Source organism: Lactuca serriola, chromosome 1 (assembly GCF_051521515.1).
Source record: "Lactuca serriola cultivar US96UC23 chromosome 1, Lser_US96UC23_V15, whole genome shotgun sequence".
Lineage (NCBI taxonomy): Eukaryota > Viridiplantae > Streptophyta > Magnoliopsida > Asterales > Asteraceae > Lactuca > Lactuca serriola.
In genome coordinates, this window is record NC_136408.1 from 22,061,391 (window position 1) to 22,133,479 (window position 72,089).

Below are 72,089 nucleotides of genomic sequence, written 5' to 3' on the forward strand. Positions count from 1 at the left end.
ATCATTGTTACAATTTACAAAACAAAGTCATTGAACATGTTTTTATGGTATATATTTTACATAGTAATAATACCATATCTTATTCCATTTGCTAACTTAACTCTGATAACCTTGAAAAAGGGTGTTAACTTTTGATATTGTTGGGTTATGTTAAGGAGTAATAAAGTATTAATCTTGCAATGTCTAATTTTATGATAAGACTAAGTTGGTTCAAAGCATGTGGTGTTTGGAACATTCCTAATTGTTTGATATGGTTAAGGTTATGGGTTTGGATCACCTTTTTTTTCATTTATATATTTTAAAAGTTGCATTGTTAGTTTTATTTTCTTATTTTCTTCTCTCTGTTTCAGTCTCGTCTTGTCTTTATTGAGGACAAGAAAGGTTTATGTTTGGGGAGATTTGTTTGATTCTTTTTATGCACATTTTAAACATGTTTAGTACACTCATTTTCATTTAATTTCAATAATAAACCATGTAAGGTCACACTTATGATATGATGAGTCAAACACATGACACGCTGATCTATCAACGTCAACGTCTACAAGTCAACAACGACACCGTCTCAAGTTCAACACCATCAGCCTATAGTATAGTTTTCCGATTGTAATCTTTTTGTATATTAGGAAATTATTATAGATAAATATAGAATAGATATCAGATCCATAATCTTGGTGATAAGGATCTGATCATTAGTATATATTAGACGCAATCCCTTCAATCAAGGGATATACATGTATACATTATTATATATACAACATTAGGGCAAACCCTAATGGTGTGCAACACAGCTTTGTGTCAATCGTATTTGTGACAAACCCGTCTTCTCGGTGAAGACAAAACCTCTTGTCTTGGTGAAAGGAACAATTTTAAGAACTTCTATGTTATTTACTTTCTGTTGATTCTTTTACTTAGATTAGTTTTGTTTTTCTTATTCATACTTGAAGTGTATCCGATCAAATACAAACCTTCAAACCATGCATTTTACTTGCTTTCGGGACAATTCTTGGTGGTTTTAATTTCCACATTTTTGGTGTCAATCAGTTGGTTCCGGAGGTTGGAGGTTATTCAGAATGGCGAAAAAGGGCCAAAAGCAAAGTTGCGGAATTTATGGAGCTGAAATGAAGAAATCAAGATTTCATCACAGAACGTTTGAAACGGTTCGTGTCAATTTAGGCATAAATTTTCATACTGTTCGTGTCCACTCTGACACAGGGCATGTGATTTCAGTGTAATCTGACATGGGGTGGCTTCAAATGAAGAATTGTTCCATTTTCAGCAACGTACTTTGAAGACTATTTAGAAAAAGGCATTATACTTTCAATCCATATAGGGTTGTGTCAAATTAGGCGTAATCGCATTTTAGCAGTTTCCACTGATACCTTATTTTGGGAATTTTATGGTTGTTTCACATAATCTCTCACCCTGGACGACTTGGAGGCGATTTTTACTAGCAGTTCTTGTTGTACAACTGAATGTTATCTATATGACAAATAGCAAGTGGTATGATGAAATGTGCAATATTGTCTATTTTTGTTAAAAAAAAATATGTGTGGATCCTATCAATTTTAAGCCCACATACAAAATTAGGAAACACGATTGTGTTTTGCTATTAGTTATAGTCATATAGTCCTTTTAAGGAATGGAGATTGATGTGTTTTATTCCTCTTTAAGATGATTTGTATATCAAGGTGTATAATTGAGTTGTGAAGTCATTTTATAATTCACCACAACAAATCATAAAAATTCAAAGGTTCCAACAAAACAATATGTTAAAAATTAAGATCTTATTAATTTAGACCTCTTAAAAATTAAAATCCTCCTAAATAGCCCCAATATGTTTCTTTAAAAAATTCTTTTATTTTTATAATCAAATAAACGAGATACATGTTTGATCAAAGAATTATATCTATACTAAAAACCAAAGTGGGTGGCCTGGCTTTGGTTTTCAACCCTTTTAAATTTTTTAGTTTTCAAATTTTTTTCTCTTTAATATATTTTACTTTACTTTTTATATTTTACTTTTCAAAATAATATTTTCATCTTTATACTTGATAAAATATCGATTTTACTTTTACCTTTAAAACTTTTATAACATTTTTTATCCATTTTATTTTCTAAACTTTTGTATTTAGTTTCGTAATATATATAATTTGACTTTTATATACACCGACACTTTCTATTCATTTACTTTGTAAAATTTCACTTTTCACCCTTCTACTTATTAAAATATAACATTTACCCTCTTAACTTTGAAATTTCTAAAATGTTACTTTCATCTTTTTTATTTTTAAACTTTTGTGTTTACTCCCATAATATATATAATTTGATTTTTCTACAGTTACCGACCCTCAATTTTATAATGTCACTTTCACCCCTTTGGATTTGGACTTTATCAAATTCGTTAACTTAAAAAAAAAAACTAATTTGTTACGCTTTTATTAATGCGCGGCTATAAATTCGTGGTTATTAACATTTAAATGGAAATTTAAAATTTTCCTTCAAAAATTAGAAAAATTACTTTGTTTTTTTATGTACGTGTCGATATAAATTCGAATTCGTCTAAGTTTCGACGTTTTTTTACGTTTTACTGCTTAATTTCATCTATTCTAAATAGAAAAGTCGTGGCCCATATTTTTGCTTTTCCACCCTTCCATTTTATTATTTTCCATTTGATTCACCCATCAACTATTTATCTACCTACATTTTTCACCCGTCTTTTTAAAAATGATTTTCTCATTCTTTACTTTTTAAAACATCGTTTCTACCTTTTTAACTTTAAAGTTATTAAAAAATCACTTTCACCCTATTAATTTCCTCCATTTATTTTTTTTAAATGTCGTTTTTTACCTTTTAACTTTGAAGTTTCTACAATGTCACTTTCATCAACTCATTATTTAAACTTTTGTGTTTAACTACATTCTAGAATTGTTGGTACCCCGAAAGTGCAACTGAAATTATGAATGTATGAATGTACATAACTTTTTCTACACAATGTGGTGCCTTTAGTATCAGAAGACTTGTATACTCAAACAAAATGAAAATAAAAACAACATTTTCGTCTACTTTCAACATTTTTGAATGTATGAATGTATATAACTTTTACTAGATAATATGGTGTCTGCAGTATTCAAAGACGCATATACTCAAATGAAATAAAAATAGAAACAATATTTTCGTCGACTTTTAACATAAAATAACAAACTTTTACCTCTTAAATTCATTATTGCTGTCGCAACGCGCGGCGAATAAAATACTAGTTTATTAACATTTTTGTTCATAATAAGTTTTTCAAGTAGTTTTTTTTCTAGTTCGGTTAAAAATATAGAGGCCTTATGCCTAATTATACGCCTGATTACAACTGATTTTATAACTAGACTCGATTATTGTTTGCAACCGGTTATATCAGGTTTGATTATAACATTTAGGTTTAGCCCATGGACCCGGTATAAGTTTCTAAGGCTCGATTGAGCTCGCACTATGAATATTTCTTCTAGGAGTAATGTGTTAAATGTTAAGCAAATATAGTGGCATGTTAGGGTGGACAAAATGCCTTTGGGGTGGAATTCGGGTTAGTGGTGATGTTGGCAGTTACACGGTCCCGGCCAAGTGGGTACCGACAAAATCAAAGCCGATGCAACTTACTTAGTTGTACTTTGTGTTTGCATACTTATACCAAATAGTGTAGGATATGAGTGTTCCATTTATTGTGTTTAGGATTGGGGTGGATTCAGCTTAAATGAGAGAAAAAGAAAGAAGTTGATGTGGTGTTTATGTGACATCAAGGTTCGGAGTGGTGACAAAGTTGATGCGGTACTCATGTGACATCAAGGTTGGGAGGGGTGGGAGGGATAGAATGGATCTCTCTCACAACTTTAATGTCACATAAATTCCACATCAGTTATTCTCTCTCCTTTTACCTCCAACCCTCCCAACTTTACCTAAGAAATTGTCATCCCTTCCATCCTTCACTTTTTGATATTTACAAAGATGCACAAAGTACAAGTTCAAAATGCAAGAAAAAATGTGTGAGAAGAAACAAAGGGCGACGGAACGTCACTATGGAAGACTCACATCAGCTTAGTTTTGGACGTTACCGAGGAAGTTGGGACGGTGGAGTTGTCGGTGATACTGAACCTAACCCAAACTCCATCCTAAGTCATTCCGTCCACCCTTATGCAGAAGATTCCATAGTTGGCATAGAAATACAAAAAAAATATAGTCCACAAATGACAAAATATTTCCAAAGTGCAGTTAAAAATGAGCATTTGACTATTTTCACAAGTATACCGCCCCAAAACCAAATGTGCTGGCACAGTTTGATTTCAAGGTTCATTGGTCTTCTTCATTTTTCTTTTATTCACAAAATGTTGTATTACTTGTGGATTCGATAATCAACGACCCAAAATTTATTCCACAAAATATCATATTGATCAAACACTTCTATTATAAAAACACGCAATACAACACTATATTACAAACCAAACCGCGATCATATAGAAAATTTGATCAAATCAAACAAATTGATCAAGGTATTCCTCAACGGTAGTGTATTTCACATCCGGGTATAGCTCAGAAGCCTCAACACCAAATGACGGCTCTATCTCAAAGTTGTCAAGATCTCCCTTTACAAAGATCGAGTGGTTGATCGCTAAGAAGATATTAATCGGAAATCCAGACTCTGAAAAAATCACATAGACAAAATATGAAAAACAGAAAATTATTTAAAAAAAAAAAAACGAACATTTATGGTTCGATAGCATACCTTGAATAAGCTTGAGAACTTGTTCCTCGGGAACATAATCTTTTTCCAAGGATTTGCCGATCTTCTTCTCCCATAGGGAAACAAGATCATTGAAAGAGAGTGTGTTTTTGGAGGGTTTAATGTAAAGAATTTTGTTTAATGTTCTGGGGTCATCCACAGCTTTGATTGTGTAGGTACCAATGTCATGTTCTTCGTTGTAAATAACTACAAATACATATCAAAAAAACATATTTTTAACATCTCAATAATAAATAACATATATTTTATTTTTATGTTATTTATTAGACTATAACATTTATAATATGTAAATAAATATTGTTTAATTTATGACAATATTTTATGTTATCAAAATTTTGAATTTATAATAATAAGCTCTAAATATTATATTTAGTACTGGGGAATTCATTAAACTAACCAATCTAAATGAGCTATTTAAATCAAATTTTTTTTTTTTAATTTTAGAAAAAAAGACTACTTTCTCTCAAATATTTCATTCATCTTCAAATTCCTCAGTTTTTTTCCTATTTTTGCATATTTTTTTCAAAAAAAAAATATGTTTATTTATATCCTAAATGTTCATTTCGTAATTTTTAATATCAATGTTTTCAATCAAATATCTAATTTTATGTCTTAATATCATATATACTTCTTATTTATTATATTTGTTTAATCTTTTTGTTATATTTAATAAAAAAACAAAAAAGAAATCTTGAAATTCTAGAATTATTCATCAGATTTGATTTCTGATTTATTCTTGAAACTGCGGAGTTGTTTTTCGGACTCTAAAGTTTTAGTCAGAAATTCGGAATATGAGTATAGAATTCAGTGTTAGTATGAAATGTATATTTTGTCACAGAAAGTATTTTTCTGCGGTTTGAAACGTCTCCATTACGGATTAAGTTGTTATTTTGCAAAATAATAATAATAATAATAATAAATAAATAAAAAAAGAATCTTTACATGCACATTATGTGTTAGTTTAGCTAATTTTACCTTTAATATTTTTAAAGCTTTTTCATGAAATTTTTATAATTATATATTGTGTGTAGACAGTTAACTTTTAATATCAAAGTATTCAAGAATATATGTGACAATAGTGTGTCACGATTATTGTGGTTTTAGAATGTGGTTTGAATAGATTATTTATTCAACTTCATTTTTGTGTTTTAAAAGTATGATTAAAGATAATCTTTTACCTTTGGGACTTCCATCGCCAAGGATGGTTACTTTATCTCTCGGAGGAGCGGTGGCTCCGGCCTGAACCATCGTCGGCAGGAAGTAGCCGGCGAAGCAGCCGGAAGCGACGTACGTGAACGGAATCCCTGCGGCCTCAATCGCTCTACGGATCTGCACTTTCCCTGCAAATGTGGAACTCGCCGGCTCAACTGCATTTTGACGATCCACATCTACCCCAAACTCCGATGGGAAAAACCTCTAAACCAAAACACGATTCAGTATCAATTTGTAAAATTTTCCCATGCGATTGTAATCAACTTGTAGGAAATTAGTACAAGGTTATGGATTAAAAGGTTTTTTAGGGTTAATATTGATGTCCAAACACACCTTAACATTTCCAGCTTCTTTAATGGCGGCAATGATTTTGGTTTGATCTGGTATTTGCATATTACCGACGGTTGATATCACCACATCTACCTGTTTAATCGCGTTCACCAAGCTTTCATGATCGTTCAGATCACCCTGTTCATCATCAAACGTCAATTAATTTTTAAATTAATAAAAAAAAAAAAAAAAAAAACATGTTTATAATGACGAAAATCATGAAACATACGTAAACAAGAGTGACGCCGGAGTTCTTGAAGCTCTGAACAAGCTTACCCTTCACAGGGTCCGCCACCGTGGATTCTCGAACCAGAACGGAGGTTGGGTGGCCGGCCTTTGCACTAGCGTCGACCACGAATTTTCCGATGTACCCAGTTCCACCGATGACCAGAATCTTGCTGATTTCTGTTGCCATTTGTTTTTTTCTTTTATTACTATTTTTTTTTCTGGTGAAAATTGTTTCTCCGGTGAAGAGGAGTTGGTAGTGGTGGACTCGATTAGTGAAGCACTACCAAAATTTATACGTGCTCTGGGTGAAGAGTGAATTCACCAAAATACCCCCAATATGGGTGGCCTTTCCATTTCAATTGTAAAAGTAGTGGCGCCCATACCAAGTTACCAACCCTTCTTTATCGTGTTTTTTTTTTCTCCAAATGGTAACGGTTTTTTTCAATTTTTTTTTTTTTAAATAAATCATGTATAAAAAATGGTTATAAAAATTAAATTTCTATAGCCACATACTCACAAGCTACGATTTTTAATAAAATGTTTTAAGAAGTTGTATTCATCAAAAGTCTTTGATCTTGCCAATATGAGATCAAACTCCCAAAGTGACAAATTGTAAGCAATTTGATCAAACATGTTTTCGGATAAACTTTAGTATTCATATTTATGTTTATTTTGTACATATTTAGATTAATTTGTATTTTATGATAAGACATCGTTTGACATACATGGTTTTTTCACGTCTACCCAAAAGGACAGGGTAGTGAACTTGATAATTTCTACAATTTTGTCCATTTTAAGGATATTAGGCATAATAATTACTTATATACTATTAAATTGCTTATATTCGTATGAAAATAATATTAACTCAACCTTGAATACGAGAAAATTAGATTGTTTTAAGTTGTATTATAAAGTTAAAAAGTATATATGCAATTTTATCAAATAAAAAAAAAAAAAAAAAATTTGCCTTGGGGTCGCACTCGATCGTTGAAGAAAGTTGTCCCCACGGATAACTTAAAGCATAGTCCATCGAGATGGTTCATGATTATGAAACCGACGTTTGGTCCTACAAGAATAATCATAAAGGTAGGTACAAGCACAAGCTTTGAATTAAAACACTCTTATCTTATAGAGATGTTAAAAAGACAGTTTCTGCAAAAGTGTTTGGATTAGAAATAAATTATAGGGCTAACTTATAATATGGATGGACAACTATTGTGCGAACGTGTGGATAAAATGTTATTTTATGAGAATTACTAAAATAATGAGTTGTTTAGTAATGTGAATACGTTCAACCTCACAAAATTATTGTGATTTCCATGTATTCTCATTAATTCTTATTCATTTTTTGTTTTCATTCATCGTTTTTCACTTATTTTTATTCTTACAAAATACGACTCAATAAACATCCTGACAATATTCTGACAGAAAGATAATAATAATAATAATAATAATAATAATAATAATAATAATAATAAATCAATAATAACATTATAGACGATTTAATTTTGTGAAAATGCGTGATCATGACAATAGTTATGTAACATTAAATGTATTAAAATTATCAAACAACATATTTTCTTTCTCATTCTCAAAGAGTAGCACTATCCACACGTCCGCACAATAGATGTCAATTCACATTTGAACCAAGTTCATAAGTTATAATCTATAAGCAAGGTGATCTTTACTAAAATTAGCTTATTTAGTTTATCCACACTACAACAAACTAATTTTTAATGTTTCTTATCTAAAACACTTAAACTTAACTTATAAGGATGGGGATAAACAATAAACTATAAAAACACTTTTTTTTGTCTATCCAAGCACCCTCTAAGAAAACTATCAATATATTAACTTATTTTAATGTTAAATTGTTTATAGATATAATATAAAATTAAACTATATATATATATATATATATATATATATATATATATATATATATATATATATATATATATATATATATATATGTGGAAGGTTACATGGAAAAAAAATCCTAAAACACATAAAAATGCATTAGAAAAATACTTAGAAATCACAAATTTTTTTTTTGAATTTATATACCAAAAAATTGTAGGTTTTTTTTTAAATTCGCAAAAAAATATCGATTTTTTTTCAAAAAAATATTCAGCGAGTTTAATTTAAAAGTAGGGATTTTTGTATATATATAAAGATAAAAAAAAAAAAAAAGATTTGTGATCTCTAACTATTTTTTATGCATATTTTTTATTTTTAAGGTCTTTTTTTTATTTTCCACATAACCCTATATATATATATATATATATATATATATATATATATATATATATATATATATATATGTCAGACGACCTAATTTTATGAGACCATGATACGCAATCTTAGCCACTCATTTTGTAGATAAAAAACATTTTTAAAATGCAAAATAATTGAAATTTTTATAAATATTATTTTTGTTATTTATAATTTCCAAAAAAAAAAAAGCTACCGTTTTTTTTTACATATTACAGTAAAATATTAGAATATTCAAATAAAATATTAGAATATTCTAACAAAATATGAGAATATTTTACATATCTGACAAATTTAGTAGAATATTAGAATATTGTAACATTCTAAAAATTACATTAGAATATTTTACAGTGTAATATTCTATTAGAATATTTCACGTATTTTTCGAAAAAAGAAAACGGTAATTTTTATTTAATTTTTTTTTATGTAAATAAAATGACAAAGTAATAATTAAACAAAGAATTTTGGGATTTTTCTTTTTATTTTGCATTTTAAAATTATTTTTAGATTGCGTCTCACGGTCTCACAAAATTAGCATGGTCTCTAATGAACATTAACCTATATATATATATATATATATATATATATATATATATATATATATATATATATATATATATATATATATATTAGACCATGTTAATTTTTTGAGACATAAGACGCGATCCTAGCCACTCATCTTAGAAATCAAAAAAGAAAAAAGAAAAAAAAAATCTAAAATGCAAAAAAATAAAAATAAAAATACATAATTTCTTTTTTTAAATATTATTTTCGTCATTCAATTTATCCATGTGTGTGTATATATATATATATATATATATATATATATATATATATATATATATAATATAAAATAAAAAAATTTCTTTTTTAAATATACGTGAAATATTTGTTTTTAATTTATTTTAATTATTTTCTTATTATTTTGAATAAAAAAATCCAAAAAATAATTTCACTCATTCCACATCTTCTAATTTATTTTAAATATTTGGAGGACAACATACATTTGACAATACAACCACCATCACCCGGTCAACACCGCCGCTTATAATGTTTACAAGGATTTATTGTGCATTGTGTGGGATATGGAGGATTTCAGCGGATTGTGATGAAATTTGTTGCAGTTGGCTAGCAGCGGCGTTGGGTGGAGGTTGGTAGAGTTTTCATCGGACCTCTGATGAAGGTGATTTGCGATGGTCCCGACGATTTTAACTGATGAGAGGCGATGCTTTTGCCTATTTTAGTGACTTTGTAGTGGAACTAATCAAATTAAAAATCATTAATATTATACATTAAAAATAAATTAGTAATCCAATAAAATAATATTTATTATATAAAGAAAATAATAAATTAAAAGGAATAATCCAAAAAAAATTAATCCAAAAAAATTTAAAAAAATTAATTAAATGAAATTAATAATCCAATAAAATAATAGTTTTTTAATATATAAATATTATTTAATATATAATATTTATATACTAATAAATATTATATATTAAATAATAGTCCACTAAAATAATACGTGTTAATATATAAATATCAAATATTAAAAATAATTTTTATTGATATATAATAATCCAATAAAAATGAATTAATCCGGTAAAAATGAATTAAAAGAAACTGATAATATAAAAAATAATATTTATTAATATATAATAATTCAAATAATTTAAAAAATTGATGCAGAAATGGTATTTGTATTTGGTAATGACAAAACTATAGAAATGGTCCTTGAGGTTGAGGGTAAAATTGTTATTTACAAACACTAACACCCTAGCTAAAAAAGTTAATGAGAGAGAGACCAAAACAACAACAGAACTTGTTAAAAAATACAAAATTTGCAAGTTTTCAAAGGTGTGGACCTTAGCCAAATAAAATAAGAAACCACAATGACCATTTTTTATGAATCACAGGTTTCTCGATGTATAGTAAAGTGCAAGGTTGACGGCTTTTGACGAGATTAAACATTGAACCTGAAAGACAACACAACCTCTCAGACGTTCACCAAGCATTGAATCCTGAGAGCACGCTTTGATGGTTAAATTAGATATCGAGCAATGATCGTTTTATGTAAATGTGTGTTGTAATGTTATTCCATATGTGCCTTTGTCGCCAAGTTCAACCTTTTATACCAGATTCATCGGAAACTATCGTTTTACCGAAACCCGACAGGATCAGTTAGTCTGCCATTAATGTTGTCATTTTCCGAAGGTACAAGAAGTTGTACTTAAGTGGAGTCACTAGTCATTTCTGATAGAACTCGTCCATTGTTGCGGTCTTTCATAGCCGATTATAATCTGTATCTTAGGAATATCGAGGTTAATAGTCTTAATCTTACTGGTCTGCATTTATGATCAATTCTCGTTATGGTTCGGTCGCTCGTCTCCCAGCTTAGGTATAACATTTGCTTAAATATGGATTTGACGGTTCAGCAAGCATTTACATGGTTTGGTTCAACGATGTAAGTAGAGATGAGATGATCGATCTGATCTATACGTCATTAAGTCTCCCTAGTTCGAATTGTTATTTATAATTATTCGAATTAATGTCGTTGTTGTCGATCTTTCTAGAAATGGATAAGTCTGAATATAACGTAAATGTTGACATGACCGTTCTGCAAGCCTATTTCTCATTATTACCCTAATGCCTCGTAACCATAAATTCATAAATCTCACTGTGCTTTTTCTTCAAACTTCTTTGTTGATTTTACAATGGTGAAAGATAGTCATCGTATCAACAACACCTTGTCCAGACTTTCCCAAAAAAAATTGGATGGCATAACTAAGTTGTATAGGATCGATCATCAGTTTAAACCGCAACTTCCATCTCCATCCCAAACGATTACTAATCCTCATTTGGGTTTCATATGGGTCTACCAACAGTTTTTCAAGGTCGTTCTAAGGCTACCCGCCTTTGCGTTCTTGAGGGTAATCACTGATCATTACAAATTTCATTTCACTCAGATTACTCCAAATGGTTTTCGCAAAATTATATGTTTTGTGATGTTGTGTGAGGCCTTAAATATCGTCCTTACTCTTCCTTTGTTCCACTACTTCTATATGACCATGGTGAGTAAGGATTGGATATCTTTCTCCCTTAGGCATGGATTGATTAATATTTGCGATGGATTTCTATAACGCCTGCAGATTCGGGATAGTCAATTTGAATATTATAAGCATTATATTTGACTTTTTGATACAAGATTATTTAGGATGAATAATCTTAACCAAAGTTATAGTATATGTGACAAGGATTACGTGCATATAAAGAACGCTTAAATTTGACTTCGTGGGAGGAAGTTATGATTTTTCTAATATTTCAGCATAGCAGTATACGACTCAGAAACCGAAATTAAGATGGATGGATTGTTAGAAAAAATAAGACAAAATTACATAAATGGTCCTTGTGGTCGACACAATTGACCAACTTTGGTCCTTATGAAAAATTTTATGCGTGGATGACCCCTGTTGTTTCAAAATCTTGCAAACACAGTCATTTTAGCCAACGGTGTTAACTTTTTCAGTTAAGTCCATTGTGAAATGACTAATTTGTCCTTAATGTCATAAGGACCATTTTATGTAATTTGTTCTAGCCATAGGTACCATTTATGTAACTTGGTTTATTATTTAATATTTATTATTCATTATTTATGATTTAATTTATTTATATTTTTATGATTTAGATTTTTTTTGACGTGTTGTTCAAATATATTCTTGATGTTTTTTTTTCCGTTTGCATTTTTTGATATTTTGTTTGTATAATTTTTTTTTTGACATTTTATTCGAATACATTTATTAATATTTCTTTTGACTTTTTGCTTGAATAATTTCTTCTATATTTTGACGTTTTGATTAAATATATTTTTTAATGATTTATTACATTTTGCTTGTTTGTATTTGTTAAAGATTTTGTAACATCGTAAATTTTCAAACATAATTTTTTGTTTTTAAGTCACCAAAAACCATTATCACATTTTCTTAAAAAACACAATTTATCATTTATCAGAACACAACTCAATGAAGTAACTGATAATATCCCAAAATCCTAATTCATGATCTCGAACAGGTGTGTACAATCGAGCCTTCGTCTTCCCGAAATCTACAAAAGTACCTGAAACACATATTACAAAACACGGTAAGCACGAAGCTTAGTGAGTTCCGCAAAATACCACACACACAAATAGTTAGCCTCTCATGGCTATGTCTCGATAAGGACCCTCTGGTCATGTGTCTCAGTGAAGACCCTCCAGTCCCACAACTCGGGTTGGACCATCCGGTCCTGGAATCTCGGTGAGGACCCTCCGGTCTCACAACTCGGTTTGGACCCTCCAATCCTAACTCAATAGAAGCACAAAACAACATACTGCATAAATCACAAAGATATAATGCATAATATCACAATACTCAATATATGCACACAAGACCCTCCGGTCACCCAAATTACCACTCAAGGTAAGTATAGTGAGAAGACTCAACTCGTAGAGTAAAGCAATGCATCCCACACTCGAGCGGCTGGTCAAATCTCCGCCCCTCCATGGCCTCCAAAATCCAAAGTTGACCAAAACCCTAAAGTCAACGGAAGTCAACAGTTAAAACTAATCCAACTCTATAAGTCAATAGTCCATGTTGACTCAACTCGCCGAGTACAGCTCATGAACTCGTCGAGTTCCTCAAAACTCAGTAAATCGCAAAAACCTGGCTCTACTCGCCAACTTGCTAGCCACATGTCCGAACCATCGGGTAAAACTCTCTCAACTCGTCGAGTCTGCCACATGTCCGAACCATCGGGTAAACCCTAACCGACTCGTCGAGTCGTCTCATCGACTCATCGAGTCCTTTTATACTCTTTTCTCATTCAGGCGATTTTGGACATGAATAAGGTCTCATACTCTGGATATAGCATTCTAAGGCTGAATCATCATGTAGAGCTGCAACCTTTACGTTCATGCATGGCATATAGGGCTCAAGATGCCAAAACAAGCTCCATAAAGGCCTTTGTGCTTGAAGACTTGCCCAAAGCTTGATAAAGCTCGAATCTTTGGGCTCAACAACTCCAAACCAAAAGATGGATGGGATAAAGCCCTAAAACTCTGTAGAAAGAGATCTAACATAAGGAATGATCAAGGAGATAGCTTTTTACCTCCAATTGAAAGCTAGCACCGAAAGAACACTGGATCCAAAGCTTCTTCTTGTTCCAAACCTTCTTGTTCTTCAACCCTCTTCTAAAAATGCACTTGAACACAAGATCCTTAGCCTTTCTCTCTCTCTCTCTCTCTCTCTCTCTCTCTCACAACGACTACAAATCATCTAAGGTTTCTCTCAGTGTGTCTAAATGGTAAGGGAGGCGGAGATGAGGGCTAAAGAGCTTTTAAATAAGGTGCAAGCCCTAAAATTAGGGTTTTCTGAATACAGACTCAACTCGTCAAGTCCAGCCCTTCGACTCGACAAGTAGACTTCATAACTCGCGTGGCCAGCTCAGCCCCTACACGACGAGTCGGGACCAACCAACTCATCCAGTAGGTCCTCCAAAGTGCATTATAAATCTTAAATTTCTCCTCCAGGATTCGAGTTGTTACCATTCTCCCCCACTTGAATTAGATTTCGCCCTCGAAATCGCTCTTTGACAACACATAGATCAAACCCAATAACCCGAGAAGCACCACCAAAAATCTCATATCATACAACAATCTCCCTTCTAAGACACCCGAACCTAATCAGGAACTCCTAATCCTGAAACAGGACGGACCCCTCTACTTCCAGAACCTGGAAACTTTAATGGTCTGTCTCCCTGCTAGACCGCCCATGCAAGATATCATCATGTTACTCGCTCATCGAATAAAAGACCCCGATAACATACTGCCAACTCTGATTTTTTTGTTGCGACTGATGGAAACATGTCGTTGACCAATAATTGGCTACAGATCACTCAAGTCAGATAAACCAATCGATCCAGATCATAGCTCAAAAGGAACGGAAATGTCACATCTCACTAGGGACCCACCACCTATACTGCTATCAGAACCCATCTGAAAAAGTGAACCTCTATACTATGTCTTCAGACACAAGAAAATGATCATCCCGTTCGGAACTATCCTCTGACATCTATACTCATAAGCCCCAGCTTCCTCTCAAGTACCCCTCCAACAATGAGCATAAGGTCAGCTCCCGACCCAACAGTGGAACCTCCAAAGGCTACCCATTGCACACCCAATAATTCAACTTTACAAACTTCCTTCTCAAAATAGCTATCTGTGCTCATCATATGACACACCAGTCACGAAGTTCGCTTTACCTCGAGCGAATACTTCAACCCCATCCGAAGTCGCTTCACCTCCATACTTTGTCGTCTACCACTCACTAGTTCCATGCGTCTCGTGGTCCTTCCCAAACCAACGAACTGACCTATTCAGGTCTAAGACATCAGATGGAACCCATTACCTTTCAAAATGAGACCCATCCGAAGATCCTGAATCTCATCCTGCCTACTCATTAGACAAATAGAGCCAAACTCAAGCCCGGGAGTCTGATTCAACAGAAGAATTGGAACCACTCATCTCTAATTTGATACCCAACTCACGTCGCATGATCCATAAATCTATGCGTACACCACTTCTCCAATCGGGATGTAACGATTCCCGACTATCACGGAGACCCCAGTCTCGCCCCTGGTCTGGCCTCCAGTTTCTCAAAGACTCAATTGGTAAGGCTACCCAAGCCTAAGAACTCCTCTGCATCATGCTCTGAGTGGTGAATACTACGGCTCCCCGTAGTCTTAAGACACTACCTCACTGACTCGTGAATGCTACCCCCCCCCCCCCGGCGCAGGCTTACAACACTCTTTCACTGACTCGTGAATGTTATGGCTCCCCGCAGGCTTACGAAACTCTCTCACTGACTCGTGAATGCTACAGATCCCCGCAGGCTTACGACACTCTCTCACTGACTTATGAATGCTACGGCTCCCCACAGGCTTACGACACTCTCTCACTGATCTCGTGAAAGCTACGGCTCCCTGCAGTTTCATAATACTCTCTCACTCGCCATGGGCTCACCCCACGGTTTTTCCCTGACAGTCCCAAGTGTTTACTCCCATTAAGATCCACTCGCTCTCTTATCACCCCACAATATTATCCTCGATTCAACACCCAACTGAGTTCACTAACTCATGTTCTATTGCCCAATCATAGATAGGTACACACACCCACCCAAATTAAGCATCACTACTACTGAAGATAGACGTCGCAACAAAACACTTTCTCTCGCTACAATTCACATTCTTGGACAATCCCGCTCGATGACATGTAGTTGAAGGGCTCCAACTGGAACAATAGTCACTCGGTACTCCACTGGCCATCTTACAAACTCAAGTCTCAAAATAATCCAAAATTTTAGGGCATCATACTCGGATACCTCAGTACACAATCACAGAACCTCACGATGTCTTGCCTTGACCACTGATCTTCCTCTCGCACAACTCATAACCTCAAAATACTCCAACTCACAGTTTGAAACACGAAGGAATCGTCAATAACTAAGAACACGTTGTCGACAATCTGAAACCCCATCCTCTACTGCTCAAAACTCATGCGAGAATACTCATACTAACTCTGAAGTTGGTTGCCAAATCAATTGTGGAGTGTATATAACAACCCATACGTCGAACTAGAATTTCTCAACAGTTGAAATTGGACCTCAACAAGTCAAATGCCTCGAATAGTGATGTTGTTAGGCTTGCCTTTCGGCAAAAGCTATTTGGGTCAGGAACCGGATTCGACAGGTTCGTCCCTAAATTTTCAGAGATAGAGGATGCTCACATTACTTCAATAGGTTCGAATCATGCTGACAAGGAGGGAATCGATCTGACTGCTACCAATGTTATTTACTTGGATGCCCTCATTTCTTCATCCACTTTCATAACTTTTGTGATTGACACTCAACATGTTCCTACCGATGGACATAATTTTCCTGAGAGATCCTCCAAAGGAACGAGTATTATCTTATATTATCTCTTTCCTTTTCTATTTATTTTTATGAGGTTCATATCCTTATAGTTTTTGTTATCATTTATTGCTTTATTTGATTCTTCTTCCCACTGCCTACAAGGGAATATGGTGTGTGCTTGATGTTGGAATCTTCGTTGCTGCAGAACTTTGTACACAACTCTTCAAAGCTACCAATACTCATTGTCGGTAAGTTAGTCAACCAGTATCGTACCAACCCATCTAATGCTCCCGCAAAGTAGAGGCTCCATAACTTGGGGTTCATGGGGATCATTTTGATAGCCCATTGGAAGTTAGAAACATGAGCATCGGGATCTCCAATGCCTTCATATGGCTTAACTATGGGTCCCTTAAGCTCCATTGGAATAGGTGTTTTCTTGATATCATCTGTTAATGGGTTTCCAAAATTTAAGCTTTCGAAGGCTCAGATGTATTCTTTAACTTCTACTGCCTTTTGCATTACCTTCAGTCTTGGTCCATCCTTTCTTTCCTTTTTCCCCGATTTCACCTTTTCCATGAGCTTGCCAATCCTTTATTGTTTTGCTTTCAGAATTGCTAATGTTGTATATTCTAAATGACACATACTCCCGATCTTTTTCGACGTGCTTCTTTTGTTTTGCTTTCTCTTCCTGAAGTTTTTTCATGGCTTTGTATCTTTTGAAAGCTTTGTATTCTTCCATCTCTTTCATTCCCGTCATGAACTCTTCTTTGCTTCCTTTGACTTGCACTTCTGTCCAGAAGGTCCTTCTATATCTTTATTACTTACTAGTGTTGTTATTTGTGGCGTTCATGTAGGAGGTTCTAGGGTTTGCATCCTTGGAATCGAACTGGTATCGACGATTAGATTGCTACCGGTGACCATTTGTTGCGTGGTCTCATGGATGGCGTCACGTGATGAATCGTAGGTTTCTCGATGTATGATATAGTGCAAGGTTGACGTCTTTGACGATATTAAAACTCTGAACCTGAAGACAACACAACCAGCCAGACGTTCACTCAGGGTTGAATTTCGGGAGAACGCTCCGATGGTTAAATTAGATATCGGTCGATGATCATTTTTATGTAATTATGTATCTTGATGTTATTGTGTACCTGCCTTTGTCACCAAGTTCGCCCTTTTATACCGGAATCATCGGGAACTGTCATTTTAATGAAACCGGACAGGCTCATCCAGCCATTAATGTTGCCATTGCCGAAGGTACAAGAGGTTGTACTTAGGTGGAGTCATTGGTCATTTCTAATAGAACCCGTCCATTGTTGCAGTCTTCCATGGTCGATTACAACATGTACGTTGGGAATATCGAGATTAACGGTCTTAATCTTGTAGGTCCGCATTTATGATCAATTCTCGTTATGGTTTGGTCCCTCTTCTTTCCGTTTAGGTATAACATTTGCTTAAAACTGGTTCGACGGCTCCGCAAACATTTACATAGTTTTGTTCGACCATGTAAACAGAGGTACATTTACATGGTTTGGTTCCACCATGTAAATAGAGGTAAGATGATCGATCTTATCTATACCTCATTAGCAATTTTGTCTAGAATTTAATATTAGTCGCGAACTACTTAGTATAAAAATTTATAACACTTGTTTCATTTTAGAAGTATATTACATTGAAAAATAATAATGTGAATCTGTATAATATTTACGGATACTGGGAAAACTGAAAACTACTCATTTTTCTTATTTAATAGCAGTTTTTTAATTCATTATTTATTTTGTAGGGAATCTTTAGAAAAAAAAAAAAAAAAAAATTTGGGGGCTTAACGATAAAATCATGGTTTTTTATTTTTAAATAAAAAATAACAAAAACCGATACTTGTTTACATACTAGAACAAACAAGCAGGAAATCGTTTACACATATAGGATTTTTGCTGTTAATTTCCAGATAAAATTCCAAATTTTTAACTGATTGCCGGTTTATGTAAACAACTATCGGTTTCTTGTTCAGCCTCGTGAATCATGATCACTAGTATATCCCCAAACGTGTAAACGATTGAGAAAATCAACCTCAAAGCTGCATATTGTTGCCCCCCAATTAGGAATAGTTATGTATCAGAACATTCAGAGGAAGAAGAGTGCACTAGAGTATTATGTTAACAAGACAAAACTATGGACAGATGTGAACACTTCAATGACTGAAATGTAATTTTGATTTCAATATCCAAACACACTTCACTCAAACGAATCGATCAAGGTATTCATCGACACAAGTGTACTTCACATCCGGGTAGAGCTCAGAAGCCTCAACACCAAACCTTTCTTCTATCTCAAAATTGGTAATATCTCCCTTCACAAAAATCGAATGGCTGACACCCAATGCAACATTCATCGGAAATGCAGACTCTGAAACAATCACAAAAACAAACCCAGAGTATATAAATATAAGAAAAACCAATAATTGAAAACCGATGGGTTTTTTTCTTATTGTCAGTTGCATATGTGTACCTTGAATAAGCTTGAGAAGTTGTTCCTCTGGAACATAAGTTCTTTCTAGAGATTTCCCAATCTTCTTCTCCCATAAGGAAACAAGTTCGTTTAACGAGCAAGTGTTTTTAGGGGGTTTGATGTAAAGAATCTTGTTTAATGTTCTTGGATCATCCACAGCTTTGATTGTGTAGGTACCAATGTCATGTTCTTCATTAAAAACAGCTACAGATACAAATCAAGATGAAAAACTGCTGTGTCTTTGCTTGATCAATCGTAAAGAAAGATGCAAGAATTCATTGATACCTTTGGGGGTTCCATCACCGGGGATCGTTACTTTATCTCTGGGAGGAACAGCGGCGGCTCCGGGTTGAGCCAAAGTAGGCAGGAAGTAACCGGAAAAGCAGTTGCAGGCGATGTAAGTGAACGGAATCCCATCGGCCTCGATTGCTCTACGGATTTGCACTTTCTCGGAAAACATCGAAGCTGCTGGCTCAATCGCCTCTTGATGATCCACGTCAATTCCGAACTCCGATGGCAAAAACCTCTAAACCAAATCACAAGAATTTGTTGGTTATGAATTCATTTCAACCACTTGAATACAGAATCAATTAGGTCAAAATCGCTGTGAAACGAACCTTAATGTTTCCAGCTTCTTTAATGGCGGCAATGATTTTGGTCTGATCTGGGATTTGCATCTTACCGACGGTTGAAATCACCACATCCGCCTGTTTAATCGCCTTCACTAAACTTTCATGATCATATAAATCTCCCTGTTTAAACGTTTTTAATTAATTCCTACAATCAATCGCCTTCATTTTTTTTTACTTAACCATATGTTTATAATGTTAAGAAACGATATGAAACATACATAAGCCAAAGTGACGCCGGAGTTCTTAAAGTTATCAATAAGCTTACCCTTCACAGGGTCCGCCACCGTGGATTCTCGAACCAGAACGGAGGTTGGGTGGCCGGCCTTTACGCTGGCTTCGACTACAAATTTACCTATGTACCCGGTTCCTCCGATGATCAGATTCTTGCTTTTCTCCGATGCCATTTGTTCTTCCGTAAAATCGAAACACAAATTCTTTTTTCCGGTGAGAAGAGACTTTGACCAGGAAGTGGACAAGTGGTTAGTGGTGTGCCGTATGAACCAAAAAGCAAAATCACAAAATTGTATAATGATTTTACTTGTTGTAGACCCATGTCTTTTGAATGGATCACTTCGACTTATTTATGATTGTTGCTAAAATACAAAATTGATGGAGTAGATATTCCGGGCTTTTATGTAACTTTTAATATTTTTGTGTCTTGCATTCTTTTGTTTTTAATTAATGAAATCGTTTTATTTTAATATAAAGATAATTTGTTTTTTTTTAAATAAATAAATAATAAGGTGGCACTTATAGCCTTATACAGTTATACTCATCCTGCATGTATCGGGATCCTATCTACAAATACGGTCCCACATATAAACATTGTATTGCGTGTTAGTGATCATGATTCCAGCCCTACTGCTATTTTTTTCCTGATTAATATCGACTATTGCAATTAAAAGAAATAAAATTTTTATTTAATTTATTTAGCTTCGTATAATATTCATTTAATATCCAAAAATTTTACACAATTATTCATTCTCTTTCTAAAAATCTTTCTGTATAAGTTCGAGAATTGAAAGATGTAATCGTTTTGGTCACCATCTTCATCGGACCGTTGATCAAGGGAGCACAATGCAAATTATTCACAACTTTAGAAACAGCAACCCTCATGAAGCTGAAAGTTCGCATCCCATAACAAGAATAATTGCTTTAAATAAATATCATTTTTTAAGAAAAGACGACAATACACGTACTAGAAAACTTAGACTTCATGGATGAAGTTTCATCCTTATTCTGTATATTTGTTTCAAATTAATTTTTAAATCAAAGAACAACCATCTTATCATCTCTGATCTGTGTTACTCTTCTCCCCGCAGACGTGCCGACAACCATGTCGCCTAGGCTTCTGGGGATCGTTTGATTCAGAATCACTTGACTCCATGAAAAGACCTCTAAGGCATCTCTTTCGGATTGTGGAACTCTGCGATTGGGGAATGTTGACTTTGACCTTGTTCATCTTCTTCCTCTTTCGTTTTTTTACATTATCCGGGTCACAAATGGAAGCGAGATGAACACCAGGGTTCCTTTCAGTAATAGAGCAATTGAACAGCATTGAGTTATTAATCCCCTGAATATTGCAATTAATGTACGAATCGTTTTCCATTTCGTTCTCCTTGGAGCTTTCTTCACCATCAGTACTCGTTGTGTCTGCAATTTCATCGGGATTGACCTTATACATTCTGCGGATGTGGATTCCCCTTTCCCGTTTGGGTGCAACATAACCTATACACATGGACGTCCCTTTGTTATCACCGGCAAGTGTAATAACAGGTGGTAGTTCTTCTTTTGTCGCAGTTACAACAGGAAAAGATGGTAAAGATGAGATCTTTTTTGCAGGTGGAGATGAAGGCGGAGACGAGGTGGAGGGTGATGGTGGCTTGGCGGAGATATGGGGTTGAGTGGAGATATGAGATGGCGACAGTGGTGGTGAAGAAGCACGTGATTGAATGGCTGTTGGTGATGGTGAAGACGGATGTGATTCGGTTTTTCTGGATTCTGAAGATGAATGTGGTGGCAGAGGCGGTGGAGTTTGTGGCGGTTTTGGTGCTGTTGCTGATGGTTCAGCTAGTGGTTCTGGTGGTGCTGTTGATGGTTCCATAGGTGGTTTTGGTGACACTGATGATGGTTGAACCGTTGATTCTGGTGGTGTTGTTGATGGTTCCACAGGTGGTTTTGGTGACACCGATGATGGTACAACCGGTGGTTCTGGTGGTGGAGAAGGGAGTGTGCCGTGAGGTTGAATCGGTGGTGGTGGTTGTGGTGGTGGAGCAGGGGATGTGCCCTGAGGTTGAATTGGTGGTGGTGATTGTTGTGGCGGTTGTCGAATAGGTCGTGTTCTTTTGGGGGTTTGGGTGGTGGTAGTGGTGGTGCTGGTGGCGGTGGTGGAGCGTGGTGGTATCGAGGGCCTCAGGCGAGGGACCCGAAGACGAAAGGAGGATCTCTGATCTGTCATGATGATGGAATGAAATCAAACGGATATGAAAGATTTTGGATAAATAAGTAATTGGTTAATTTGAATTTGATACCTTTGAAAGGCTTTGTTATCTTATGTTTTGGGCAACTTTATGTTTCACATTTACAAGTATTCCATTTCCATTTCGCCATCTTTTTTAGAGATTCTTCTTTCCAATAACTAAGTCTTACAAGTTATCGGTCATACGTATACCTTTACTACCATCAAAATTGCATTTATGTTTTTGGGAGGATTATTATTAATAGAAGTTTGATATCGAACATCTGGCCTATTAGCTCAGCTGGTTAGAGCGTCGTGCTAATAACGCGAAGGTCGCAGGTTCGAGACCTGCATGGGCCATATATCTTTTATAATTTTTGTGAAGCTTAACATAGCAAATAAATCGGCATAGAGTTTGAGTTTGAGTTTTGAGTATTTAGTTATTGGTTTTGTCACTTTGTGTGTTATCACTTATCAAACGATATATATAATCAAACATTATATTTAATACAAATGTTGGATTTATCCATTTCCTACAGAGAAGATAATATCGATTCTACCACCTTTATTTTTCCTTTATTCTTAGCTTTCCCCAAAGATTTCTTGAAGCCCATTTCTTCGTACCCCATTTCCATCAATATATTCATTTTACCACTTAAGAACCGATCTTTTGCGACAGATCTCTGTATCTTTCCTGATGTTGTTTTCCAGACTTCCCCACTCTTAACAAGAGCAATCAATCCTACATCAATCCCCACATCCTTCTTCACCAAACATCTTATTCCTTCACATACTCTTTTCAAGAAAACCTCATCTTTCCAATCACTTCGTTGCATCTCCGCCACAATTGCCACAGTGTTTCTTGGAATCATAAAGGCTGAGATGCACCCACCTCTTAGAAACCGACGACAAGAGTCGTAGGCTAAAGTTTCCAAATAATGTGGATGAATTTCGATCCCGTTTTTAACCCTTATGATGTCCGAACATCGGCCGGTTACAAAAAGAAATCTTTTGGTACCGATAACAACTCCTCGATCTCCTGTTCGAATGAAGAACTTGTGGCTAAACGGTCTCTTGACTCTGCTTTGAAAAACTTGTTGAGTTAAAGAAGGGTGGCCTAAGTAGCCCGAGGCATTGCTTGGAGACGAAACCCATATCTCACCTTCGATCCCATCTTCGACTAGCTCATGTGAGTCCTCATGAACAATTAGAATCTCAATTGATTCTTCGTCTGCTTTTGTTTCACTTGTGCCAAGCCTCGCACTAGGTAAGAGTTTCTTGTACACAGGGAATGCGTGTTTGCATCCTTGTCTCCATGATGTGGATACGAATGTGCAGTTCTCCGCCAATCCATAGGACGGACAAATGGAAGAAGGGTTCAAGCCAAATGGCTTAAACCCTTCCAAGAAATCTTCTATGGCCTCATAGTAAATTGGCTCATTGATAATTATCAAGTTTTTCATTGTGGCTAAGTTGATAGGAAGGGTTCCTTCATCCACTCCGCCCCGTTTGAGAACAAGAGGCAGGGTGAACGAAGGAACCGGAGTACAAGTGGCCTTGAACTCAGATATCATCTCGAGCCATAGCCTAGGCCGCTTGATGAATGCATCGGGTGAGGTCAAGACACAAGTTGCACCCGAAACGATAGTTAATAAGAGAAACATTAGCCCACAATCGTGGTATTGCGGTAACCATGAGGTTATGACGCTATTTGGGTGAAGATCGTATGACTTTCTAGCTGTTCTGACATTATGAGCGGCAGATCCCGCAGTTACTAGAACTGGTTTAGGGATCCCGATTGCACCAGAGGTGTATTGAATTAAGTACACCTCCTCTGGTTTGCAACCGGTGTAGGAAGAATGTAAGTTCTTTTTTGAGCTTACATTTTTCTCCACCCGAAGGTTATCCGTAGATATCCATGTGAGATTATTCAAAAGATGAGCAATGGGGTTTTCTGGTTTAGAGTTTTTGATGTATTTTCGGACGGATTTTACGTATGGCCCATTCGCAATAGCAAATTTAGGCCTTGTTTGGGAAAGAACACGAATAAGGTGGTGATGATCATTGTTTGAAAATGTTGGTTTAGGAGGGACAATGGGAACAGCCAAAAGGCCAGCTCGTTGACATCCAAACAAGATTTCAACGAGTTGAAGCCCTGGTGAGCATAAGATGATGATAGTGTCCCCTCTTTGAAGGGAAATAAGAAGTTGCGTTGAAATCAATTGGACCGAATGGTTTAGCTCCTCATAGGTGAGGCTCGAGCCTTCCAACAAACCAGATGAACCATCCTCAACCCAAACAAAGGCCGGTTTGGACTGAAAAGAAGGCAGGTTAGCCCACACCGGAAGGTACCGATCAACCACTGGCTGGTCAGGGAAACAAGGGTCATAATTTTCGAAACTCATGGTTATATTGCATGAAAGAAGCGATAGTTTAATTTGTAGGATTTATAGAACCCTCTTGAAGAGAGGTTCAATAAGCATTTTATGAAAGTACATGGGGGTAAAGAGAAAAAAACCAATCTTTAGAGAATATTACACAAGAATATGTGAAATTTAACATAGTTTTATGCTAAGAATATTCCATTTTTTTATGTAAAAAAAAAACATTGTCGGAATCAACGGGTCAACGTAGCCGAAGGCGGAGAACACAAGAAGCTTGTTGTTAGGGTAAAAGTACAACAAAAAGGCCATCAAATCTAATATATTTTAATTTTTCACATTTTTTAGCATTAAAATCTAAACGTAGGTTTTATGTCTCAATTCCATTTTGACCTGCTTTATTTATCTACAAGTTTAAGTTTTAGCTGCAATATACTCTCTAATTAAATATGATTAAAAAAACATACACACACAAGGTGGCGAATCCAATATAGAAAAATGGAGTGCATGCTCCCATTTGGTATGGATCTTTACCGAAAATCATAAAAACCGGACCGGTTCAAAACCGTTTTGTATACGTAATTGAAATTTTAAAAGAAAAAAATTAATCATATTAACCTTAATTTCTAAAGTTTAAGCAAAAATTTGAAATTTTATCAAAATAGTCACCAATTAAGCATATGTTATTTGCAAAATTAGCACAATGGTGAGAATCTTTAAAGTCAATTTTCATAACAAAAGAAAGGTACTGAATTTTTCAACTTGTGAAAATGAAGAAAAGAACCCATTATTTTTCAAGTATTTGCTAAAATGAGCTCAATTTGAAAACCTTTTTCGTTTTTACCACCTTAAATAAGCTAGACTTTTTTCGTGGTTAGACTTTTTGTAGATATTGCGTCAATATCGTAGATGATATCTGCGAAATTAAAAACTATTAGAGTATTGTGCAACAAAGACAGAATAGACGATGAAATCCATCCATCGCTAAATATAGACAAGGAATGATAGAATTTAGAGACGATATTTCTACTATAAAAGTACTTATTAGGATCAAGTTGTTGCTTTAGAAACATAAGGAGGAACAATAAACTGTAATTTCCAACACAACATAAGTCATAGTATAAATTATAAATATTACTAAATACTGCTAAAAGTTAACTTTCCTTATGTGAGGAAAAGATACCGTAGCTAAACGCCCCTTTTGTCATACGCAATGTACAACTCACAAATCAAGATTTTATAAATTGCATGTGACCCCTCGACTGTATCTCTTAACTTTTTACAATGCCAACCAATAGCCTTTGCAATCACTTGAAGGTCATCCATCACCAGAATTGAATCAATAATGTACACGTGTCCCCTAGGTCTCAATAATATTCTATTCATCTCAATCATAATGCTTAGACATATTGCATTAATTTTTTTTAATTAAAAAACACAATTACTTCATGTGGAAAAACAAACAGAAATCATCTTTGAAAACTTATTATACCTTTTTCGCTCAATTGAAAAAAAAAAAAAAAAAAACAACAACAACTCACAACATGCAGGAGATCAATTTCCTAGGATACGTATCAAATGTTTCACATCAAAATTATAAATTATAAATACACTAGTTTATAGCTCGTGGAAACCATGATTATAAAATTAATTAAATTTTTATAGTAAAAATTTAAAATTATTAATCAATTATTTTAACTAAATTATTAATTAAGAGATATTTTTATTAGTTATGTGAAATTATAATCGTTGATTTAAATAAATATGTAAAATTAATTTTTAATATATATTAGATATTTTTTATTTGTGAATTAATGAAAAGAATAATATAAAATTTAAATTTAAAATAGAGAATAAATATATTGACAAATAACATCACATTAATGAGGAGGTCTAATACATTTAAAATGGAGAACTAATAGATTGACAAGTGACAACATATTAATTAAGATCTACTCTAATAAATAAGGATCTTTTTGGCACATGTCATATTCTTATTCATTTTGTCACATGTAATTTTATGGTAAATTTCACATAATATTAAATGTACTAATAAATGCGTATCAATTTCATTAATAAACTTTCCTTTAAATTTCAAAATTATCAAATTAAAGTTTTATTAGTTTCTTTTATTTACTTATCTAAATCATTTGTTTAAATTTAAAAAAGAAATAAAACACCTTAATTTTTATAATTCAATATTTTTTTCATTTTTCTTATAAATTCAAAGTTCTTAATGTTTAGAATTTTATATTTAATTTTTTTTTTAAATAAACTCATGTAATACATGGGTCTCACACCTAGTGTCTAATATGATAACACATGACAAAAGAACTACTATTTTATTAGTATAGGGATAGGGATATAAAATAGACAAAACTACAAAAATGGTCCCTGTGGTTTTCGAAAATAGCAAGTTTAGTCCCTAATTTCAAAAAACCTCACAGATGGTCCCTATGGTTTCAAAACTTTTAATGTTTAGTCCTTCCGTCTAACTCCGTCAGCTTTCTACCGTTAAGTGAGGGGCATTTTTGTCATTTCAACCCAGGGACCATTTATGAGGTTTTCACTATTTAAAAAAAAGAAAAAATATATAATTATTTAATTAAAGGGCCCCACCCACCCTCTCTCTCTCTCTCAAACACACACACGATCATCTTCTTCATAAAAAAAACCACATACATTTCACACCAACAAACACAGTTTGAACAAAATTGGAATCTCGATAAATGTTGTACAAGGAAGCCATAGAATTAGATCGAGATGCTTAATCTCCAATTGGGCATCAGGTAAAAAAACATAATCTGATCACCATTCTATCAAAACCTTATTCAATCTGTTTCATATATCATCATCTTCATCAAAAACTTTGATGGGTTCACAAGGATTTATCAGGTTAAGACTATCTTCCTTCTTTAACACCACAATAGTATTAAATCATTTAGGGGATTCCATTTTCCATTTACAATCTCAACAGATGAATTGAAATTGCAACCACGAAACATATTTAACAAACTGTTAATGGATGAACAAATGGACTATGTTTTCAGGTTGAATTACTATCTGTTATGCCCAGAGCTTCAAGAACACAAAACGATAGGAAGGAAACTGATTGAATTTTGAGAACATACATACCCACTAATCATTTCGGTTTTGCGATTCAATAACACTTCTAGTCTTGAAATTTCGTTGAAAGATAGGAGTTGGATGTTTGTTCCTCCTGATTCAAACTCCTCTGCCCCATCAGCTTCTTCCTCAGTTTACTTGGAGATATTATCCCAACCTAAATGGATTGAAAACCCACGAAAAAAAATAAGAACCCCCACAAATGTGGATTGAACGGGAAGACGAACTGATTCCACAAAAAACAGAAGATTTGTAAAGGGGAATCTGAGTGATGAACAGAAATCAGAAAACGGATTGGAATATAAAAATGATCAGAGGGAGCTGCTACTGATTTCATTGACTACATTTGTAGCATAGTAAATTAGCGAAAAGAACAGGAAAGTTTACCTGAAGCTTGTGAATCCTATCGTACTTTACAATCCCTTGGTTTGCGTTGTCTAAAATGAGATCCAGATGATCAACATTAGTGATAGGCTCCATTTCCAAAAACGCAGGTCTTGATACGTCCCAAAAGACTTCGACTTTACAATCCTTTTTCACGATTTTCTTAGATTGTTCATTTTTTCTTCAATCGTAGTCATACCCACAAGTTTTTATCGGATTTGAACAACACCCGTTGCTCCAATTTGGTTGATGTGGCTGTTGCTGGTCTCTGTGTGGGATTTCTCTGCAGAGAAGATGAAAGAATATTTGGGGATAAAAAAAATAATTATTATTATTGAGGGAGAGAGAGAGTGTGTGAGGCCCTTTAATTAAATAATTATATATTTTTTTATTTTTTTTAAATAGAGAAAACCTCATAAATGGTCCTTGGGTATTGAAATAACGAAAATGTTTCTCACTTAACGGTAGAAAACTGACGGAGTTAGACGGAAGGACTAAACATTAAAAGTTTTGAAACCACAAGGACCATCTATGAGGTTTTTCGAACTTAGAAACTAAACTTGATATTTTCGAAAACCACCTAGACCATTTTTGAAGTTTTGTCTATAAAATATAACTCGTTTTTTGTGTGTAAAGAAGTGTAAAAATGAATGCATATTTCAACATTATAGCGTAATCAATTCCTTAATTTTATACTATAATTTACTACTTAACTCTTTTATTTTTTTAAAGGTCAATTTTACTTCTTTATTTTCTAAATTTTTTTTGTAAAATGCATTTTCCATCCCTCAATTTTTTAAAATATTATTTTGACCCCCTAAACTTTGAACTTTATAAAATGTTATTCTTACCACCTCCATTTTCTAAACATTCTTCTTATCTCAAGTTGTGGATATATAATCTGATTTTCTTTAATAACTTTTGTTCATTAAGTGTCATTTTTTATGTATGCAGAGGTGGTTCTTATAGGTGTCATACGGTGGCACTAGAAACACTTGACTTCTGTATACATACAACAAAATATTTTGAATTTTTTTTTCTATTATTATGTCATTACTTAAAAAAATGCAACTACATAAAAGAAAATGTGTCACTACAAGCGATTTTTTTCCGTGCCACACCTAGTACATAGGAAATCTTGCATCCACCCATGTATGAACTTGTCGGTATAAATTCGAGTTTATATATGTTTCGCTATAAATTTTGTGTATATTTAGGTGTTTTTTTTAATCTAAGTTGAAGTGGTGACACACTTCTTTTTGTTAGGGCCGCTCCATGTCGATTTGAGGCCCAGAGCAAAAATAAAAAATGGTGTCCTTTAAAAATTAATAACCGCAATATATATATATATATATATATATATATATATATATATATATATATATATATATATATATATATATACATATATATATATATATATATATATATATATATATATATATATATTGAAAAAAATTGGAATGTGTTTAAAGGACGTTAGTTAAAAGATAATAACAAAACAAAATTAAACAATCGAACGACTGAACAACTGAACCATTTTGAAAAACCATCGGGTTGGTGTTGAAAATAAACAATAAAAAATCTAATGTTGGTGAAATATGTAAAGTAAAAAAATAAACTTAAAGATGTCCCATCTAAACAATATATTACTATGATTTTTATTAACAAATCTACAATAATTAATTAATATACATTAAAAGAAGGCGCAAGTTAGAAAATTTCATATATAAACAGAAACATTACAAATGGTAATTGACAATAAAAACATCAAAATTTTAAATGAAATGAATCTTTGGATTGTTTGTCAAAAAAAATTCAAAAAAAGTCAATAGACTTTTTATAATTTGAAATATTTGTGAATAACAATGAAAAAGTGGTGAATGATTCAAATATAAACCAGGTTAGTAATAGTCGTTTACTTATAATAATAAGTATAAAAAGAGGCTCATTGAAAGCAAACGCTAATAGCCAGAATCGAACATGCGTTTACACAGAGAGGTGGCTACATAAAATATCTTTAACCAACTCAGCTACTACATCTTTTATACCTTTTTAACAAAACGTGTGTGTGTGTGTGTGTGTGTGTATATATATATATATATATATATATATATATATATATATATATATATAAACATAATTAATTTTGGGGCCCTAACTTGTAGTGTGGCCCGGGGCTGTTGCCCACCCTATCGGGTCGGGCTTGCTTTTTGTGGAACTTTAATCCTTATGTCTTGATTGTTCTCATTTTTAATCTTTGCTTTTATATCATTGTATTTTGGTCTATGTAATGGTCCTTGTATTCTTATGGATTATTCAAAAACAATCCAACTTAAAAAGTAATCTCTAAACTCCTCTCAGCTTTTGATAAACCACCCAATGTTTATTTCTTTTAAAATTTTAGTGTTTTGAAAGTTGTGATATGTTATACTGGTTTAATCAATTTTCATGTCTATTACGCATGAAAAACATATAACAACACGCGTCAAAGCACATACTTAAATACTAGTTATTATTATGAAGTACGAACATAACATACTGCTATAAAATAATCCAAAATAATTGTTAAGGGACAACTAGCCAAAAAGTACATCAAAGTTATATAAGATGCACGAACAATACACAACAATTGGTGCTTTAAAATGGTGTATTGTACAACTATATAATGCATGAATTGTTGTGTACGACAAAAACTGTTGTGTACAACAAAAACTGTTGTGTACGAATCACTTCCCACAAGAAAATGATGGTATAAAAGTACCAAACACACAAGGATGGTATACCTTTTGGCTTCTTTGTTTTATTAACCATATATGTACTTTTTGGTTTTGTTTGTATCACCTTTGGTTAGCTTCTTCTTTTGAAATAGTTTCTTGGGATTTTCAAGAAAAATCATGAACCATATAACAGAGTTTTTTTTGGGTATCTTGTGTATTTTCCATCATTGTAGCCTTACATAAATAGCCCAAATATATCCACTCAAATTATCCATTAGTGACCATGTAAGGTACCATATACACTACTCTAACGCCATCCCTACGTACATTAACATGGTAACATTCTTTGATTAGAAAAAGGAAATAAGACACAAAATACATTGATTATATACATTATTTTCATACCAAAAAAAGCAAAAATACATCATATACGGTATAAATTTAGCTAATCGCATCTCGGAGGCATTGAAGATGTGCATGATGATAATCAATACGTTCAATATCGACACAAGCTACTTCAATTTCAATATTGTTGCGATTTTCGTTGACCACACTATATAAATAGTCGGCTTGATCATCACAATATAATATATATTTTCAATAAATTAAACAAACAATTATAAGAATAAAAGTTGACAACCATTTCCGGTTATGATAATCAACAGATCTCATTTAATTAAGGGATTTATACACTAAAGTCCCAATATTTTCATCGATTTGACAAGAAAGTCCTAAACTTTATTTTTTTTACAGTAAATTCCAAATTACCGACAGTTTTTGACACTTTTACCATTTTTTTTCTGGTTAGCCGGTAATTATGATTTTTTTGTCAAAAAAGTAAATTTTAAGACTTTCTTGTCAAATCATCAATTAGGATTTTACTGTCAAAAAAATAAAGTTTAGAACTTTTTTGTCAAATTATTGAAAATATTGGGACTTTAGTGTATATATCCCTTTTTTTGGTTAGAAATTTAAGCATAAGAGTTATTGAAATATTCTCTAGTCAGCTAGATCCTATTGAAATCTTTAATGTTTGCTTCTTGTTAAATTGTTTTTTTAATTTCAACAAACTGACATTGAAAAAAATGGAGATAATCAAGAAAGAAAAAACCATGGTTGTGTTGGCTTTTTGCAGTCCCAAAATGGAGAAATAAGAAACCGAAAAAAATGAAATTGCCCTTTTTTCCCTTCTCCACATTCACACCTTTTTTTTACTAGTCATGTGTTGTTTGTGTTTGTATAATCTGTCCCCACTTTTTAGTTCAAGATTTGGCAGCGAAGCAAGAAGAAAAGTTTTACAAGTCTTTTCACCCTTTCTCGCTCTCTCTTTTGTATATGTTTCTCTTGATCGTAATTGTGTCAGGGTAAAGATGATGATGGTAAGAAAAACAGTGGTGCTGCAACAAAGTCACAATTAAAAGTTTTTGGGTTATGAAAATACACTAATGTCCCTATATTTTCAACGATTTGACATGAATGTCCTAAACGTTATTTTTTTTTACAATAAAGTCCTAACTGACGATTTGACAAGAAAGTCCTAAACTTTATTTTATTGATAAAAAAAGTCTTAATTAACGGCTAACCGGAAAAAAGCGTAAAAGTGTCAAAAAGTGCCGGTAATTTGGACTTTACTGTCAAAAAAATAAAGTTTAGGACTTTCTTGTCAAATTTATGAAAATATTGGGACTTTAGTGTATATATCCCTTTAATTAAGAGCACACAAAGGGTAAGCATGATTATACCATCTTGTATTTGAAACAAGACTCAATACCATTGTTTCCGTTATCACCATTAACGATGGCATCTGTATCCATTACAATTCAAAACAAATTTTCATTATCGTAAATTAATAAAAAGTAGGTGTATTTACTAAGAATGAAAATCAGATATACCAAGGTTGTTAGGTTAGTTCTTGCAGAAGATATCCCAGATGCTTGGACCTCTGCCATTCGGATGCAGCACCTTCAATATATATATATATATATATATATATATATATATATATATATATATATATATATATATATATATATATATATATATATGTAACATCCCAAAATTCAAGGCCAAAAATTTCATTTTTAAATACATTATTATATAAAAACATCAGTATAAAAAAACATTCATATTAATATCTCATGTCAAAACCAAAGTGTCAATAATCAAAACATATTATCATAAAACCATATCAAAGTGTAATCCCAAAGATCTCATGTGCGGAAAACATAGTGTGATGCGCTACGATCAAGCCGGCTCATTTCCCTTGAAAACGAGTACCTGAAACCAAAACTTTAAACCGTAAGCACAAAGCTTAGTGAGTTCCCCCATCATACCACATACCATATGATCATATAACATCATATAATGTCAGGCATATCTGGGTGCCCGACCTACCCCTTCGGTCCTCTCGACCGGATACTGCCTAGCATATCTGGGTGCTAGCCTCCCCTTCGGTCCACTCGACCAGATACTGTCTAGCATACTTGGGTGCTGGGCTCCCCTTCGGTCCTCTCGACCGGATACTGCCTAGCATATCTGGGTGTTGGCCTCCCCTTCAGTATCTTTCAACTGCTAACCGGGGACTATTTCACCCCCTAACACTACCACATAAAAGCATAGCATAAACACATAAGTCATATACTGCCTAGCATATATGGGTGCTGGCCTACCCCTTCGATCCTGTCGACCGGTAAGTGGGGACTATTTCACCCCCTACTACTACCACATAATATCATATCACATATATCATAATCTGTCTAGGATAGTTGGGTACTAATCTACCCATTCGGCCCTATCGACCGGTAACCGGGAACTATTTCACCCCCTACTACCACTATCACATAACATCATATCATGCTAGCACATAAACATAACAGGTAGCAGCAAACATAGACAATTATCACAAAGACGATCATCTAACAACAACTCCTACTGGTGGGCCGGCATTGTGGCCATAGACCCACCGCTACGCTATTGGAAGGTAAGTCACCTGAAGTAGAAATCACCGAATAACCACTAAACTGATTGAGATGGACCGTCCAGCTCCCTAAACACCTACAACCCACATCAATATTTTATACTTAGCTTATGCTTCAAAAATATTCCCTAATATTACTTAGTATCATACTTATTTGCATTATTAATAAATAACGCCTTGATCGATTTACCCTTCCAAATCCCATCAAATATTCTCGTGTGCATTTAGTTCATATGACCATTAGCTAATAAATAGTTAAATAATTTATCGATCCAATTTAGATATAATTTGAGCCCACATACTTTTGCTAGAGCTTAATTCAAGTCTCGTCTATAAACGTGTTTCATTTAATCATTTATTCAATCCATATATTTCAAATTATCATTCCATTAAATTACAAATAAATTTCACAGCCATAGATTATAATCCCATTTAGATTAATTATGTTCTTTAATAAGCCCAATTCGCATAGTCAATTACATGCCACCAGCCCATGATACGCATCAACCCATTAGCCCATGATACTCATCATCCTATTAAAGCCCAACATGAGTTCAATTAGCGTACCTAGCTTCCAGGCAGTGCACCAGAGAAATCCTTCAACGGTGGTTGGATTCTTCGCTCACCAGGAAACGCAACTCCACAATCAAATTACGAGTTCTAAAAACCCATGCTCTGACAGATGTCGATTTCCAAGCCTTCATTATGGCCATTGGAGACTAGTACCTCGTCTTCTTCCCTACTGTTGTTGTTGGATGTCCCAAAACAGTCGTCGGAAAAGTAGTAGGCCAAGAAAATGGAATCAAAACTCATCAATTAGTCTCTCTCTAATTGAAGTCACCGGTGAGGGCTAAGAGGTCAAAGGATAAATTGAGCCTTACCTGCCCTTACTGCTATGGAGAACATACGGGATTCATCGAGTCCCACGAAATTGTCGGAGGATGACGTATCCACCGGAAGGCGCATCCCCACCAGGTTCATGGTGTCGCGTAGAACTGTTGCTGACATAATGATCTCGTTCTCGCTAAACCATCCCCACAGCTTTCTCTCAACTAACGATCCAGTGAGAGTTATGAAATCAACACCTCGCATGGAGCCCTTCGTTGCTATTTCTCACTCTCTCTATGGTTGTTTCTGGCGAGAGCTGAGGCCGGCGGTGAAACATGGCAATGGCAGCTTCACCCTTCCTCATACGATTTCTTTGTGCGACTCACTTCCTAACCCTAGCTCTCATTACAATAGTATATATAGGAAGTTGTGGTTAAATATCCAATTGCCTTCAAGGAGACGTGCTTCTCGCACGATAGAAAAAGAGAAGGATGTACCAGATCCTGTCGGGTAGGAGGGGAGGAAGAAAACGCAGAACCACAATCTGGCAGTTATGGTCCCTAAGGTTTAGCCTTATGATAAAATCTACCCTGGATGGAAATAACTCCTTAAAACTAATTTCTTCATAATTACAATTTAAACCCTCTACTTATATGCTTAACTTGTACTTACTAATTATTGTTTTACTTTATTTACTATCATTGTTAAATATCAAAATCTATTAAGTTTGTATTTATTATTTATTTCACTTAGCTTTCTAATACCATATAATTCGCTAAACCCCATTTTTATAAAAAGGTAATGATAATAAATAATTACATATGACGGAAAAATAGGGCATTACTATATATATATATATATATATATATATATATATATATATATATATATATATATATATATATATATATATATATATATATATATATATATATGGAATGGTTCAAATGAGAACCATAAAAATTTAAGAACCTTAGGGTAGTTCTTGCAAAAAGTATCCCAGATGCTTGGACCTTTGCCACCTTCGGATGCAGCACCTTTAATATATATATATATATATATATATATATATATATATATATATATATATATATATATATATATATATATATATATATATGTGTGTGTGTGTGTGTGTGGAGTGGTTCAAATGAGAACCATAAAAAATTAGGAACCCTAAGAACCTACATTTCATAAGTAAATACGTTAAAACTATAACTTTTAGCTTTTTGGTAAGAAAACGGCAAAATTGTTTTTTTTAGTCTAACATTTTCATTCACGCATTCAGTTATATTCTAACACAAATTTTATATAAAATACAACTTTCTACAGTCAGTTTCCTGTTTAATATATAAAATTCACAACTTAATACAATTCATCTTATACTAATTCTCAAATTCAAAGAACTCAAACCAACTCTACCACCACCACATGCCGCCGCCAACCACCTCCACCAATAGCGCAACCAGTCTTTCTTCCAAATCAAATATGTATATATAGTCACACGATGACATGTTAGATATTACATTCATAATTTAATAAACCTATTAATTCACTCATTTTGAATTTAATACAAAATAGCTATAAAAACTAATGCATTCTTACATACTTATACACACAAAATAAATATATTCATAAGAACATTAATACAAAAATACATACATACATCATTCATATTTTTACACACAAATTTTATAAAGAAAAATTAGAGCAAAATTCAGCCAATTCAAAACTTTATATTGTCAATTACTGTTTACTACATAAAATTCAGAACTTAGTATAATAAATTTACAATTTAGTATATAGAAATATCATATTCTTAACTTAAAACTTATATTTATACATTTTAATCTAGATGTCAGTGCTTCTTTCAACGTTTAATTTACACAATATTTACACTTTAATTTTTATATAATTAATTTAAATTAGAGAAAATCATATATGTGTATAATGATTCCTTATTCTCATATTTCAGAAGCAAAAAAAATTTCATAAAAAATCATAGTTTATTTTAGTCAAATCACAGTTTAATTTATATTTTAATACACAAAATTCACAGCTTAATACAATAAATAAACAAACGATATATACTCACAATAATATTGTCAACTTAAAGCGTACATTTATACGTTCATATCTGGAGGCATATTTGTGTATTAAATTGTGAAATTATTATATTAAGTTGTGAATAAAATTACAACTTAATACATAATATTCACCGTTTAATATAATGCATTAACAACTCATTTACAAGTATAATATCATATTTTAGTGTATAAAAAGCTCATTTACAGTTTAATACATAAATAAATTATTTCATATTTCAGAAGCAAACATCAAAAGGAAAAAAAAAACATATACATAAATAATAAATGATGATAACTTATCTGAAATCATCGAAGAATCAGTGAAGAAAATGAAGATGAGTGAGAAATAAAACATATCCTTACTCTACCACCACCACCACCAACATCCACTACCATCAACCATCTCGACCATCGATGCCAACACCGCCAACATCCTTCCTTCTAAAATCATATATGCATAAAAAAAATCAGAATTCACAGTTTAATTCAACATTTCAGACACTAATTCACAGTTTAATTTAATATTTCAGACACTAATTCACAACTTAGTGCATAAAAAAATACGCATTCACAATTTAATAACTTATATATTCACAAATTAATACATAAAAAACACATATTCACAGTTTAATACATTATATTTACAACTCATTTACAAATATAAAATTCAGATCTGGATAAAAAAAATTAGAATTCACAGTTTAATACAATATTTTACACACTAATTCAAAGTTTAATTTAATATTTTAGACACTAATTCAAAGTTTAATTCAATGTTTTTTAATTCAACATTTTAGACACTAATTCACAAACTAATACATAAAAAAACAAAATTCATAATATAATATACATTTCAGACACTAGTTCACAACTTAATACAAAATTTTAAACACTTATTTATAATATAAAAACTTACAGATCTCGTTAAGGCATTTCATCAAACACCTTGTGTGCACATTGTTTTAAGATCTAAGGTGGCAGTGGAACAACAACTGGCCACCATGAAATGCTCTATAAACATCAGATTTATGTTTGAAAATAAACCAGACACAACAAATCTTGCCAAATCCGAGAAATCGGTATGTATTTGGCTTTAGATCTGAGATGATGATGATGGTTAGTGACTCTCCCAACGACGATCTGAGGCAAAGAAGCTCGTCGGAAAACAAAAGGCTTATCGAAATCGCATCTAAATGTCAAATCTAAGTAAATCGGACCAGACCTATGTAGATCTGGAATGATTGCAGGTGGTGGCGATTGTCGTTGGTGGTACTAGAAGGTTGTGGTTATGGTGCGATGAAGGCGTCGGTGCTCATTAACGACGGATCTGGATGATCCCAATGAAAATCCGACCAGATCTAGATCTGATCTAAATGAATCATACGATCTGGTATATCTGGTAGTTCACGACATATCACAGGTTCAAATACATCTGGAGGCTTGAAATCTAGTGACCAGGTAGCAGTGGTAGTAGGTCAGACAATAGTGCTAGCTAGCGGTGGTTTTCTCCGGAGGAAGTCCGTCGCTGGTGATGGTGAAAATGGTGGATATCACCAGAAAAAATAAAAAAATAAAAAGATAATCTAGTTCTTAAAAATCTGATGAATGTTTGTTAAGGTTGTGCATTTTTAGAAGTATAACTAATAATTTTGTAATAAATTATAGAAGAAATCATAAAAAAATAACAAAAAATGATTTCAAGAAATTAATTATTTGGATATTATGAAGAAAAAGAACTAGGAAGAAAAACTCATTGTACGAATCTCTTTCTAAAAGTGATGATACGCCTATTTACACTAATGGTCCCTATATTATAGCCATATTGACATAGTATACCCTAGACTTGGTTCAAATGTCATATTTTACTATAATTAATTATTAGGTGTGTAATGTTAGATAAATATTTTCACATAATACCATTAATGAAAAGGGTTTTTAGGGTTCTTAACTTTTAATGGTTCTCTTTGAACTTTTACATATATATCAAAACGATAAAATTATTAAAATAGTTTATAAAGTATCCTCGTTTAATTTGTGGTTGATAAGCACACATATATAATTATAATTAGAAAATACAGTAGAAATTATCACTTATATAGTTATAAAAACATGAAAACAATAAAATTATTATATGTTAGTGATTTTAGTGTTATCGTTATATTTTAGTATAATTATTATTAATATTAAGATATGTTGAGTTCTATTTATTCATCGAGACTGGAAGTGTAAGTACATATTCAGGGTGATAAATGTGAACTCGGGAATACGATGGTCCAGAGGCAGGCCCCTTACGGGATCCAAGGAGTAGAGCCCCTGGTGGTGGTAGGGATAGGTTTGCTAGATCTCAACATAATTTAGCTGGTAACTTGATAAAGGGGTTAGCTAGAGGCTTGGTAAGGAATTCGGTTATATAGGGATGAGTTTAAGTACCACTTGATATCTCTATGGGTGAGATACCGAATTCCCTTCTAATATAATGTTAGAAGTTGAATTCAAAGTGGAAAATTTTCTTATGAAGACTAAAATACATTTATGTTATTACATCCCAATGTATGTGCTTATAACCTAGTGATTTAAAGTAGGTTAATTAAGTTTTTAATAGTCTTTTGAAAAAGTACATTAACAGGTGAATGATATAGAAGAACTACCTATGTGAATGTGAAGTGTTGTCGACCTAGGCTTTTATGCACATATGAATGTATAGGACACGTGGTTGTAATTGTGTCAAGTGTGAAACATAAGATTTTGTGTAAGACTTATATGTATAATATCTTCAGTTACTCAAATGAGTTAAGGGGTTTAATCTGTAGGACACGCTGATTCTTGAGTATTTGAAATGTATATTATACTAATGTGAAATTCCAATCTTCAATACATTTTCATTTTCATTTATGCATGAGTTTGGTTTTGTGTTTATTTCAGTCTTGATATTAATGTTATCTTGATTGTTTTTACAAGTGATGACGTTTTATGTTTCTGGTCTAGCTGGGATGCCTTTTTCGTATTGTTATTCTATGTCTTTATATCCAATGCTCATGTTAGTGTCTTTCTTGCAATTTTATGTTTCTAATAAAGTATGTGTCGTTCAAAAACAAAACATACATTGAAGTGATATTTATAAAAAAGCATATCATTCTAACAATATATGCTTTTTAATAAAATCTTCAAATAGATTTTTTTTAAAAACTACTATTTAAAATGTTCTTATAAAAGGCATTAATGAAATATTTAATTGAAATACTTTAAAAAACTAGATGTCCTTATAATCTACTTGGAACCTATATTCACTTTGTACTCATTCAATCACTCTATATAGTTTTTTGTATGTGTATGGTGGTTTAACTTATAGACTTTGTACACATTACACAATGGTTGACCTGCTATAGCAGGCTAAAAGGCTGTAAGTGCATATGTGGCATAATATGTCCACGTGGACATGTAGGTGCTTATGTAGCATGAGTTGTCATTTTCAGATTTTGTAAAACCTTATTTATTATGTATTAGTGTCTATATAATTAATTTCTTCATAATTACTGTTTTGGCTTCCGCATTGGCACAACATTATCTCATCAGGAGGAGGAGAGGATATTTAATCAAATGTGGTAGTTAAAATGGGTTCTTGATTGATTGAAGTGGTAAAATCAAGTGTTGGGTGATGATATATATAGAATGCTTTCAAGTGAAATTATCAAGCATGGCTTCGTATTGGTTGATGGTGGAAAGTGGTATTAGACGGTGGTGAAAGGTGGTATTGGACAGCGGTGGTAGATGTCGAGACTCCAAATATTATGTTTTATTTTTCTTATCATAATGTGATGCCATCATGTGACTTATTATAAATTAAAGGTTCATAAATTTGAGCCTTTTATAGAAAAATTGAAATAGTAGGATGACAAAACATTACTGATAAGTAGAAGTGGCAGCACCCAAGCAAAATCAGATTTTAAATCAAAACTGTCTACAACATTAGGGAAATAGGAAATTATGTATCCCTTGTTTGTTGGAATTCCTTCCATGTCTTTGGATGTGGATTTGGATAAGAAGATATTCAATTTTTAAGTTGTCAAGAGAAAAACTCAAAAACAATGGGTCTAATCTATAGAGAAGATAAAGTATCTTCCTGGCGTTTGAATAAATAATGTTACGAAAGTATATTATTATTACTAGTTTATAACCCGTGGAAACCACGATTGCAAAACTAATTAAACTTTCATAGTAAAAACTCAAAATTATTAATCAATTATTTTAAATAAATTATTAATTAAGAGGTATTTTTTTATTTATATAAAATTATAACCGTTAATTTAAATAAATGTATGAAATTATATCACCTTATAATCTGTATTAATTTTATTTTAACTTTTATTCTAATTTAATCTCTCTATTATAATAAAAGAATATGTTTATTCTCTTTTTTTCATATGTCACCCTATTAGACCCTTAATCAATGTCATGTCATTTGTCAACCTATTGATTCTCCATTTCAATTTTAAATTTTAACTTTCTCACTCTAATTACATTAAAATAATAACATTAGAATATAAATTAAAACAAAATTAATTCAGATTATAAGGTGATATAGTTTCACGTATTTATTTAAATCAACTATTATAATTTTATATAACTAAAAAAATATCTCTTAATTAATAATTTATTTAAAATAGTTGATTAATAATTTTGAGTTTTTACCATGAAAGCTTAATTAATTCTATGGTTCCAACAGGTTATTAACTAATTGAAATGGAAAATAAGTAGGTTGACAAGTGACATGACATTAAATAAGATGTCTAATTGGGTGACATGTGACAAAAATAGAATAAACATGTTCTTTTATTAAAATAAGAAGATTTGATGTATGATTTTTGTTAAAAATGTAAGCAATTCTCTTAATGAAAAAAAAATGAATTGCCAAACATGCTATAAATGAAATATAATCCTAAACGGAATTTAGTTAAATCTCAATTTTTGTGTTATGTATCTAACTATTTTATAACTCGTGAACTATGGTTACAAAATTAATTAAACTTTCATAGTAAAAACTCAAAATTATTAATCAACTTTTTTAAATAAATTTCTAATTCAGAGATATTTTTAGTTATATAAAATTATAATAGTTGATTTAAATAAATACGTGAAATTATATCATTTTATAAACTCTATTAATTCTATTTTAAATTTTATTCTAATGTTATTAATTTAATGTAATTAAAGTGGAAATTTTAAAATTTAAAATGAAGAATCAGTAGTTTGACAAATGGCAAAACAATAATTAGGAGGCCTAATAAGGTTATGACAAAATGAGAATAAACATATTCTTTTATTAAAATATGGATTCAGAAAACCTCTTATAACTTTTAATTTTATTTTTATCAATAATTTTAAGGGTAAATAGCTGGAAACCTTATAAAATCGTTATTATAACAAAATTTCTGCCTAAAAGATAATCTAACTGCTAGTGGTATATAAGGGTTTGTTTGATTGGAAGGAAAATAATGATAAAAAATCGAACTAATCATTAAATAGAATCGATAATAGAATAGAATAAAACATTTTCATGTTGTCATTATGTTTGATTACTTGTTGGCATGAAATGGATTCTTAATTCATGTTATTTGAATGAGGAAAAAAATCATTTTTGAAATAAAATCAGTTGCTAATAACAAAAATACCCTTATTATACATTACAAATATAGTTTATAAATTTTTTAAAATAAATATCCGTTAAGCATTCATATATTTCAAGATCCTTCCAAATCAATTATTTACTCCTTACCCTATGTTATTTTCCGAACAATTTCAATCGGGGATGATTCTTCTACGTCAATTTTTTTTTATACATCTACAAAAATTTATATGTTTTGATCAGCTTTTGATTAAAGTAGTCATATATATATATATATATATATATATATATATATATATATATATATATAAAAGCTTAGGTATAGAAGCTTTTAAACAACGTAACTTTAAACACAACAAATTCAATTTCCTTTTCTCTTAGTTTTGTTTTAATAGAATACCATTGAATTAAGTTCAATTATATAATGAAAAAGATCAATTATATATATTTTTATTGCAAATAATTATTAAAGTTTATAGAGAAAATAAAAAACCAATATTTTTTAACGAATATAACTCAAGTGTTTTGTCTTTCAATAGAAAACTAAATCTAATGATTTTGTGAAAAAACTTGATTGAGTTATGACATGTTCTTCTTTTATCTTTTATTCTATTAGTTTCATTTAGAATTTAGTATGGTTGATTAAATAGTCACAACTTTTAATGCTTTAAGTTCTTGGACACCATGAAGAAAAATAACATAAATTTGATCGATTTAGTAAGTCACATAATTAAGGAAGAATTAAAAAAGAGATATCATGATTAATTTGGATATAAATTGATCAAAACTACATTATTTTGAGGGTTCTATATATAAGCTTAGGTACATGACAGTCATATATTCCCTAAGTCTATATATATATATATATATATATATATATATATATATATATATATATATATATAGAGAGAGAGAGAGAGAGAGAGAGAGCTAGGTTCATTTGTTTAAACTAATTATTGTGTTATTATATGCATAAATGTGGACAAATCAAAATTAAATAAAAAATTAAATAATTAAATAAATAAATAAGGGTAATAAACTAATTTTATAAATAACTTCAACAAATACTTCCTAAAATTATGCTAGTTATTTTGACTTTGACCTAATTTCTTCTCATTCTTATATACACAGCCGTTCACTGTCAAAAACCTTATTCCACCATAAAAAAAAAAAAAAACTTCCACCGATCCCCATCAATAATTGAATTCGATTTTTGAATCTGAATGTACCTATTCATCTTCAATCGCTCATTAGATCGAGCTAAAGGATCAGTCGATCAATGGGGACAATCGACGGGATCTTCATTGTTTTCAAAATCCCAGAATTTGTGGCTTATTTGGAAGCTTTTGATTCTTCTGAGCATCATTTTTTTAGTCATGACACTTGCACGGATTCAGTTTTATTATGATACTTCCCCATAGTCTTCTTCGGGTCGAGTTTATCGGCGATCTCAGCTTCCGATGATCGATGATGAGGGTTTTGAAGGAAACCCTAGAATTGCTTACTTGTTTCTTGTCCGTCGCGATCTGCCCCTTGATTTCCTCTGGCAAAGCTTCTTCGAGGTTAGTGCTAAAAACATTTCTGTAGTGTTAAATCATCCATTAATCAGTTATCATCATCATCCCATCTCTTTCTTCGTTTCTACATCATTTGATTGGATTTAAATACGGTTAATCAGATGAATACATAGCTTGATTTAATCAACATTGAATTACTAAAAATTTAAACGAAGGGGTGTTTATATGCATTATTTGAAAGCGATTATAGCAAATTGAAGAATATGTTTTAGCTGAACACCCAAAACTTCATTGATAGCTAGTAATTTAATTTCGAACACTTCCATGGATCATTCATAGATCTTAAATTCCTAGGATTTGTTCTCTTGTTTATAAATCCATAGAGTAAATAACATATGTGCAGAATGTTGATGCAGCGAATTACTCAATTTATGTTCATTCAGAGCCTGGTTTCATATTCGGTGAAACCACCACAATTTATGTTCATACAGTTTGTTCTTGACTGAATTTTTGGCTGCATTTTATGAATTGATTCATATTTCAATTTATATATATTTTTTCTAATTTAACACTTCATTTATGTGGACAGTGCAGGATCTTGACAAGGTTGAATTCTGAAAAGGTATCAACTATGTTTATGTAGATGATTCAATAGATGATATTAGTGAGATTCCAATTCTATTGGAATGGAATCACGAATACCAATTATGTTGGAATGGAATCACGAATTCCAATTCTGTTGGAATCACAGAAGTTGATGCTTGAAGAACGGACCAGAAAAATTGAAATGGACCACATTATTCTTTTAGAATGTATTAGTAGTTGTTAGATTTTGATGTTTTCTTTCCCGTTTTGAAAGTTTTTTTAGTTTTATTTTTTAACAATAAATGTATTTCTTAGCAATTGTTACATGTATTCTATAAGAATTAATATAATTTTTATTTTAATTCTTAAATTACTGGTTCGGGAATTTGTTATTCTACAAGAAAAATATGTTCAAGAATATTTTTATTATTTTATGGTTCAAGAATTTTCTTATTTTTGTATATATTCAAACATATTCTGTCAGAATGTCCGAATTAAAAACCTAATAATTCGTAAAATCAGATTTTTAAAATTAATAGAATCTATGATCCCTTAAAATATGCAAACTTCCTTTATTAAATCTATGTTAATTGACTAAAATACCATTCTAGTTAAACTAGATGATATTTTTCGATTATTTTTAATTCAATAATATGTATTAATCACTTTTTTAAAATAAGTAAAATGATTAGCCCATATTTATGCATACAATTACACAATAATTAGTTTGAATAGAATAACCTAGGCCTATCGAGCTAGGTTCATTTGTTTAAACTAAATATTGTGTTATCGTATGCATAAATGTGGGCCAATCAAAATTTAAAATAAAAATAAATAATTAAATAAATAAATAAGGGTAAATAGGTAATTTGATAATTACTTTCCACAGATGATATACTATAATTAAGGTAACAATTGACTTAGTTTTCTCCACCCATCGTCTTTTAAAACCGTAACCCTAATCAACCCTTTTTGACAACAACCCCATGGACACTCTCTGTAATTAAGGTAACAATCGCCATCGTCTTATTCCTAATATCCACCGTTGTTCTCCTCTTCGCCGCCACCTCCGCCAAATCTCCACCACCTTGCCATCCGGCCTTCATTTCAGTTCTCGCTTCTCGCCTGTAACCCCCAAAGCCATCGCGACTTCATCTCCACAGTTCTCACCTGGTATGACTAGGTTGTCTTATTCATGACTGATTTACCGGATTAGGTTGTCTTATCACTCAATTTCACTTATTAATGTTAATTTTAGGGTTTACCGCTTGTTTGCAGACGCTATTGGCACTCATGATGATGTTGCTGAGAAGCTTGGATTTGAGAAGGTCTCCGAGCAGTTTGTTGAGGAATGCAGGTCGATAGTTGTTTTGTATAAACATAAGAAGACCGGTTGCGAAATAATGTATGTGTCAAATGACGACGAGAATAAGGTCTTTGGCGTAGTTTTCCGAATTCCTCCGTAAGTTTCCTTTTGAGAATCTGAAAACTGTTGTGTATTGTTTAATGCTCATATGCATTATAATTGAGACAACTGATTTGTCCATAATCCATTTGTGCATAACTGCATATGTTATACTAATCGTCACTTCATCCAACTACTAATGCAGGAAAGATTCAACTGGAATTCCTCACATATTGGAACACGGTGTATTATTTGATACATAATTTGGATTAATTAGATCTCCTATGTTTGTTAATTAGTCATTTTCCTTTTGCATAATATTAAAGCGATAGTTAGGAACTAAATATCAGATAAAGTGATAATTGAGAAGACAATGTGGAGATCAATTTGTCCCATGGAGTATGAAAGTAATTGTTTAAAGGTGATTATTTTGACCACTGTAATTGTTTACATTTTACTTAATGCTTTTTAATTATTGAAAGCTTTTTATCATATTCTATTATGTTATGATAATGTTGTGCAAGACTATCCATTGTGTGGGTTCCTAGAAAGACATATTGAAATAGATGGATTTGATGTTTTTTTTAATATGTTCAATTTGAAAGTGTTTGCAGGCTTTGAAAAAACGAGGCTTATGAGGTAATTCCAATTTGTTTGGCTGCATTTTATTAATTGATTCATATTTCAATTTATGTTTTTTTTCTTCTGATTTGACACTTCATTTAGGTGGACAGTGCAGGATTTTGACAAAGTTGAATTCTGAAAAGGTAGCAAGTATGTTTATGTAGATGATTCAATGGATGATATTGGTGAGATTCCAATTCTATTGGAATGGAATCACGAACTCCAATTATGTTGGAATGGAATCACGAATTCCTATTCTGTTGGAATCACAAAAGTTGATGCTTGAAGAACAGACCATAAAATTAAAACGGACCACATTATTCTTTTAGAATGTATTTAGTCGTTAGATTTTGATGTTTTTTTTCCTGTTTTGAAAGTTTTTTAAGTTTTATTCTTTAACAATAAATGTAATTCTTAACAATTGTTACCCGTATTCTATAAGAAATGATGTATTTTTTGTTTTTATTCTTCAATCTATTGTTCAAGAATTTGTTATTCTACAAGAAGTTTTTAAATTCATGATCAAGAAATAGGTTCAAAAATATTTTTATTATTTATGGTTCAAGAATATTTTTATTTTTGAGTAAATAATTAAATAAATAAATATATTCTGTCAGAATGTTCGAATTAAAATAGTTATAATTCATTAAATCGGATTATTAAAATTAATAGAATCTATGATCCCTTAAAATATGCAATTTTCCTTTATTAAATTTATATTAATTGACTAAAATAAATTTGTAATTAAATTAGATGATATTTTTCAATTACATTCAATTCAATAATATATATTAATCACTTTCTTAAAATAAGTAAAATTGATTGGCCCACAGTTATGCATACAATAACACAATAATTACTTTGAATAGAATAACCTAGACATATATATATATATATATATATATATATATATATATATATATATATATATATATATATATATATAATGACACAATAATTACTTTGATAGTAAAAACATTTGAACCTAACTCTATAGGGTTATGTTATTTTGTTTTCACTATCTATTGTGTGCATGTATGATTGATTCTGAACCAATCATTTTAGTTATTTTAATAAAGTAATTAATGCATATTAAATGCTGAAGATGTAATTAATATCCATTATGTCTTCGATATGTAATATGCATTAATTACTTTCTTAAAATAATTAAAATGATTGGTGCAGAATCAATCATACATGCACACAATAGATAGTGAAAACAAAATAACCTAACCCTATAAAGTTAGGTTCAAATGTTTTTACTATCTATTGTGTGTATTTATGATTGATTCTGGACCAATCATTTTAGTTATTTTAATAAAGTAATTAATGCATAATAAATGTTGAAGATGTAATTAATATCCATTATATCTTCAACATGTAATATGCATTAATTACTTTCTTAAAATAACTAAAATGATTGGTTCAGAATCAACAATAAATAGAGAAAACAAAATAAATTAACCCTATATATATAGACTTTAATCATGTTACAAATTTTATAACTAAACTAATCCCCCAAATTTATTTGTTTCGATCCGCTTCGATTAAGCCAAATTTTATAAATCCACTTAAATTTATACGTGTACATATCTTTTAGGATGTATATTTTTATTAATATTATAAAACAGCTAACCCCTAAATGGATTATCTATGTATTTTGTCCAATGGAAAAAAAGCATATCCCATACTAGAATAACAAGAACAATATACTTTAATTTCAGACCCAAAACAAACTTTCTTGAAATTATTATCCAATATAAACATGTCATAGTATACAAGTACTTATTATTATTATTATTATCAAGTAAGAACATAACATACTCACAAAATAATTCAAAATAATAGTCAACTGACAACTAGCCAAAAAGCACATCAAAGTTATATAGGATGTATGAAGCAACAAGCACGGACAGGAAGAAAATGGTATAAAAGTACCAAACATACAATTTTTTTTGCTCGTTAACCCTATATGTATTTTTTAGCTTCTTTGTATCACCTTCATGAAGCTTCTTCTGTTCAGATACTTTCTTGTGGTTTTCAAGAAAATTCATAAACCATATTGCAGAGTTCTTTGGGTACCTTGTGTATTTTCCATCATTGTAATCTACATAAAACAAACCAAACCGAACAGAATATCCATCTTTCCACTCAAAATTATCCATTAATGACCATGCAAAGTACCCCACTACTCTAACGCCATCCCTACATAACATCGTAACATGGTTTTATTAGAAAAAGGGAAATGAGACACAACATTACATTGATTATATACATTATTAATTTTCATAATTACAATAAAACAATAATACATCATGTACAAAATAAATTTACCTAATTGCATCTCGGAGATATTGAAGATGTGAATGGTGATAATCAATACGTTCAATATCAGCACATGCTACTTCAATTTCAATATCGTTGCGATTTTCTTCAGACCACCCTACAGAAATAGTCCACTTGATTGATAATCACAACATAATATTTCCAATATATTATTAAACATACAATTATAAGAATCCAAGATGACTACCATTTTCTGTTATGAGAATCACTGGATCTCCATAAGTATGTTTTATGTGCATCAGCACTTTGTAAAATCCAGGTGGATAGGAATACAACCAGTCACCAGCCGCCTACAATATTTGATCAATGAAATAAATTAAGAAACAAATTTAAATATGATGCAACATTACACCTCATCAAATCTAAGTATACCTTTGGACCGATAAGTTTCCCATCAAGACCCTCTGAAAAATAAAAAGCAACACTTAGTTCCAACTTTGAGTAATTCCTGAACATATATAAACTTTTAACACTCTATAAAGGATCTCATTTAATATCTTCAAATCGATATACCAATATTGAATGTTATCGTAATTACATAAAATAGAAATAAATACATAGTTTTTATATATGAATTGTAAGGTCTAAAATGCCGAAATAAAAATGTCACTCTTCATTGAACTCTTGATAAAAAATTACGAATGAATTGTTAAATCATTCAGTTTTAGTTAAAGAAAAGAATGTTATGTGTTTCAGGTACTAAACTTAGTTTTTTTGGGTAAAGTAGTTAAAATTGTATACAAATTTAATAATGTGTCCTAAATAAATAATATCATATGTCAAAAATTTAATAAAAATATCAAATAAAACTTTAAACAGTAAATGATATAATTAATTATATAAGTTAAGGGGTGATTCTTGACATTTTAGAGGGGCTTTTATGAAAAATACCTGGTCGCTTATCAACAAGGCTATCTGTCAAGTAGGATGGCTCTTGACTTGGATTTAAAGTGGTGGCGTAATACGAAGAATAGTAATTGAACCCAATAAAATCGTAAGAACCCTTGAGTAACTTGGCTTGCTCTTCTGTGAATTCAGGCAAACGACCACCTGTAACATTTTTTATCATAATGTCCGGGTATTTTCCACTAAAGCATGGCTCCATGAACCTGAAATTTTTTGGTCATATTCATATACTATTACTTGATTCTCATAAAATAATTAAGCAAAAGATTTGTTTGATATAGGTTAGCGTCCTTGGTTTAATCTCTAAAAAAGCCCTATAAAGACATTCCACCAATTTGGGATACACCAACATGACTCTAGTGAATTCGATTAAATTAATCGATAGTTGATATCAAAAACGGAAATATTGTAATATTCTAAAATCTGAAACCTAATTCCTTTAAAAACACGGTTGGCATGAATATATAATTATATAGACTCACCATCCAAACATAAAGTCTAAGGCTCTGATGGCTGCATCCTTGTCCTCCTGCTTCTCAGAATTAAGTGGCTCGAAAAAGTATGTATTCAACGTTATCCCAATCTTACCCCCTTGGCTTTCCTAAATGATATATTGAACCCACGTGATTTATTAAGAACATTAAAAAATGTTATTTGTCAATATATCTATATAATGTAAATATATACGTGGAGTCCTAGATTGTCTCTCCAAAAGAGCTCTTATGTATATATAGACACTTATTGGACAGTGTCGGATACACTGACATCTAGTACCTGAAACCTTTGGCGGTATAGGTCCACGATAGCAGCATGAGAAAGGAGTAGGTTGTGGCCCACAATGTACGGCTCAGTGCCAGGATTCCCAGCACCATTTTTCTTTCCTCTGCCAGGTGCATAAGTGCCACTAGCGTATCCATTCGAAGCATAAGCTTGTGGTTCATTTATTGTGATCCAATTCTTAACCCGATCACCAAACTCCATGAAGCAAAATCCCGCATAACTCATAAAGTCATATCTAATAATCAAATATACACACAGCAATAATCTAATTAATTAGTTTGAGGTTGTGGTTTGGAAAAATCAAAAGTTAATTATAAAAGTACGTCTTGGAGTAAATCTCTCAACTTGCATTATCTTTTCATTTAAGAAGCCCATGTATTCTTCTTCCAGGGCTTCGGGAGTGTCCCAATGGAAGAGAGTGATATATGGTGTAATTCCATTGCTTATGAGCTCATTGATCAGGTTATTGTAGTAATCAACACCTTCCTTATTGATGCCCTTGCTTAGTTTTCCACCTAAAAAGAGAAAATCAATTTAATTACAGCTTTAAATAAAATGCATATAAGGATTAAGGTTCATTTACTCGTAATTCACCTGGGAGTATTCTACTCCATGAAATTGAGAATCTATAGGAATTTACACCCATTTTCTTTATCATTTGCACATCCTCCTGTTTGTATATTTAAATTAAAAGGGGTTTGGATTAATGAATCTCTCATTTGACTTTAAGAGAACAAAAAGGTTAAGCAGGATAATATTACCTTGTACTTATAATAAGCCTCGGTACCATTGTTTCCATTATCACCATTAACGATGGCATCTGCATGCAGTAGAATTGAAAACAAATTTTTTTTAAGTTCAATTAATAAAAGGTCACTCATGTATTTACAAAGAATGAAAATAAGAAAGACCAGGGTGCTTCTTGCAGAAGATATCCCAAATGCATGGACCTCTACCACCTTCAGATGCAGCACCTTCAATCTATATGAAACCAGACTTAATGTTATCATAACCCGAATCTTGGATTGAAATTTCACATGTTTTTCAGGAAAAATGGAAGATAATTGTTAATTACCAGTTACCACCACATCTAATTTGCCGTTTATAAGCACACGTATTATTATAAAACGAAAAGACGACAGAATTTATCATGTATATTTTATATTTATAAATATAAAAAAAAAAAAAAAAACTTTAAATTACTATAAAATTGTTAAGTTTTTTAGTATTTAATATTAATGTATTTTTTATTCTTTTTACAAATGCTCTTTAATGGTACATTTCTCAATATGTAATATTTATTTTTTGATCTGTATATATGAGAAAATAGATTAATTAGTAAAAGATAAGAAAAATTTTAGATATAAACAGGGGTAAAATGTAGGAGTAATATACTAATATTAGTAAAAATAAATGGGGCATAATGTAAGCAAGACATTTTGTAGTGTTGCGTTTAATGTTTATGGTCTAGCTGATAGTGGTTTTTTAGGTTTTGGTGAAACAAAGTTGTAATGGTCTTGATTATTTATTGACAACATAGAAGGTGGTTTTCAAGTGATAATCTACATGTTTGTGGAAAAGAATGATCTATGATAGGTCGTGAGTCAATGAGCAAGTGAGAAGTTTGGGCTTTTACTTTCGGATGTACCCAAGAAAAGGTTGGACTTAGTTTGTAAGCTAATGTGGAGATTGTCAGATTGTAGGTAAAAGTGGCATAAAACTATGTTAAATGTAACCAGCTTACTATACTTTAGGGACTAAAGATGTAAGTTTTGGCTTTTGACCATTGTGAGTTAGACGCAGAAATAAAGGGTATTGGTTTTTCGCCATTCTTTGTCTATTCTTCTTTCTTATTTATTGTTTTGGCTTTCAGCATTTGCACAACACATAGTGTTCATCTTCCCAGATAAAGTGGGATTCATCAAAGGGTTTCTTCCCTAACATAATCCCAACTAAAGATTAATCTGAGCCAATTTTTAATAAATATGTAGAAGTTCCAAAACATAGATCAGTGTTTTCGGTTTTCGTTTTTTAGATCTAGGATCTGGTTTCGAAAACAAGAAAGCAACTTCATCTTCCTCCCAATCCCTACCGTTTATCTTCTTTTTCGTTTTGTTTTTTGGATCTGAGTTTTTGTTCATTAGGCTTACATGATTTTGGATTGGGATAGCAATTTGATTGTATATCTTCAAGATTTAGATTTGCAGGTTTCAATTTGTACGGCTGCATCACTGGGTTTACATTTAAATGGTTTTGTTCTTGGGATAAAGAGTGATTCAAGCTCGACCATATGAACAGATCTGGGTTTTGCAATGCTTCCACTTATTGGTTTGTGGAGTGCTTCATGTTGATTAGTGGTGGAAAGTGGTGAAATGTAGAAATCGAAATTCCACATATTATGTTTTCTGTTTCATATCGTAATGCCATCATGTGACTCATTTATAAATTAAAGATTCATAAATTTAAGCCCTTTTTTAGAAAAATCGAAATAGTAGGATGCCAAAACATACCTGATAAGCAGAAGTGGCAGCACCCCAAGCAAAATCAGATTTGAAATCTGAGCTGTCTACAAGATTGGGGAAAGAGGAAATTATGTATCCCTTATTTGGTGGAATTGCTTCCATATCTTTGGATTTGGATTAGATATTTTCACTTTTTAAGTTGTCAAAGAGAAACCATGATTCCATAAGTTTGACGTCCAATTTATAGCCAAAATAAGTTATCTTCCCAACGTTTGTATAGATAATTTTATACAAGTACGTTTTTATTTAATGTATGATATATGATTTTTTTTAATTTGTAAGCAACTCTCAAAATAAAAAAATGGGATATTAACAAAACTAACTTTCATAAAGAGTTAATTAATAAAAATAATCATTTTATTTAGGAATTTACATAATATTTATTTTCCCTCGATTGCAATATTTTAGATTAGTTAGACTATGTGGTATGGGCTAAAAAACATTGTTATTGCTGACGTGGATCAACCAAAACACCGTTATAACGGGGTATATAAGCCCCTTTCTCGTTAAGAACGTATCTCGTTGGCGTCACAACTGGAAGAAACGAGTTGAATTTTACTTTTGATCAGTAGCCAATATTCGACGATCTTTTGAATGGAAAGGTCTCGGATGCTCCTTTCACATTGAATAGAAACGAATACAAATATGGGTATTACTTTACAGATGGAATATATCCTCAGTATTCCACATTTGTAAAGACATTCCAGCACCCGGTTGAAGAAATAGACAAATTTTTCAAAAGAAGACAAGAAGGGACACGTTAGGATGTGGAACGTGCTTTTGTAGTGCTAAAGGCGAAGTGACACATAGTTGAACATGCAGCACGACCATTGGACTTAAAAACTATACGATATATCATGTATGCATGTATCATAATGCATAACATAGTAGTAAAAGATAAAGGACGAAATATTGCACACTATATCCCAATGGAGCCCAGACACGTTCAATTTCAACCAGGAACAACAAAGTATTTGCATAGAGTCGTTGATATTCAAGACGTAAATAAACACAAATGTAACAACGTAAATTTTCAAAACAATTTTTTCATTTCAAAATATAATAAAAATTCATATGTAATATCAAAATCCATGTATCAACATCATCTCGATAAACAAATCCTTAGATCTCAATGTAAATAAAACTTCATCTGTGTGTACGGTCATGCCGGCGCCTTCCCGCGATCCTCACTGGTACCTGAAACAAATAACACACAACACGGCAAACATAAATGCTTAGTGAGTTCCCCAAAATACCACATACAACAATATGCCACTTGAGGCTACAGTACGACCCTTCGGTCGATGTGTCTCAGCGGGACCCTCCAGTCCTGTAACTCGTTGGACCCTCTGGTCCGGTCATAGCTCGTTGGACCCTTCGGTCCGGTCTGTATCGTTGGACCCTCCGGTCCGGTCTATACAACACATAGCATACATATATCACACTGCACATAATCTCATACATACAAATAGCACACAAGACCCTCCGGTCTACACATATATACCACTCTAGGTAATGTATAATGAGAAGACTCACCTCGGGTAACTCGGATAATCTCACACACGAATATATTGATCTAGCCCCCGCCTAATCACATAAACAATATCCTCAAATAAATAATGGCTCTTAAAGGCTAGATTAAATCCCTTTCTACAATCCCACGGAAGGGTAAAAGACCATTTTACCCCTCCTTGACCCAAAAGTCCAAATGTTGACTAAAACCCTAAAAGTCAACGAAAGTCAACAGGGGCAGTACGCGGTGCGTACCAGCTCTTGTATGCGGGGCGTACTCCGGCGATCCAGAATCGGGGTCTCAAACCCTTACGTTGCGCGTACTGAGATTTACGCCCAGCGTAAGTCTCAGTTTCATGCTCTTATGGATTTTTGGTCTTAAACGGTTAAGACATAAACTCAAACTCCATATCTGACTTTTCTAAGGTCACTTAATCCATAAAGTAGAAACCTTTAAGCCTTTGCATGGCTGAAAAGGTCGCTAATCACTCTAAACACCTTTCCTCTTTCCTCATAAAGCCTTTATCTCATACATGACTTAATATTCACGTCCAAGATTGGATTTTTATGAACCCACAACTCATATTACTCTGAAATATGGCAGATCTCAGATTATGGAGACCATCTGCTCATAAAGTCTCTACCTTGGGACCAAAAACCCTAAAAATTGGTCCATGAAGCACAAATCAAAAATGACAAGGAAAGCTTTGAGCTTTTTACCTCCAAGTGAAGCTCCTCCCTTTGTAGAACTCAGATCCATGCTTATACTCCAAATTCTAGCCTCCACAAGAACCTCCTCTTCTTCTGCACTAACACACAAAGGCACTTACTAGCTCAAGAAGACTCACACACTAGCTTTAGAATAATAATATTGGTCTCCTAGGGTTTTTCTTTGTGGAATGGTGGCTGGGGACAAGACCATATCATTCCTTTTATAGTCCACAAGCCACAATTAGGGTTTGCATCTGGGCCAGCTACGCCCAGCGTACCTAGGCGAGTCCGCGTCCAAAGTAAGGGCTTGAGTACGCGCAGCGTACTCAATAGCCATACTTTTCCCTTTAGGGGCTAAACTTGACAACTTGATAAAGAAGAAGGGTTTAAGAGATGCACCTGATTTTGGAATGTTACAATTCTCCCCCACTACAACTGTCGTCTCTTCGGCAATACACTTCCTCAAATGAGACATGTGGAAGGTATCATGTATCTGGCTCAACTCCGCAGGTAGCTCCAAACGGTATGCTACCCTGCCCACCCTAGTGGTCACCCTGAAAGGACCAATGTACCGGGGTCCCAGCTTGCCCCTCTTTCGGAATCGGATCACTCCCTTCCAAGGAGATACCTTCAGGAGTACAAAGTCTCCCACCTGGAACTCAAGCTCGGACCGTCGCCTATCCGCATAACTCTTCTGGAGACTCCGAGCTATTAACAACCTCTGTCTGACCTGCTGTATCTGCTCTATCTTCTGAAGCACTATCTCAGTGCTGCCCATCACTCGCTGCCCTACCTCTCCCCAACAGATAGGAGTCTGACACCTCCTCCCATACAACAACTCGAAGGGAGGTATACCAATGCTCGAATGGTGGCTGTTGTTATAGGAAAACTCAGCCAACGGAAAATATGTGTTCCAACTTCCTCTGAAGTCCAACACACATGCTCAAAGCATATCCTCGAGCGTCTGAATCGTCTGCTCACTCTGTCCGTCCGTCTGTGGGTGGTAAACGGTACTGAAATGCAGCCTCGTACCCAACTCCTCATGGAACTTCTTCCAGAACCTGGAAGTGAAACGCACATCTCGATCTGACACAATCGAGATTGGTACTCCATGCCGCGATACCACCTCTCTTACATACAACTCTGCCAGTCTCTATGCAGAATAGCTCTCACTGATAGCAAGGAAGTGAGCGCTCTTCGTCATCCGGTCGATGATCACCCAAATTGCATCGACACCCCTCGCAGTCCTTGGAAATTTGGTGATAAAGTCCATAGAAATTTGTTCCCACTTCCACTGGGGAACCTCAAGTGGTTGCAACTTGCTATGCGGACGTTGGTGCTCGGCCTTGACCCCCCTGCGACAGGTCAAACACCTCTCAACGAACCACGCAACATCCTTCTTCATACAGGGCCACCAATAGTCTCTATTCAGGTCCAGATACATCTTAGTGGCCCCGAGATGGATCGAGAAAATCGACCTGTACGCCTCCTCCATTATAATGGTACGTGCCCCGCTCACAAACGACACCCAAATCTGACCCTGAAAGGTCATAAGCCCTCGGCTATCGGTAAAGAACTCAGATACCTGCCCGATCACCCGCTCTCTCTTGCGGTTCTTCGATCTTACGGCCTCTGCCTGGGCCTCCCGAATGGTGTCCAACACCGTAGTCATCACCGTCAACCTCATACAAACGTCTCGTATCAGGGCACTCTCTGCCCTACGGCTCAGGGCATCGGCTACAACGTTAGCCTTGCCCGGGTGGTACAGGATCTCACAATCATAATCCTTTACCACATCCAACCATCTCCTCTGGCGCATAATCAGGTTGGGCTGATCCTGCAAATACTTCAAGCTCTTGTGGTCCGTGTATATGGTACACCGAACCCCATACAAATAGTGACGCCAGATCTTGAGGGAGAACACCACTGCCCCCAACTCCAGATCATGGGTGGGATACCTCGTATCATGAGGCTTCAGCTGCCTCGATGCGTATGCTATCACGTGCCCTCTCTACATCAGCACCGCACCCAACCCCGATATCGATGCATCACGATACACCACAAAATCCTTCATCTCCTTCGGAAGGCCTAACACCGGGGCTTCGCATAATCTTTGGCAAAGTGTCTCAAATGAGGCCTGCTGCTCAGGACCCCAACTAAAAGCCACGCCCTTCAAGGTCAATATGGTGAGAGGAACGACAATCTTGGAGAAATCCTTGATAAATCTCCGATAATAGCCGGCCAACCCCAGAAAACTCATGATCTCGGTGGGGGATCTCAGCACCTCCCAACTCATCACAACCTCAATCTTGGCCGGATCGACCAATATCCTATTCTGGTTGACGAGATGCCCCAAGAACTGGACCTCTCGTAACTAGAAATCGCACTTTGAGAATTTGGCATAAAGCCTCTCCGATATCAGAACTCTGAGGATCGCCCTCAAATGCTCCTCATGCTGCTCTCTGGATCTCGAATACACCAATATATCATCGATGAACATGATCATCGAACGATCCAACATCGACCTGCACACCCTGTTCATGAGATCCATGAACGCCGCCGGTGCATTGGTGAGCCCAAAAGGCATCACCACGAATTCGTAAAGCCCATAACGAGTCCTGAACGCCGTCTTCTGGATATCCTCATCACGCACTCTCATCTGATGATATCCAGACATCAAATCAATCTTGGAGAACCAAGACACTCCCTGTAACTGATCGAACAGATCATCGATCCTCGGTAAGGGGTAACGGTTCTTGACCGTCAACTTGTTCAACTCCCGGTAATCAATGCACATCCGGTGTGAACCATCCTTTTTCTAGGCAAAAAGGATCGGCGCTCCCCACGGCGAGTTACTCGGTCGAATAAACCCCTTCCCCAACAGCTCATGAAGCTGCGAGGATAACTCCTACATCTCTGGCGGCGCAAGGCGATAAGGCGCCTTCACAATAGGCGCCGCTCCCGGGACTAAATTGATATGAAACTCCACCTGCCTCTTGGGAGGCACACCCGACAACTCCTCGGGGAAAACGTTTGGGAACTCTCGCACTATTGGTACATCATAAACCAAACTCGGCCTCTCCGCGGCCACTCGTGTGTCCATCACATAGGCCACAAACCCACTACAACCCTGTTGTAGACTCTGCCTCGCCCTAGCATCCAAACAAAACGCTGACCCAGAACGGGTACCCTCGCCGTACACCGTAAGTACTCTCTCACTAGGGTCTCGTATGGTCACCAGCTGTCGCTCGCAGTCAATAACCGCTCTGAATCTGCTCAACCAGTCCATGCCTACAATGACACAGACATCCCCCATCGCAATCAGGACCAGATCTATCGGAAACTCAACACCGAAGATCTTAAGTACACATCCCCGAATCACCTCAGTAGCATATACCGCTCGCTTGTCAGCTATGGAAACTCGAAGACGTCGACTCAACGCCTCTCGACAGATACTGATGTGCTGACTAAATGCTAAAGACACGAAAGATCGACTCGCACCCGAGTCAAATAACACCAAAGCAGGTACCGAATTCACAAGAAAAGTACCTACGCATACCATAATATAAGCGCAATATCTCAAACTCAAAATAAATAGATGAAAGAATGCATACCAGCCACAACATCGGGCGCTGCACGGACCTTCTCCGCTGTCAACTGGAAGGCTCTCCCGCGAGCCTTGGGTGCCTCAGCCTTCACTGGCCGGGTCTCAGTAGCTCTGGCAGCAGGTGCAGATCCCTGTGCTAATCCCTACAGCAGCTATGGGCACTCGACCTTCCGATGGCCAGTCTTGTTGCAATGAATGCAAACTGTAAATCCCTTGGGGAAATCCCTTGCATAATGCCCCTCCTTCCCACACTTGTAACATACCCCATGTGACATCCCCAAAATCACGGCCAGAAAAGACCGGTTTGTTTATGCTTTGTTTAAAAATCAGAGTTACATTTTAAATGAAAGTGTTGCGGAATTTGTCCCAAAACAAAAATATGATAAAGATTTATCAAAAGCATTTCCATAGAAATGTATTTCATTAAAAGACTCGGGATGTCATGTTCGTACAGATCAAAAGCATAAACAGTACAATATAAGCCTTACTACATTATTTCATATCTACAGGCCTATATCCGTAATCCCTCGTCAAAAACATCACACCTATGCTCATGCGCCACTACCTGTAATACATAAAACTGAGTGGGTCAGGCTTGGGAGCCTGGTGAGCACATAGGGTTTTCAACCCACAATAAATAAGTTTATTAATTTCATCAATCAACAATAACCCGATTACCCGTTCCCGTTATCCTCACTTTACGTCCCTAAACACCTATCATAAGGGACCTAGCCTAAGGATCATCATCGGGACGGACACTACTACTAAGGGGATTCCTCAGCAATAAATGTCCTAAAGGCAACCATGTAGGGGATGGAGTACACCGGTGAACACATCGTTCACAAACACCTACAGGTTGCGAGCCTGCTAGTGTTCCACTGGACTGTCTAGAAGAGTCCGTGGTCGTCATCCATACTCCGCTAGATGACCGAAACAACAACATCAACATCGAGGCCTCTCATCATTTTATCACACATCAGCTATTACATCTACCCATGTTTTACCCCAACATCTTCGTAGATATAAAATACATATACAGTTTAAATCATTGAAAACATGTATAACAATGTTCATCCAGCATAGATAGCAAGTATTCAGATAATATGTACACATAGCACGTAATTTATATAAAATACTTCATATCTATGTGTAAGCTAAAAGTAACTATGCACTCACCTGAAAGGTGGTGACTCAGCACTCAGACAGCGCTTCGATACTCTCAAAACGATATTCCTTCGATAAAACCTAGTACCAATACCACTAGGGTTTAGTCTAACGATAACCGCGATTAATTAATAGTCTAGCTATTATTATTATTATATAAGCGTTAAACGATACTTATATAACCCATAATAATAGCCTAAGTACTTATTATAAGTTCCTAATAACGTTACTATATTAAAACATAAGCTAAACTAAAGTTAGGGTAGGTATAGCTCACTTACAGCGGGTTTTCTCGAAAACCGGGCTTCGCTGGAGCAGCGTTCCCGAGCCGAAAGGCTCTTTTCTCGGGACTCCGGGAGCCTCGGGGCTTCCTTCGGGTGCTAAGGGGTTTACCTAGGCTTTAGGGGGCTTAAGGAGGCTTAGAGAGAGAGAGAGTGTAGAGAGAGAAAGAAGTGGGGAAAGGTGTGAGAAATGAGAGAACCCGGCACTTCTATTTATAGGGTGAAATCCTGATGGACTCGCCGAGTTGGTTCACTGACTCGCCGAGTCAGTGCCACGTGTCATCATCTGATGGCTTTTCTTGGGGAGAAAGCCTTGGCCCATATTCAGCCACGTCACCCCTTTTGCAGCAGCACTCTGCCAACTTCTAAACCCCGTAACTTTCGCATACGAGCTCCGTTTTCGACGTTCTTTTTTTCCACGCGTAGGTAAAAACAAGATCTACAACTTTCATTTAGACTCCGTCGGCTAATTCTCGACCGATCTCAAATTTAACAGTAAGAGGCGTTTAGACTGTTAAATGACCGCGAAGAATTCATAACTCCTTCATACAAACTCCGTTTTCGTCCATATTTTTACCGTTGAGTTCCTATTAATGAGATATTCAACTCTCATTTAGGTCGCGTAAGCAAAAAACCGCTCGAACAAAAATTCGAGTTTCGGGCCGTGCACTGCTAAGCCGAATCTTAGAAAAATCATAACTTCCTCATACGAAGTCAGATTTGGGCGTTCTTTTTATCGACGTTCTTAGTTTAACATATTCTACAACTTTCGTTTAGATTGATAAGGCTAAATCTCACTCTATCGTAAATTCACTATTTACGCTTCCCGGTGTCGTGCCGGTTTTGCCGTAAAACTTCGACGGGCCATAACTTCTTCGTTATAACTCGGATTTCGGCGTTCTTTATATGTACAGAAACCTTGAGACATATTCTACAACTTTATGTAGAGACATCGGGCTTATCTCATACTTTAATTTTGACGCTTATTTTTATTCTTTATTAACTATACACTTATAATTAAATAATAAACACATAAACACACATAATTCACATAATACTCAAATATTTCATCTTTATTTCTTCAAAAAGAGTTACAAGAGTTGACCTAGACTATTACATTGACAAAAATGCTTAGCCCTGAAACCCGGACGTTACACCCCAGCTCTGCACACCCCCTCGTAACTCTTGCCACACTTCCCACAAGTGCGGCCATTCGGATCTCCAGTTCTCGAATCAGCAGGCTTTGCCCGCTTGGCGGCTGGCTGAGCCTGTGCCGGTCTTCTGTCCCTCATCTGAGATTCGGCCTCCTCCCTGGCTTGAGTCTACAGCTCGATCTCCCTCTTCCAGTCATTTGTGTGGAGCTCAACAAATGTCCGATATGACGAGTTTGCCGCGAACTCACAAATATTCCTCCTCATAATGCTCAAGTACTGGCTCATACGTGCTTGCTCAGAAGACACGTGCTCATGGTAAAACAACGCCCTCTCGTGAAACATCCTTGTAATCATTGTCACAGACTCAGTCCCCTGCTTGAAGGACAAGAACTCATGGGCTAAACGTTCCCTCTCCACAGGGGGAACATACTCGTCTTGAAACATTGCGGTGAACCTCTCCCAGGTCACTGCAGTAAGCTCTGCTGTAGTGAAGTCCGCCGTCACAAAATTCCACCAGTCCTTCTCCCCCAAGCGAACCTGGTTCAGTGCAAACCGAACCCTCATCTGCTCTGGAAACGAGCAGGTGTAGAAGCATCCTTCGATACCTGAAATCAAGCTCATCGCAGCAATCGGATGATGCGTCCCATCAACTCTGGTGGCTTCGTGTTGCTGAACTCCTGGTACAACAACGAGTCGCCCCCTGAGGTCTAGCAGCAGCCATAGCCGCAGTAGCTGCAGCAGCCGCAGCCTCAGTAACCGCTGCATATCTCTCGTCAAATGTCTCAATCAAGGTGGTCTTGATAGACCCAAACATCTCTGGTATCTCTGCGCGGATAGTCGCATCCACCTCATCGTGGATCATCTGATGAAGCTCCACATCACTCACGTCGCTCATCTCTGGTCTGTGGTGTGTCTGAAACCATGATGTCTCTGAAATACAACATAAAAATATCAGAGACTCGCTCGAGTATACTCGCACCCGACAACTCAACCCTACTTGTTCCTTAGTACCCTAAGGATTCTTACTTGGACTGTGCATTGATCCGATGTTTTCAGTAGTACGGGCCTTATACTACCTTCCACATCGCATCAGCATTCATTCCAAGTCCTCCTCCTAGGATCCCAGATCACAAGTACTATATATCTCGCTAAGCATAGGATACCCTTCGGTAGACTTCTCATAAGCTCTTCACTGCTACCTACTCACTCTCGAAGCATCTCATAGTAGCAGTAATCTCCTAGGCTAATGCATCACAAATCAGGCAACTCTAGTCCTAATATGAATACCTAGCCTACTCTAGCATGCATAACATATCATATCATATCTCATAACACATAATGTAAGGGTATTTTGGGAAATCACCGTTCGGGCGTTGGCTGATCGTACACACTGCTCTGTTCTGCTCGTTTCAAAACCTTTTACTCTTTTAGAAAAATTGTTTTATTGTGAAAAAATTCTCAAATCCTCAGTTTGAGTTCAGATACGCCCAAAGGTGCATCCGAATCCCTCAAACCAAGGCTCTGATACCAACTTGTAAGAACGTAAATTTTCAAAAAAAAATTCCATTTCAAAATATAATAAAAATTCATATGTAATATCAAAATCCATGTATCAACATCATCTCGATAAACAATTCCCAAGATCTCAATGTAAATAAAACTCCATCTGTGTGTACGGTCATGCTGGCGCCTTCCCGCAATCCTCACTGGTACCTGAAACACATAACACACAACGCGGCAAGCATAAATGCTTACTGAGTTACCCAAAATACCACATACAACACATACGCCACTCGAGGCTACAGTACGACCCTCCGGTCGATGTGTCTCAGCGGGACCCTCCAGTCCCGTAGCTCGTTGGACCCTCTGGTCCGGTCATAGCTCGTTGGACCCTTCGGTCCGGTCTGTATCGTTGGACCCTTCAGTCCGGTCTATATCGTTGGATCCTCCGGTCCGGTCTATACAACACATAGCATACATATATCACAATGCACATAATCTCATACATACACATAGCTCACAAGACCCTCTGGTCTACACATAGATACCACTCTAGGTAATGTATAGTGAGAAGACTCACCTCGGGTAACTCGGATAATCTCGCACACGAATATATTGATCTAGCCCCCGCCTAATCACATAAACAATATCCTCAAATAAATAATGGCTCTTAAAGGCTAGATTAAATCCCTTTCTACAATCCCACAAAAGGTCCAAATGTTGACTAAAACCCTAAAAGTCAACGAAAGTCAACAGGGGTAGTACGCGGTGCGTACCAGCTCTTGTACGCGGGGCGTACTCCGGCGATCCAGAATCGGGGTCTCAAACCCTTACGTTGCGCGTACTGAGATTTACGCCCAGCGTAAGTCTCAGTTTCATGCTCTTATGGATTTTTGGTCTTAAACGGTTAAGACATAAACTCAAACTCCATATCTGACTTTTCTAAGGTCACTTAATCCATAAAGTAGAAACCTTTAAGCCTTTGCATGGCTGAAAAGGTCACTACTCACTCTAAACACCTTTCCTCTTTCCTCATAAAGCCTTTATCTCATGCATGACTTAATATTCACGTCCAAGATTGGATTTTTATGAACCCACAACTCATATTACTCTGAAATATGGCAAATCTCAGATTATGGAGACCATCTGCTCATAAAGTCTCTACCTTGGGACCAAAAACCCTAAAAATTGGTCCATGAAGCACAAATCAAAAATGACAAGGAAAGCTTTGAGCTTTTTACCTCCAAGTGAAGCTCCTCTCTCTGTAGAACTCAGATCTAAGCTTATACTCCAACTTCTAGCCTCCACAAGAACCTCCTCTTCTTCTTCACTAACACATAAAGGCACTTACTAGCTCAAGAGCACTCACACACTAGCTTTCGAATGATAATATTGCTCTCCTAGGGTTTCTCTCTGTGGAATGGTGGCTGGGGACAAGACCATATCATTCCTTTTACAGTCCACATGCCACAATTAGGGTTTGCATCTGGGCGAGCTACACCCAGCGTAACCCTGGGTACGCCCAGCGTACCTAGGCCAGTCTGTGTCCAAAGTAAGCGCTTGAGTATGCGAAACGTACTCTTCAGTACGCCCAGCGTACTCAATAGACATACTTTTCCCTTTGGGGGATAAACTTGACAACTTGATAAAGAAGAAGGGTTTAAGAGATGCACTTGAATTTTGGAATGTTACAACAAATAACCTCGAGAGGACTTGGCGGATTATATCTTCCATGGTAATGATAACGAATAACGTTGTTTAGGAAAAATAAAATATTATTTAGATTGTAATGTTTTTTTTTCAATTTGAATGTTATGTGTAATTTAAAAGCTATGTTATTTTATTTAAACATTATGTTTTAGTTATATATTATGTTTTATTTAAAATATATTTGTTTTAACTAATAAAAAGAAAATTTATGAAATTGAAAAAAGTTGGTGTTATAACATACTCTTAACATGGTGATCATTTCCCCACTTGGTGTCATAATACCATTGCTTATGTTGAATGTGAGGTGACATAAATTTGATGTTATGGCTAGTTGCACACACTCAATGCTCTTATGAATGTTCTAAGGATGTCGAAAAGTCTCGTGAAATCTCCTACGGGACGCCGTTGACATCCATAGTTTTTTATAGTGTAAATGGTGGTTAATATGATGTAACATAAAAGTATTTTGAAATCTGACATTATATATTATGGAGTATAGTCCAGAATGTAAGTATATTTCATAGTGATATTCAAAAGTTATAAATTAGTCATTTTTATAGCCTTCTTGGTCCATTTTGAAGAGATTTTGTAGAAAATGTTTAGTAAATCTTGATATATATATATATATATATATATATATATATATATATATATATATATATATATATTAGTTGATAATACATAAAATATGTCACAAAAAAAGCAAATTCATCGAACTCTAAATGACCTCTTTAATGTTAATATTTTCAACCGACAAACATGGACGAAATTGCATGCTCTAGATTTATTGAGAGGATATCATTAACAAAGCTTTCCAAGACTCTATATATTGTTATAATTTATAGAAAGAAGAATCCAAATACGGTTACACATATAAAGATAGATGACAACGAGATTTGAATTTTTTTTTTGTCGCTATCGGTTGTATGGTAAAAATATTTTGCAAACATTTTTTGTAGTTGTTATAAGGTTTTAGGATTTGATTACCAATATATTATTTTATATATATTCGTAATCAGATATTGGCTACAATTGAAAAGGTTTTATCAATAAAATTTCCATTTATCCGCGTTATTCGATCGTTTGAAACCTGTTTGCGTCCCTTCTTGTCATTGACGGTGCCCACTTGAAAGGGAAATGATGAGGAACTATGTTCCTAGTGATAGCAATGGACACCAACAAACCAAATCATCTCACTTGCATTTAGAGTTGGAAAAACAGAAAGTGAGGAACCATAGATATGGTTTTTATTCAAAGAATATATTAGGGATATGATGCATATTATAAGGAGATTTCCATTGATATGACCATCCAAGTTTTGTTCCCAAATGCATACCACAAACTTTTGTTGTTGATATTTGTTGATGAATATGCGAGCGAAGATTTGTAAAACATAAGAGAATTAAAATTTTATTTTGGGAGACATGCAAAGCTTACATGGAGTCAAATTTTAGAGACAATTTAGCTAGGTTATGACATGTCCTTACCGATGACTATCGTCCATGGATAGACAGAATCGGCCATCATAAATGGGCAATAGTGTGTTTCCTTAGGGTTCGTTATAACATAATAACATCAAATAGTGTCAAGTACATTAATGTGTTATCAAAATACATATGAAAACCATCAATAACAATATTAATTTGATTTTTTTAACAACAATACATCAATGGTTTCTCAACAGCTTAATTGTGACAATTGATTTTGGGCCTAGATTTTTTGGTTATTTAGTGAAACTAAAAATTTTAGAAGAGAAATGATAATAAATTAATAATTAGATAAAATAGTTAAATAAAAACAAATTTTAGTTAATTTAAATAAAGATGATATAATTACTATTAGAAAATTATTTAAGATAATATTATAATCAAAAAAAAGTGACAATTTCATGAAATGTGGGTGTAACATCCCAAGAATACTAAGTAATTTTTTTTTTGCTTAAAATCAACCAAACCATCAACCAAATATTTCAAAAACAATCAAGTATGTCAAAGAGTAAAAATAGTTATAAAAGTATAATCCCAAAATCATAAAATTCCAAACAAAGGTGGATGCAATGCGATCAAGTCGAGCCCTTCCCTTTTGAATAGGAAGTACCTGAAAAACATTTAAACATAAACCATAAGCATAAACATTAGTGAGCTCCCCCAAATACAACATACCATACATACATATCATACTAAGGCTGTAACGGGTCTATTTCATCCCTCAGTCCCTTCCGACTCACTGAGTCTCTTCCGACTCCCTGAGTCTCTTCCGACTCCATTGGTATCTTTCAACCGGTACGGGTCTATTTGAACTCCTACAACTAAGCATACAATCATACTAACAAGATTAACAAAGACAATGAGCACATACAAGCATACCAATAAGTGTCAAGAGGACAAATATTCTCCTACAACATAATCCAAAGGGTCGGCATTGGTGCCTTCGACCCACAAGTATAGTGAGGATACTCACCTGTCCAACGATGATTAACTACTACCGTGAATACATATGCTATATACCACATATACAGGCATACCAAGTACACCCTTAGTTTATCTTCCAAAACTATGGGTTTGAACAAAAGTCAATGTAAATCAAAAGTCAGTGATAAAATTTGACTCGCCATGTTGTGGCCATCCTTGGCCATGTCGTGGCCCTCAATCGACAAAACATATACGATTTCCCCCAATCTCCACATCGTAACAACCTAGGGCCATGTCATGCACACTAGGATTCAAAACATCTTAATGGGTTAAGTCGAATCCTCCGATTCTAAAGGTTCCAAAGAACATATTTAGTCATTATTATATCCTAGATGAATAAAGTTTCCATCTTTATCCCTTAAGACTCTCCAAGAGGTCTGGATCTCAATTCTTATGTCAAAAAGGCAAAAACATGACATGGGCTCAACCAAGAAAAACTTAATCCCTCGATTCCTTAACCCATTTGCTCCATAAGAGCTTATAACACTACAACCAACTTAAAGGTTGGTGCTTTTTAGACATGCATGACCAATGCATGTCTTGGACTCATATTAGATCAAAAATGGGATTTATGACCAAAATCTTATGTATGGATCAAACAACAAACCAAACTTCATATCAAAACCATGAATTACTCCAAATGATCCAGAGATTCGTAAAGTTGCAACCTTTATGAAATCTCACCACCCCAACTAGCAAGATCTAGAAGAAAATGGGATAAAACTCAAGATATATAAACCTAGTAACATAAAAGTGGAGCCTTGAACGTTTACAAGGGTCCATAATCAAACTAGGAAGATAAATGGGAAATTTCTTGTTGATCCTTGGCTTACTCCTTCTTGCTTCTTCCTTAAAAATATCTAAAGAGCAATCAAGAAAGCTTTAACAATGGAGGAAAAGGAATTAGGAATTCTTTTGAGCTAAAGAGGGAGGTGGAGGCTGAGAGTGAGCAAACCATAGCCTCCTCGTTCCTTTAAATAAGGTGCAAAACCTAGAAAATTAGGGTTTAAGACGTCAGTGGCGGCTACACCATGGCCTTTACATGCCACGTCGTGGCAAGTCAAAAGAGACCCGCGACCAAAAATGTATCACCACACCGTGACAATCCTTCCCCACGTCGTGGTGACTCCTAAAATCAAACTTTATTTAAAATAAAAATATACCTCAAAAACCGGATGTTACGATTCTCCCCCACTTGAATCAGACTTCGTCTCCGAAGTCCGTTGCTGAAGATAGCTCCGGATAGTGCCCCTTCATCTCCTCCTCAGGTTCCCAAGTCCACTCTAAACCTTTCCGGTGCTGTCATTGCACCTTCACAAGATTCACCACCTTGTTGCGCAGAGTCTTCGTCTTCTTATCAAGGATCGCCATCAGTCTCTCTATATAGTTTAGGGTGCTCGCCCACCTGAATGTCCTCCAATGGCACTACTTAAGAATCATCAACCAAATACCTTTGCAACTAAGAGATGTGAAAAGTGTTGTGAATGTGAATAAGCTCCTCGGGTAGCTCAAACGATATGCAACCATGTCCACCCGAGCAATAACCCTGAAAGGACCAATATATATGAGGCCTAACATGCCTCACTTCCTAAACTAGATGACACCTTTCCATGGTGACACCTTCAAGAGTACCATGTCCCCAATCTGAAATTTCAAATCCGACTGGCGCCTATCAGTATAACTCTTCTGTTGGCTCTATGAGATCTACAATCTCCCGCGCACCTGTTGGATTAACTCAGTAGTTCGGAGTATCACCTCCGTGCTACCCATAACTCCCTAACCGACCTCACCCGAACAAATTGGGGTCCGACATTTCTTCTCATATAGCATATCAAAAGGAGGTCGACCAACACTGGCGTGGTAGCTGTTTTTGTAAGAAAACTCGGTCAATGGGAGTTACGTATCCCAGCTACCGCCGAAATCCAGCACGCATGCCCGAAGAATATCCTCCAAGTTCTAAATAGTCTGATCACTTTGCCCATCAGTCTGCGAAGGAAAATTCATGCTGAAAAGGAGATGAGTGCCCAACTCCTCATGGAATCTCTTCCTGAACCTGGAAGTGAACCTAAAATCCCAATCCAAAACCACTGAGACTAGAGCTACCTGTCGTGCCATGACCTCTCAGATATAGACATCCACCAACTTCTTCGCGGAAATTCTCTCTTAAATAGGAATAAAATGTGCACTCTTGGTCAATCGATCCATGATGACCCAAATCGAATTCATCCCCCCCCCCCCCCTCCCCGGCGACAGTTCGTGGTAGCTTTGTGATAAAATTCATTGTAATCTCTTCCCATTTCCAAATGAGAACACCCAGCGGATCCATCTTGTTGTGAGGACGCTGATGTTTGGCCTTGCCTTTCCTGCAAGTCAAGCACCTCTCCACATACATATCTATGTCCCACTTCATGCAGGGCCGCCAATAATCAAGTTAGAGGTCTCTATACATCTTTGACGCACCCTGATGAATAGAAAACTTCGACTTATGCGCCTCCTCCATCAAAATATGTTGCGTACCCCCGAAATATGGAAACCAAACTCTCCGATAAAGGGACAATAGTCCTCGGTTATCATAATCCAAAGAGGACACCTGAGCCACTATACGCTCACTCTTCTGATGCTCCTATTTCATAGCCTCAACTTGAGCCTTACGAATTTGCTCCAAGAGTTGGGTAATCATTGACCTCCTCAAACATACATCCCTGATCGGAGTACCAGCCGCCTTGCGTAAGAGCATCGGCCACCATGTTGTCCTTCCCTGGGTGATAAAGGATCTCACAATCATAAACCTTCACCACATCGAGCCACTTGTGTTGTCTGATATTTAGATTTGGCTGATCCATCAAATACCTTAAACTCTCATGGTTCGTGTAGATGATACAACGAACCCTATACAAGTAATAATGCCATATATTGAGGGAAAAAACCACCGCCCCAACTCCAAATCAAGAATGGGATAGTTCGCCTCATGAGGCTTTAGCTGCCACAAAGCATTAGAAATCACTTGACCCCTCTACATCAACACCACACCCAAACCCTTTAATTGACGCATCATAGTACACCACACAATCATCTACACCATCTGGCAAGGTCAATATCGGAGCCTCACATAACTTCTGCCTCAAAGTCTCAAATATCGCTTGCTGCTTAGGCCCCCAATGGAAAGTAACAAACTTCTTCATCAATCTGGTCAACGGAATTGCGATCGTCGAGATATTCTCAATAAATCTCCGATGATATGCAGCTAAACCAAGGAAACTCCAAATCTCGGATGGAGACCTTGGAACCTCCCACTGCATCATGGCCTTGATCTTGGCCGAATCAACCTATATACCCTTTTGATTGACAAGGTGCCCCATAAACTGCACCTCGCACAACCAGAACTCGCACTTGGAGAATTTGGAATATAGCCTCTGCCTCCTCAGACTCTCCAAAATGTTGCTCTTGTGTCTTAGAATAGACCAAGATATCATGAATAAACACAATGACTGGCCGATACAACATCGGTCTGCAAACTCTGTTCATGAGATCCATGAACACCACCAGTGCATTGGTGAGCCCAAAGGCCTCACCATGATCTCGTAATGAACATAACGAGTCTTTAAAATTGTCTTCTGGACATCCTCATCCCTAACCCTCATCTGATGATGGCATGAACGCAGATCAATCTTTGAGAACCAAGGCGCACCCTGTTACTGGTCGAACAAATCATCAATCCTCGGAAGCGGATAACATTTCTTTGGTGTTAGCTTGTTCAGCTCCTGATAATCGATGCACATCATGTAGGAGCCATCTTTCTTCTTCACAAACAGAATCAGCGCTCCCCAAGGTGAACTACTTAGTTTGATAAACCCCTTTTCTAACAGCTCCTACAACTGTGTAGACAAATCCTACATCTATGGCAGTGTTAACCGATAAGGTGCCTTGTCTATCGGAGCCACACTTGGAACCATATCAATACGAAACCCCATCTGCCTCTCAGGAGGCACCCCATGCAAGTTCTCTGAGAACACATATGAATAATCTCGAACGAATGTCACATCCTCAATCGTCCTCTTCATCTCCTCCTTAGTGTCTAATACATAAGCCACAAAACCATAACAACCATGATGTAGGTATCTCCTAGCTCTCACGGATGAACAAAGAATCGGTCCACGATGAGCACCCTCACCATGAATAACTAGTTATCCCCCACTTGGGGTTCGAACCCGAACTAACTGGTGCCTGAAATCTATCATCACCCCATTAGGGATCAACCAATCCATCCCCAAGATCACCTTGCTCTTTTGCAAAGGAATAGGAACCAAATCAATCGGATACCACTCGCTAAATAGCTCCAGAACACAACCCCGATGAACCCTCGATAACCATATCGGACGATCATCGGTGATCTCTACCTCTGATGGATAATCAAGCTCCCATGGAGCGTCATCAAACCTATTAATGAGCGCAAGAGATACAAACGATCGGGTGGCGCCTAAATTAAACAAAACTAAAAATGGAACATCATTCACTAGGAACGTCCCCAAATAACATCACAAATATAATAAGCATCAGCATCAGAACAATAAATGAAATAGGGAGAAAATACATACTTGTAACCACATTTGGTGCTGTGCGAGACTCCTCGGATGACAATTGGAAAGATCGGCTCCTCATCTGCCTTACCCTGGCGACAATCGATGATCCTCAGTGTAGTTGGAGAAATTTCTACCACCGCTCCCCCAGCAAGCTCGGACAATGGGCCTTATTGTGGCCAATCTGATTGCAATGAAAGCAAATCAGATCAGACACCTGGGGGGTGGG

General features: G+C 34.8%; 4 protein-coding genes and 1 non-coding gene across 5 annotated transcripts; 1 reads left to right on the plus strand and 4 right to left on the minus strand.

The window, feature by feature from the left end:
• Window positions 1-4,383: 4,383 nt before the first annotated feature.
• On the minus strand, window positions 4,384-6,824 carry LOC145069256 (eugenol synthase 1-like). The gene is made up of 5 exons (XM_079016223.1): window positions 6,552-6,824; window positions 6,326-6,460; window positions 5,959-6,196; window positions 4,763-4,966; window positions 4,384-4,678 (listed from the first exon to the last, which is right to left on the minus strand). Exons 1-5 carry the CDS (start codon window positions 6,735-6,737, stop codon window positions 4,512-4,514), a joined length of 930 nt encoding a protein of 309 aa, XP_078872349.1. The 5' UTR covers window positions 6,738-6,824; the 3' UTR covers window positions 4,384-4,511.
• Window positions 6,825-18,820: 11,996 nt separating this feature from the next.
• LOC145069342 (eugenol synthase 1-like) lies at window positions 18,821-20,445 on the minus strand. Its single transcript, XM_079016298.1, has 5 exons — window positions 20,123-20,445; window positions 19,890-20,024; window positions 19,558-19,798; window positions 19,273-19,476; window positions 18,821-19,170 (listed from the first exon to the last, which is right to left on the minus strand). Exons 1-5 carry the CDS (start codon window positions 20,306-20,308, stop codon window positions 19,004-19,006), a joined length of 933 nt encoding a protein of 310 aa, XP_078872424.1. The 5' UTR covers window positions 20,309-20,445; the 3' UTR covers window positions 18,821-19,003.
• Window positions 20,446-22,648: 2,203 nt separating this feature from the next.
• Window positions 22,649-22,722, plus strand: TRNAI-AAU (transfer RNA isoleucine (anticodon AAU)). Its single transcript has one exon. It is a non-coding gene; the product is annotated as a tRNA-Ile (tRNA).
• A 173-nt stretch (window positions 22,723-22,895) lies between these two features.
• On the minus strand, window positions 22,896-24,767 carry LOC145052338 (uncharacterized). Its single transcript, XM_079000148.1, has one exon. The coding sequence runs from the start codon at window positions 24,765-24,767 to the stop codon at window positions 22,896-22,898; it is 1,872 nt and encodes a 623-aa protein (XP_078856274.1).
• Window positions 24,768-48,451: 23,684 nt separating this feature from the next.
• Window positions 48,452-53,354, minus strand: LOC145069431 (beta-glucosidase 24-like). Its single transcript, XM_079016393.1, has 12 exons — window positions 53,162-53,354; window positions 51,563-51,632; window positions 51,413-51,471; window positions 51,246-51,321; window positions 51,001-51,166; window positions 50,646-50,886; window positions 50,354-50,472; window positions 49,857-50,074; window positions 49,338-49,369; window positions 49,153-49,255; window positions 48,954-49,062; window positions 48,452-48,824 (listed from the first exon to the last, which is right to left on the minus strand). The coding sequence occupies exons 1-12, from the start codon at window positions 53,273-53,275 to the stop codon at window positions 48,479-48,481; spliced, it is 1,653 nt and encodes a 550-aa protein (XP_078872519.1). The 5' UTR covers window positions 53,276-53,354; the 3' UTR covers window positions 48,452-48,478.
• Between the last annotated feature and the right edge of the window lie 18,735 nt (window positions 53,355-72,089).

What these genes read in the sequence shown, in the direction of transcription:
- LOC145069431 (XM_079016393.1), bottom strand. Translation starts at nt 53,275, where the DNA reads ATGGAAGCAATTCCACCAAATAAGGGATACATAATTTCCTCTTTCCCC. An exon ending in ATGGAGTAGAATACTCCCAG is followed by an intron (nt 51,167 to 51,245) that starts GTGAATTACGAG and finishes TTCTCTTTTTAG; the next exon opens with GTGGAAAACTAAGCAAGGGC. An exon ending in CCTTGTTGATAAGCGACCAG is followed by an intron (nt 49,370 to 49,856) that starts GTATTTTTCATA and finishes TTTATTTTTCAG; the next exon opens with AGGGTCTTGATGGGAAACTT.
- LOC145052338 (XM_079000148.1), bottom strand. Translation starts at nt 24,767, where the DNA reads ATGAGTTTCGAAAATTATGACCCTTGTTTCCCTGACCAGCCAGTGGTT.
- LOC145069342 (XM_079016298.1), bottom strand. Translation starts at nt 20,308, where the DNA reads ATGGCATCGGAGAAAAGCAAGAATCTGATCATCGGAGGAACCGGGTAC. An exon ending in CCGGCGTCACTTTGGCTTAT is followed by an intron (nt 20,025 to 20,122) that starts GTATGTTTCATA and finishes ACGTTTAAACAG; the next exon opens with GGAGATTTATATGATCATGA. An exon ending in CGGTGATGGAACCCCCAAAG is followed by an intron (nt 19,477 to 19,557) that starts GTATCAATGAAT and finishes TTGTATCTGTAG; the next exon opens with CTGTTTTTAATGAAGAACAT.
- LOC145069256 (XM_079016223.1), bottom strand. Translation starts at nt 6,737, where the DNA reads ATGGCAACAGAAATCAGCAAGATTCTGGTCATCGGTGGAACTGGGTAC. An exon ending in CCGGCGTCACTCTTGTTTAC is followed by an intron (nt 6,461 to 6,551) that starts GTATGTTTCATG and finishes GATGATGAACAG; the next exon opens with GGTGATCTGAACGATCATGA. An exon ending in AGTTCTCAAGCTTATTCAAG is followed by an intron (nt 4,679 to 4,762) that starts GTATGCTATCGA and finishes TGATTTTTTCAG; the next exon opens with AGTCTGGATTTCCGATTAAT.